The sequence below is a fragment of the Lissotriton helveticus genome, chromosome 1_1 (assembly GCF_964261635.1).
Source record: "Lissotriton helveticus chromosome 1_1, aLisHel1.1, whole genome shotgun sequence".
NCBI lineage: Eukaryota > Metazoa > Chordata > Amphibia > Caudata > Salamandridae > Lissotriton > Lissotriton helveticus.
Window position 1 is genome coordinate 1,089,418,551 of NC_136057.1, and position 72,089 is coordinate 1,089,490,639.

Here is a 72,089-nt window from a genome sequence, read left to right on the forward strand (position 1 = left end):
ACAAACTGCAAACAAGTTGAAGCCATAAAAATTAGGGAAAAAGGAGTACCTCATGTAAAAACCATGGTAACAAAATGTTTTTTAATAGACCTATGTTTGTTCCCTAAAGCTAGGAAGATGGTGATCCTAGCACAGCAAATCTTTCATTGATACCACTTTTAGAAAGCAAATCATAAGCTAAAACAAAATTCTACTATATTCGAGTTCCTTCCATTAGAATGCACAAACCATGGATCCCCAAGCTGTGGGAAAAAGGACACCTGTTTTGCTTGAATGCCTTATGTGGAAAACAGTTCTGAAGGCTTGAGCACAAAGTGCCCTGAATGTCAAAATAGGGCTTAGTATTCTAGGAGGGAAAGGCTTACCAACCAAGCTGTGACAGGAATTTCCAGATTGTATTTATTATTTGACTACATAGGGGTCTTCATGGAGTGAAAGGCTGAATGAAAGACAAGTTATATAGCGCACAGTTACTCCAAGGACTGCCCCAGCGCTCTGCATGCAGGCCACAAATAGAGTGCAACTAGGCCATTTATTCCAGTTTAATGAGCCAAGTTGTCAGTTTTTTCCTAAACAATGAAATTACTTCAATTAATTGTAACTCTAGTGGAAGTTTGGTGCATGCTGACGGCCCTAAAATAGAGAAGGACCTCCCTTCAACTCTGGTGCAACGAATCCTAGGGCTTATGGCCGGGAGGGTATTGGCTGATCGCAGGTTCCTTGAGGGGACATAAAAGCTAAATCTTGCCCTGAGATAGCCTGTGCCTTTGTTGTGAAGTGCCCTGTGAACCAACACATTTGCTGTAAATAAAATTATATTTTTTTATTGTGAGCCAGTGGAGAGCCCGCAAGTGCGGGGACATGTGCTTTTTCAGAGGAAGGCCCAAAAGAGTGTGGAGCATTGTGTTCTGGACCACTTGTAATCTATTAATAACGTAGTCAAGGAATCACAAATATCGTGAATTTCCATAGTCAAGCCTTGATGTTATACGAGTGGCTGTATGACCAGCTTCCTTGCATTGAATGAAAGGAAATGCAGTAGTAAAAAACATGAACCCATTACCGTTTTAACCTGAGGTTGGATAGAGTGTTGTCGCATTTCACACCCAAGTTCTTCACTGTGCTTCCTTGAGGGGCCGAGTGGGAGCTTCAACTCGCCAAAATGTCTGCCATGTGTCCGGTGCTTTGAGACTTGGAATATCATTAGTTCAAAAACATTGTTGGGAGCATTTTTTCATAAGGTAGTAACTGTGAGAAACCAAAAATCTAATGGCATGCCATAGACTACATAAGAACACTTGGTAAGATATGCAAGATTGTTGAGCTTTGTCATATTCCCAACCCCATACTTATTTGCTCCCCTCTTCAATAAAACATGGTCTATGTTTAAAGGTAATTCATGCCAAAAACCGACTATTTTAAATAGGTCTGCTAACATTTGTGGTCTTTTGCACCTATCCTTTAACAACCCAAAGGTAGATTAAAATCTATAAAAGAGAAATTATAAGTATTGCAAATCTTTATTCTATAGAATGGCAGACATTTCAATGTGCTTTGATCTGTTACTGTGTAGGGATGGGCACGCCTTAAAGTGCCTCAATTAAATCATGGGTTAATTACTTAAATTAAGGAAGTTGCTAATTTTCCGTCCGCCTGCCAAATAGTGTATAATCTCTGAAATTTAACACATCGCCCCTCAAAGTAGTAAGCAATCCCTGCTATTTAGCAAGTGGATGGCTAAAGTTATGAAACTGTACTGTTTATCTGTGTTGGAAAGTGGATTATTAGTTGTGGTAAATATGCATCTACCACTGGCAATAAGGCCACTAACACGGTCTAGAACTCAGTAGAGGTGTCAATAAATTAATCCCATGCTCAACCCTGGGTAGTTTGGCTGCAATCGTTCAGGCTTAATTTAGGAGACAGGTCTGTAAAGCATTTAAAAACACCAATTCAGTAAATAATTAAGACGCAACACACTATAAAAATCCCACACAAATTTATAAAATAGGAAATATTTGTAACTTTAAAATGACACCAGAATAACAAACATCCAATGTAGGGAAACAGATATATGAATTTCTAAAGATTAAACACTTTCTAGCACTTAGAAACCTATAGAGCCACACTGGGACATCTGGTCGTGCTTGACCGGGGCAAAGTCAAACTTACCAGCTAGCCGCGATGGAGCTATGCATGGATACACTGGGCAGGAGGCCCCGACCATGATGGAGCCGTGCATGGATACAGTCAGCGAGAGGCCCCGGTCCAAATTTTACCTTTTGACTTATAAACATTTCTGGAGCTTTTTCAACCGGGTTCCTTTAATGGTTTTCACAATGCCGAATTCTGTGAGGATTCGCCAGCTTGACTTTCAGGGAGCTCCTGGTAAAATTCTAGAAGTTGGATCTATGGAGCTTTTCAGTGGGACAAACCTACAATCTGAGCTGAGTCGCAGTTGAAGGTGGCCGACTTGGTCCCTACGGTTGAGTCGGTCACCTGATGGAGTTTTTTCCAAAGTTCCCCTAAACTTCTCAAAACTTCTGGAACTTCTTCCTGAACTTCCGCTTCGGGTTCCAAATGTGTCCAAAACACATACCATGGGTCTGGAATCTCACAGATGGTCCTTGAAAATCTGGGACCACAATTCCCACATAGTACCTGGACAAAACCCTTAAAAGTCCACTGGATGCACTCCGGCACTGGACTCTTGGTGGTGTTGGTGCAGGTAAGCTCTAATGACCAGTAGCCTGCAAGGAGTCCACTCCATAATCCTTTAGAAGCAAGGTACAATCACAGGGCTGTAGATTCAGATAGTGCAGCAGGCACAGACAGTCAGAATGCATGGCCTGGTGGTGCACATTAAGTTTCCTGCATAGCAATCCTTCTTCTTCTCTTAGTTTCAAGCAGCAGATCTGAGAGGCTCTGCACCTCTCACATATTTATTCAGTGTTCTCTGGGGTCAAGCATGAGAGCACTCCTGTCCAATGCGGTGCAGGGCAACACTCCAGAGCATGACCAATTCCTCCGAAGTGTGGCATGTCTTCTCCCAGAGAGCAATATTCCTCCAAAATTCAACATAGCTGAAATCTCAGCAGAGCATGTTAGAGCTAACTAAACCAACTATCAAAATAGCTAATTTCCAAAGCTCTCCACCCCCTAACATCTGCAATTTCCTTCCTTGACCCTCCCACCTGGCTGGGTCAGAGGGGGTCGGGTAGATGGATCTGGCATTCCCTGCTTGTCTTAATGCTCATTTGTAGCTTAATGCTTTATGACTCCTCCTCCCTACTCTTGCATTCATAAGTAGCAGAGCTCTCTCCAGCAGATAGCCTCTCCCTGGATGAGCCACTTATCACTTCATCAAAGCAGCCTGGCTAATCCTGTAAACTCTGACCTATCAGGGAAGGCTGTAGGAAGGCTGAATTTTGGCTTACAGACAAGAAAGACGTATAACGTATTTTCTGTGTTAGGATAAATTCAACAACATCATATTGTTGGATTTATCAATACCATTCTCCCAAGTCCTTGAATGATATTTCTTCAATTCCTAACAATATTTATGAATTCATAAACTGTTGCAATGTTATCCAATGGGGTTAGGCATCTACAATGGTGAAATGTGCAATTCCTACATCACTAGGGTGTATAAAACATCTTGTATAAGCATCCTGCTTATAGTTATAAGACTCCTCACCCCTGGGACACCTAGCGGACACCTTGTGGATCGTGAACATGCAAAAATAGTGTAGATCGTCACTCCACAGTACACATAGCACCAAAGACAATTTTGGGAGGCACTTTACTACAATGGAGGATGTGAAATATGCAATTTCTCTATCCACAGGGCCTATAAAAAGTCTTTATTAAGGACCCTGCTCATAATGACATGGCCCCCACCCCTGAGATACTTAAGGGTGTTTATTACCCTGTGGGCACCAAACATGCAGAAATATTGTAGATTATCACTTTTTAAGTGCCCCTACCTCCAAAGTCAAGTTTGCAGTTAATTTACTTTTAAAAACAGTGCTGCAAGGCAGGGCTGCTTTTGAAATGACGTCAGCCACTCAGCAGTACACACATGCAAGTGCAAAAAGGGCAGGTTGCCGCTAAACTGCCATGCCCTATTATATACCAGGGACTTATGGGTAGTTTTAATTCCCCTGCCCTATTATCTACTAGGGACCTATAGGGTAGGTCATGCATATCATAGGTGTACCCAAATATATAGTGTACCACAATGAAAGTGTGTGTTTTTAACATAGCAGTGAGTGTTTTCAACAGAACACTGGCCCTGGGCTTGCCCAGAACAGAGCGCAGGGGACTCTCAGAGTCAGAAAAACAATTTCCAAGGGTCTCAAATGGGGCGAAAAGTGGGGGGCTACTGCAAACAGGTCATGAATTCCAACAATCTGGCAGCAGATTAAATACTAGAGATCATGTAGTATTTAACCAGCAGGCAGATAACTAGTGTTCATGAGGTCTTTATTTTAGCGGGCAGGAAGAAAAAGGTACTCCACAAAATAATAGGGTTGTGGCCATCTTGTACTGGGTATATAGTGCATATACAAATGTACCAAATCTTGTACAAATACATTAATTAATTGTTTACATATATATAAAAAAAATTGAATAAAACATTTACATAAATATAATGTTAAAATAGGAAATTTAGAAACTAAACCTCTGTTTCAGGGGTTTCTTTTGAGGTCAAAGAGATATTTTGTGCTGCGGTCTGGGAGTATTTGGCTGTCTACAAAGAATAATTAATATAGTTTTCAAGCATATTACATAAATACTTTCTTCACATATGTAGTTTAATGTTCATGCTCTTCCTTTTGATGATTTTTGAAGGCTGGGCTAGTATTGGGCTTCTTGAGAAGGCCTTGTGCTAGTTTTTGGGATTCTCTTTAAGGGGGACTGTGTTGCTTAGCCTTCCACAACAGCAGCAGTTGACAAGCAGCAGCAAACCGGGAATGAAAAGAAACTGGTAGTATCTAGGCCACAGAAAGAAGAACACGTAGGCCCTGATTACAAGTGGGATGGTAATTTATGACCAGTGCGTAAACCCCTGTTACTGCACGATTCAGAGTTACGCATTTGGCTGTATTTAACACATCCCATAATTATCAGGTGCGTTAAATACCTCAGCTGTCATTCCATTTCGGCAAGTTGAACCTGTAGAAATGTAAAAGGGGTAATTGTGCGGTATTTACAGTACCATGCATATTTTGGTGCGTTATTCTTTTCTGTGGTATGGATGCAATGGTTCTGTCCTTGGCCATGGAGCTCAATTGCTGAGGAACGAACCATTCTGTCCCAACACCCAACCACAGAGGAAGGGCTGGCACTCCCCCCTAGGCTGCTTATCTCCAGGCCCCCACTGGGATTGGCAGCGGAAGCACTTCTGCTGCCACCCGACTCCCTCCCCTCTGTGATCTGATGACGTCGGCATGTGCACACCACACCAATGTCATCAGAGCAGGAGTGGGACACCCTGGAAGCCGTTGCTACCAGCGCTTCAGAGAAAAAGTATGTTATTTCTCCTGAGGGGAAACGGGGAGGTCAAAGAGAAAGAGGGGGTAAAGTTTTTACCCCGGTGTCTCTTTGCAGTGCATTCCTGTTATGCGATCACGAGTGGGGTTAAGATCGCCCACCAGAAATGCACACACTAGGCCACCAGGGATTTTCTTGCCATATTTTTAGTAGGGGAGCAGCCCCTTGGGCATAGGCTGTTCCCCCAAAATTTGGTCGCTGTTTTGGTTGTTTCCTGCACCCCGGGCACATTGATCTTATATTTAGGGGTTTTATTTAGATGTCATGGAACGTCCCCTTGGGCAAGGATCTCTCCCCATTATGGGGGAACATATTTTGGCCATTTTCTGTCTGCCTTATGTTTAAGCCAATCCGTACCCAAGGGAGGCAGAACGCCACTAGACACCAAGGATTTTAATTATTTATATCTTGGTGGAGTGGGCCCTTGGGCAAGGGTTGTTACAGATTACAGGGGTAATATTGTGGCCATTTTCTGCCATCTGACATATTTTTAGAGACATTTGCCCCCAAGGGGGCAGAAAACTATTAGACACCAGGGAAAGTTTATGCATGATGGTCTGTGTGTACTGGCATTTTGCTGGCAGTGTGTGTAGACTGCTGCTTGGCTGGCGGTGTGTGTATACAAACGATTTGCAGGCATTGTGTGTGGACTGGCGCTTGGCTTTAGGTACATGTGGACTGTCCCTTGGCTGGGGGTGCATATGGACTTGCACTTGTATGGCTGCACGTGTTGACTGGCCTCTGGCTGACGGTATGTGAAGGCTGGCACTTGGCTGGAAGTGTGTGTAGGCTGACACTTGCTTGGTGGGTGGTGTATGTAGACTGTGGCTTGGCTGGCGGTGTGTGTGGACTGGCAGTGTATTGGTGGCTGTTAGCCAGTATGTGTATTGACTTGAAATGTAGAAACAAATAGATTTTGTTTTCAACTCAAGACGTTTGAAAGCACAAAAAATAGAAAAAATGGGCTATGTCCCTTTTAAATGCTAAAGCTGTATTGAAAAATATATTTTTTTTTACAAAAGTCTGCCTGTTCCTGAAAGCAGGGAAGATGGTGATTTAGTACCATAAAGCCTTTGTGGATATCATTTGCTAGGAAAAAAACAGATGCTTTTTTCAGCAGCACATTTTCCCCCAAAAACGTCAAATACAGCTATATTTTGGCTAATTTCTCAGTTCCCTCCAGAGGAATCCTCAAACCCTGGGTTTTGGATAAAAAGGATGCAAATTTAGTGTGGATACCTTATGTGGTCATAATGTTATGGGGGTCTTAGCGTGAACTACCCCAAATAGCCAAAGAAAGGCTTAGCACAGGGGGGAAAGAGTCCTAGCAGCAAAGGCTTTATTCACTAAAATTGACATGTTATTCCCTGCAAACTCGTGATAGGTGTTATTTATTGCACACAATAAATAACGCATCCATGCTATCGTTATTTATCATGTGCGATAAAAAGCACCTAAACTTGTAGTCAGGGCATTAGAGCAGACAATTGGTGTGTGGGGACATGCAGGAGGTAAATTGGGTGAGACGTAGTAATGAGGCTGGCTTGTGAAGGAAGTGACCCAAATTAAGTTCACCCGGGACACACAAGACCACCTATCAGCCTTCCATACCAATGAAGAGTCGGTCAGACAGTAGAGAATACAAACCAATATCTGTTTATTTCAGGTACACTCAGAGTGGAGCACATTTTGCCCAGTCGCTAGGACTGCTGCAGAGGGACTGACATCAGCAAGCGTAAACATACATTATGTACATTCTCAACTCAATGAAAGCACGCCCAGCATGGAGTTTCCCAGACAGATGCAGCTGAACAAAGAAGTACAGAGGATAAGTTTTGTGTCTAATGCCGGGCACACACCATCTACTGCTCAAGGTCATTCTGTCTGTGCCCGCCACTAGACATGTGGGAGAAGGCCTCTATCTACCTGAAAAGGTATGAACTAATAAGAACAGTCTATTCATTAGTGAAGCAAAACACAGTCTCTGGCAACAGGAACTTAACAGAGGCCTTTTCTTGGAATCCATAGAGAATTAGTTTTGATTATGATTCAAAATGGTGCATCGAATGATAACTTACGTAAAACAATGCTTCAACATGAATTTCTCTATTTTAACACATGGAACAAGGGAAGTGAAAGCAGGAGAAATTAATGCAATGCATCTGGGTAGATAATGGATGAAATGCCTATTTTCTAAGGTACTAGCTAAATAAACATATTGTTCCATTCTATTCACCAAAGAGATTGGGTTTCAGGTATACATGCTTATTAGCCCAATGTCATAAGTGGCCCCTTCAGCTACACGGGCAATTTAGACACCCACCCAATGTATCCTGGGAATGGTTATTCAATTGTTAACATCCTAAACAGTGTTGTTTCAGCAAAAGAAGTCTGGAAGCTAAACATTATTTTTTAATTGAGTGACAGGTTTGGAGTCTGTACCTGACTAAAGTTACTGTGGAAGGCACCCGGAGAAGGAAGGTAGGACTAGTGTGAGCAGGATGAGGACCAGTAGGAGGATCAGAGCCAAGAGGTGGACCACCAGGATGGCCAGGACGACCAGAATTATGCATACCAGGACAAGAAGACCCAGGGAGATCTTATCACAAGTACCAGGGTTATCAAGGAATGAGGAGTCCAGAAACAAACAGATGAGTAGGAACCGGACAAGAAAAAACAGGACTAGGAGTATGAGGACCAGAGTGAGAAAGATCAGGAGTGCCTGGAGAATGTGGAACAGCAGGATCATTACCCATTGGATGAAGTACCACAGGAACATAAGGACGCAGGGTCGAAGTAACAGTAGGCCCTGGACCAGCATTCAAGGATGCGTAGGAGGGCCTGAGTACACAGACCAGGATCAGATAGGGCAATGATGACCAGTGCCACGAGTAGCAGATCCAATTGGACAGATCAATGGGAGACACTACTAGCAGAACAATACATGGGAAGATTAGAGACAGAAGAACCAAAGCCAGAGATCATATCAAGGAGGACCAAGGGGTCAGAATCAAATGGACCAGCAATGGGGAGACCATGACTGAACAAGACCAGGGCTAGCAGGTCCAGGAAATCAACAGGACCAGAAGTGCTATTGAGGGCCAGGATGTTCAAGCCCAGTGGGACCAAATCAGAAGGTCCAGGAGGGTCAGATTCAGGTGGGACCCCAAGCCAAGATTACAAGAACTGCATGAATGAGGATGTTCCACAACATGGCAACTAGGAGGACTAGTGCCACAGTGAAAGGAAGACTAGACCAAGGAGGACAATTACATGGCAGAGGGACCCAGGGCCAAATGAACAAGAACAAGGTAGTATAGGCAAACCAGGAAATCAGGAGGACCAGTAGTTCAAGGACAGGGCAGGAGGACCAGGCAAAAAGAAAGGCTAGGGAAACAAAGGATAGTAGGACCATCTCAAGAACATAGAGTACAGGAGGACCAGGCAAAGGAGTACCAGAATTAGTAGCAGGACTAAATGTAACAGGGGCATGGGGAGAAGGACTAGTTACAAGCAAACCAGGGACACTTGACAAACCAGGTGAGCAGGTCCTGGACGGCCGACGGATAAAACATAGGGTGAGAAGGTTGCAATGGTTAAGAACCAGGATCCTGAAAACCAGTGGCAGTAGTATGTGTTACTGGCCAGATAGACCAGGAAGTACAGGCTCAGGAAGTTCTAAGGCAAGCAGGAACCAGAGGTACTGGACCATCAGAACTAGGAACAGCTATGATGATCTGTGGGGGCCAGGGCAAGTTAATGCAGACCCATGGCAGTCTAAAATGAGAAGGAAAAGAGGACTAGGACAAGGGAAGTCAGAATGATCAAGCCAGGTAGCTAAAAACAGGATGACCCATATGAGGACGATTAGGACTAAGCATACACGTTAGTGCAGACCAAAGATCACACGCAGCAGAAGGACTAAGGCCAAGAGTATCATGACAAGATGGGGGAGAACCAGATGAACTAGTAAAACCAGGGGCAGATGGAAACGGTCCATTAGGATCACAGATCATATGGATGAGAATTAGGTGGACTACAAGAATCAGAATAAGCAGGACATGGAGTAGAGCAAGGAAGGCAAGTGGTACTATAACTAAGGGCAGCAGGGCCTGAAGTACCAACTGAAGAAGGAAGACTAGGAATTGGGTTAGCAAGACCATCCTGATGAAGATTAGGGGGACCAGGACACCACAATAACCAGAGCCTCGATGACCAATTGGACCAGACAGGACCAAAATAGCTAGGCCCAGCCCAAAGTACCTACTAAGGAGGAGGATCAAGAGCAGTGGATGCAATACCAGTTGGACAATAGGACAAGAACCAAGACAAGGAGAATCATGTTCAACTCAAACCAGGAGGACTAGAAGTGACAGACTTAGGGGAGCCAGGACAACAGAGGCAGGTGCAGAAGGATCCAGCAGAACAACAGAATCGGGGTGGGGAGGATCAGTAATGCCAGGGTCATGAGGTAGACTAAGGGTCAATACAAAAAAGGGCCAGAGAGACCAGGGTCAGGAAGGGCTGGAAAAAGGAGCGCCAGATGTGTTGCAGGGATTCTGCCCAAACACAGAATTATGCATAGGATTATGGGACCTTAATGCGTAGGGACCGAGTCATCTTACCATCTTAGTACACATGAGCCCAGGACTGACTAGCTATAGTGTCTCAGTTGCCCTCCTTCTCACTTACAGAGAAGCAAGTGATTAGACACCCCAGAACCCAACACTCCAGAATCTCTCAGGACTCGCGGTTGCAAGATCCCCCCTCCTTCGCTCACACTCACACACATATGTATTTTTAACTAACATTCTCTAATGTGCAGTATACGTGCCACAACAAGCAGGAAAAGGCATACTACAAATACAGTCAGCATAGCAGCTAGTCCATAAATCATGAACGGAGATGTCATCATGAAAAGACAATATAGCCTAACCTCCCTCCCCCTGCTTAGACACTGTATTATTATATATCAGAAGATTTCTGGGTTTTGGCTGTGAACCCCATACCTTAGACTCTAGATGGTAGTTCTACATCATAGCTGCTGGCTCGCTCTTCTCCCTGAAAAAGTCCTTATCCAAGTGTGTGCCCCTAATGCATGTATTCAAATAAAACCAAAGTACGATTTCCAAACAACAGCTGCATTAGTATGTTTTGACTAAGGGCTAGGGCCTGACCAGAACAAAATTACAAGGGGCATGGATTATCGGCCTTGCTCACAATGTTCAGACTAAATCCCAGGAACTGGCAGAGAGTGAGCACAGCAGTGGGTTCTCATGTGAAAAGTGCAAACAAAGTCTTTGCCAAAATTAAGCCATGTAGCAACATGCGCAGAGCCGCATACTGTCTGAAGCGAGCTCATGCTAACTTAGAGAAGATGTCAATATCCCCATGGGTGATGTGACAGATGCAGGAAACCAGTGCCAGGGTAACTGGAGCTAGTTGGACCAGTGTTTGGATAAGGACCAGGAGGACCAAAACAACGCAGAAAAGGTTTACTTGTAAAAAGGACAAGGAGGAGGACCAATACCAGAAGGCGAAGAAGGGCAGGAGCAGAAGGAAGTAAAACAGGAACAGGATGACACTTAGGTGATTCTAAGCCATATGAATTAAGATATCTCTTTTGTAAATGGTTCTCACCCATTCTTCTTTGGCTGTCACCCTTAGAAACCCCCACTTTTTTCAGCTCACTCATAAAATTGGTAAGTATTAACTGAAAAATTTGAGCATTCAAAGTGAACAAAAAGCCAAGACGTTTATGCTCTGACCTCTGAATGATAACGGATTCTGTCTGATGTGAGGGTGGATCAGAGAGCACAGGGACTGAAACTTGGCAGAAGGGTCTAAAGATGGATGGGTAAAAAGGAGTATGTTCTGTAAGGATAACAGAAAGGTGTCTATTAGGATGGCCGGCAGAGGCACCGGTGGTAGACTCACTGTGTCCAAGACTGTGCAGACCTCAATGGCCTTTGCCCTGTGAATAGATAACTGTGTCATGGATGTCACATTAAGGGACATGATCTCACAAATGCAAAATCCTTTTTACAAGGCTGGGTGTGTGCAATCTACATGGCTGAGATGACTCATAGCTGGAGTGCAATGAGAGAAGACAGATGTAATACTCTGTAAGTTAAGTGATGTGTCCTTGTCTTTTTGGGCGGTGACTGTGCAGGCCAGGTGGGCTCACACTGAGATGGACAACAGGGGCACACACAGCCATTCAGCCAAACAATCACTGTCCTGACTCCTGCATTAACACAACTTGCTGCGTCACTGTGTGGCTGACAAGACAATACAGGTCACTCAAATATTGATGTGCAGGCAGGGAAACGTGTGGAATAGGGTTCACCCACCTTTACCCTGGAGACAGCATGTTAGGCAGTGCGTGACACAACCCCACACTCTCAGCACATACTGCATCCTTCCAACTACATGTGTGCCCCCAATGTACTCCCCTACACTGTAGAAGACTTACCATGACATTTGAGCCACAGTATAGCGTTGGGTGCTATGTGAGCACCTCATCCACCAGAAACTCCAGCTCCTCGCTTGTGAAGGGACTGGCACGGATCTTCTCAGTCCTTGCCATCACTGTGGACATGAGACAGCAGCGGCAAAATTGGGTGGTGAGGGGTCTCAGGCAGCAGTCCCTGGAGGCAGCAGTAGATGAGGGGTCTCTGGCAGCAGTCCCTGGAGGCAGCAGCAGATGAGGGATCTCTGGCAGCAGTCCCTGGAGGCAGCAGCAGATATGGGGTCTCTGGCAGCATTCCCTGGAGGCAGCAGCAGATGAGGGTTCTCTGGCAGCAGGCTCTGGGAGCAGTGGAAATGTGAGGCTCCCTCCCACACATATATAGCCCCCTGGGGCCATTTCAGTGGTGCTCAGCTGCTGCAATTGGTGTTCCAGGTCTGCCTTTTTCAAATGAATCCAATGACCGGCTCCGCAGTGGCCGAGCATGCCTACTGCGATTTTCAAAATTGCATCATGCCACCATGATTGAGGTTCCAATTGGCTGTAAGGGGATGCTCCATGGCGGTGACACACCAAAGGGGCCAGGTGGGCGCTACAACGGTGGTGCATCTTTCAATTACATCCAACAACCGGCTCTGCGGTGGCGGGGCACGCCTACTGCGATTTTGAAAATTGTATCATGCCACCGCGATTAAGGTTCCCATTGGCTGTAAGGGCATGCTCCATGGCGGTGACACACCGCAGGGGCCAGGCGGGTGCTACCGCATTGGTGCATCTTTCAATTGCATCCAATAACCGGCTCTGCGGTGGCGGGGCACGCCTTCTGCGATTGTCAAAATTGCATCATGCCACCGCGATTAAGGTTCCCATTGGCTGTGAGGGCATGCTCCATGGCAGTGACACACCGCTGGGCCAGGTGGTAGCTACCGGGATTTGGGTGGTGGAGCATTCCAACCGCGTTTGGGCAGGTCTCTATGGCTATCACTACCGCACTTGTGTATTGGGTATTGTTGGTGACACAGCTGGGGCCAGGCGGTAGCTACAGTGATTTGGGTGCCATACATTCACATGACCAATAACACCACTGGGTTTGGGCTCCCAATGGTAAGGCCAAGCCTCTGAACTATATTTAACTAAACAACTGCCAGTACTGCTGTCTTATTCTATCTTGATTCGTACTATCATATTGAACATCCAACAACATGTGTACTAGACTACTAGTTCTGTCTAAATCAATCTTTTCTTTTTATTTATATTATTTTGTTCTGAAAATCAAAGCATTACTACAATTTTACACTTTTACATTTTTACATCATGATTTTAACAAAAATACACAATAAAAACATCCAATGCTACAAAATAGAAAATCCCCCATTCAGTGTCTCATTCAACCTGTCCAGCATTCATTCAACACATCTCATACACTCACTACGCACAAAAGCAATATTTACAATTCAATTATTGTTTGTACCTAAATTAATAAACAATGCCATAGACCCAAATTATCAACACTTTATATTGTTGTGTCTAATTAAAACTTATCATTCAGAATTCTTATGGCTTACCATTGGAAGCCCAAACCCAGTGGTGTTATTGGTCATGTGAATTGAATTATAAATATTCCTTTTGTGCGTTGTGAGTGTATGAGATGTGTTGAATGAATGCTGGACACGTTGAATGAGAGAGTGAATGGGGGATTTTCTATTTTGTAGCATTGAATGTTTTTATTGTGTATTTTTGTTGCAATCATGATGTAAAAATGTCAAAGTGTAAAATTGTACTAATGCTTTGATTTTGAGAACAAAATAATATAAATAAAAAGAACAGTGTGATTCAGACAGAACTAGTAGTCTAGTACACATGTTGTTGGATGTTCAATATAATAGTATGAATCAAGATAGAATAAGACAGCAGTACTGGCGGTTGTTTAGTTAAATATACATTCACATGAAGCACCGCGATTTAGGTGGCAGAGCATGCCAACCGCCATTTGGCAATACATAGATACATATCACTACCGCACTTGTGTATTGGGTATTGTTGGTGACACACCGCTGGGGCCAGATGGTAGCTACCGTGATTTGGTTGCTATAAATTCACATGAGGCACCGCAATTTGGGTGGCCGAGCATCCCAACTGCCATTTGGCACTACATAGATACCTATCACTACCGCACTTGTGTATTGGGGAATGTTGGTGACACACCGCTGGAGCCAGGCGGTGGCTACCTGCATTTGGGTGCCATACAGTGACATGGGTGTGCAGGATTGTGGTGGCGGAATACTTTTACAGCACAAATAGACACATCATGCTGTTTCAGTGGCCATCTGGCAATCATCAGCAGTGCACAGTGGCCACATGGTTAATGGCACATCATTGTGCACACACTGCCAATGTTCCATTACCCCACTAATGACTACACACGCCATGTGTGTATATGTGATTTCGTAGATTGGCATGTACCCCCTCACATGTCACTTGTGATATTGATGGCCCTGTACACTGGACAGTGTTGTTATAGACTTTACAATGTGTACACATGTCAATGTGTTGAGGTGCATTGACAATCACAGCAATGTTTGTCTCAATAAATGATGTTCTGTTTTGCCTGTCCTCTTATGTTTGATTATGCACACACTCTTCATTAATGCTCAGCCTGTGGTCATTGTGGTGTTGATGTGTGCCAGGTTCAAATGACGCCTGAAGGTGTATCAGGTACAGCAGCTAGGTATAAAACAGTGGGGTTGCTTTGTTACACATATGCTGGATGCTGTACTCCCAGATGTGCCCATGGGAAATGCGGCCCTTGCCCTATGTGCATTCACCTAAACCGAGGTGGTGTTTGAGGTACTTGCTGTGTGTAAGTCAAAAAGTGTGCGATTAGTGTAGCTGAAAGTGTCCCTACATGTAAGCTGGTCTGTAACTCTATTTTGATTACAGTCATTGTTGGCGTTGTGTCAGCCAGAATGTGAGATGATGTGCCCATCTCATGATGTATTGCATTGACATGTGTCCACTTTCATCTCAACTAGGAGGAGACCAAATCTGCATCTTCACTTGACAGTGCTGGCAGACATGGAGGATGAGGTGATCATCAGGAAATGCCGTCTTGATAGAGCCATCCTACGAACCCTTTGTGCTATGTTGGAGCCCCACCTGCAGCCTCACAGAACATATCCAACAGCTTTCACCCCAACGTATAAGGTGATGGCAGCCCCGCATTTTTTTGTTATTGGATCATTCCAGCACACAGTGTCCAGGGAAGGTGGGAGGTCACAACCATTGTTCTGCTTGGTGCTGCGTGATGTTCTGTCCGCTATGATGATCTACAACGACAGATATATCCATTTCCCCTGGGGGGCCTGAATTGGTAGCTGTGAGGGAGATTTCTATCCCCTCTGAGCCATCCCCCATGTTGTTGGTGCCATTGATTGCACCCATTTTGGGCTTGTAGCACCACAGGCACGTGAGCATATCTACAGGAATCGTAAACATGACCACTCCATAAATGTGCAAGTGGTGTTCCAGGCAGATATGATCATCTCACACATGTGTGCCAAATTCCAAGGCTCGGCCCATGACTCATACATCCTGTGTAACAGCATTGTACCCCAACTGGAGGCTAATCTGCTTCCCGTGTGTACATGGATTGTGGGTGAGTATGCCTAGTCATATTGCGTGCTGTGTGTGACCTGCTGTCCTCTGCCTCAGCGACATTGGAATACTTACTTGTGGTGACTCTGCATATCCCAACCGTCCTTGGTTGCTGAGCCCACTGCGGAATCCCAGGACACCAGCTGACGTCCGCTACAATGATGCCCATGGGAGGATACGTTGTGTGGTGGAGCGTACTTTTGGTCTGCTGAAGTCATGTTTCCGCTGCCTGGACAAGACGGGAGGTGCACTGATGACTCGTCCAGGAACGTGTTTCAGATTGTAGTGGCTTGCTGCATGCTCCACAACCTAGCCATTCGCAAGGAGATTCCCCTGATCCAGGATGATGATGAGCAGCCAAGGCCCCCTTCTGCAAACCAACAGGTGTCCAGTGATGAGGACAGTGGAGAGGAGGAAGGTGTTGACCTGCGTCAACAGCTCATCACCCGCTACTTCACTGAAGGTGGGTGACAATGTACAACATGCCCATTGTCTGATGATGTTGCTGTTGTTGTGAAGGTGTGTGTGAGATTTGTGACAGCAGCCGGTTGTAAACTTAGTGGTGGCTGACAATGTTTCTGGGACAGTTCATTTAGAAACATCTACAGGATGTGTATGTTGACACTTGTTGCCCATTGTGATGTGTGCATGTGGGATTCTCTTAATGTGAAGTGTTGTGTGATGTCTGTGATGCCACACCCAGACTAGTGAATGTTGTTCTGTTGTGGTTTTATAGGTGCATTCAACCTCACCGTGCCTACATACACTCCAGTCCCTGGTACATTGTAACCATCATGAAGACTATACCTCCTGGAATAAAAACAGAGCAGGTACAATAACATGTGTCTAAGGAGTTGTTTATTTACAATGGTGACGTGAGGGGGTGAACATTTACAGTAAGGTGATTAGTGAAGCAGTGAATTGACAGTTATGGCAAATGAGATAATCGAGTAGTCACCTCATAGATGTGGTGACCCAGTCCAACAGACAGATGCCATTCACACAGCAGTGTGGGGAAGGACAGTCCAAAAAGTCAATGCAGTTGTGAAGAGGGTTGCCATCATGGCTGTCTCTGTGACTGGCATTTGGCAGGTGCTTTGCCAATAGATATTCCCAGGGTTTTCTTAAGATGGCCCCTTTGTCCCTCGGCAGGGGGGTCTTTGCTGTAGGGCCAGGGGGGTCTGAGGACTCACCCCTCTCTGTGGCTGCAGGACAGATTTCTCACTTTCATCCTGCGGGCCACCAGAGAGAAGTGAAGGTGTTGGTTGTGGCGCAGGTCTGTCCCTCAGTCACACCACTAGGCCTGAGTGGAAAACTACACTACGCTCGCATAATTTGTGCAACAGCGCGCTATGCGAATTGCACATAGCAATCATTGCTAACAGTATTTCACTACGCAGTTTGCGTAGTGTTACGCGTAGCTCACGTAGTGCAAAGTGCGCTTCGTGTAGCTATGCGTAGCGCTACTACACGAACTACGCCCTGGGTTAACCGCCACTAGCTGGCCCAAGAGGTCCACAATTTGGCCCATGAGGGTGTCCTTGGACCTCATCAGCAGGAGGTGCTCATGGGAATCTTGTTCTGACCAGCCCGTTTGTCCCACAGCTTAGCAAGATGGAGCCCTCCCCCACCCCACCCAGAAGCATGTGGCAGCCATTACATTACCCTCATCAAACTAACAGGTTGATATGCCCCAAGGACTCTGTTGATGTGGTCCAGGGATTCGGTACCAGGCTCTGGTCATCTTTGGGTGACCCTGCCCCTTCCACCTGCCCTGCTGCCATGGACCTGTTGCCTCTCCACTGTAGGCACCAGCATCCTCTCCTTGCCCTCCTCAGTCGGTAGGGTGGGGTGGTCATTCTGTGGGACAGGGAGAGTGTTGCAGGCAGCTCTGGTGGTGGTGGGGGTGGAGGACGCACCGGCCGTAACAGCAGGGGCCTGCAGAGATGTTACTGTAGCAGCATATGTGGTGGGGGGGGACGATGGGGTCCTGGGACCTGATGCGCCTTGGAACACCAGATGGGCCGGCGTTGGGCTCCTCGTCCAAAGAATACAGGGAGTCAACATCCGAGAGTCGATGTTCCGTGGGGAGACTGGCTCTGCAGGTTGCTGGTGTTGTCCTCTGCAGTCAGTTCTTGGTCACCTGTGGGTCAGATGGTAAATGGTCATTGTAGTGCACCCAGCAAGCTTTGTGTTAGCTGTGTCATTCACTGTTTGTACACTACACTGTTGACTAATCATCACATTGTTTTCTATGTGCACTACTGTGCCTTCTGCCATGATGCTGTGGTACATGCATTACTTGTCCATGGTGTGAGGTGTCAAAACATGCCATGTGCATAATTTGCAAAAACAGGGACATGTTGACATCTAGGGCCTAGCAGAACAAATAATTTCTGTGAGGACTCTTTGTTGATTTGTATGACCTGGGAGACGTCACATCTGGGCATGGACAGGTCATTGTCATCTCCTGCATACCTTTGTCTTGTCATGTGCATATCAGGGTTTCCACCACTAACCATGCTTTATTTGTTTTCATATGGTCCTTTTTGCTAGGGCCTTATTGCACTACACATGTCATTCAGTGCTGTGCATGATTGTGCACAGACTTTCTTCTACATGTGCATTGGTGTGTCACACTTTGGTTGCTGTGACAGTTTCCTTGATTAGCTGTGTGCACACTGTGCATGGCAATAGGATCGGTGTGCATATTTGTGCAATGAGAGGGCTGGTATTATCATATGGGACCATTGTTTTTGTGACGAATGGCTAGGTGCACACACTGGCTACTTACCTGTTATGTTTTCCCATTGGGCTTTGTTTTGTGACACATCTGTGTGTGCATGGTGGAGGCTTACATCCTGCTCAGTGGTAGCACAAGGCAGCATAATATGTCTACCTACCTGTTAGTTTGTTTGTAGTGATCCATTAGCTGCCACATGCATCTGGGTGGGGGAGAGAGCTCCATCTTGCTGAACTGGGGGACAAGGTTGCATGGTGGTGGTAGTAGTAGTGCAGGCCTCCCACCCACAAACAGCCCTCCCAGGGAAGGTGGCTACCTACATGCTAGGTGAGGGTGAACCATACAATGACTTCCAACTGCTTGTTGTGGAGTGCTCCATCCTGCTGAGGTTTGAGACACAGGGCATGGTGAGAGTAGTAGTCCAGGCCTCCCACCAACAAACAGTACTACCTTGGTAACTGGCTACCTACCTGTAAGTTTGTTTGGCGTACTGCAATGGCTTCCAACTGCTCCTGTGTGGGGGAGTTCTCCATCATGCTCAGGTATGAGTCAGGGGGCATGGTGGGAGTAGTATTGCAGGCCTCCCGCCACAAACAGCCCTCCCAGGGAAGATGGCTACATTCCTGTAAGTTTGTTTGTGGTATACTGCAATGGCTCCCAACTGCTCCTGGGTGGGGGAGTTCTCTATCCTGCACAGGTGTGAGACAGGGGCATGGTGGGAGTAGTAGTGCAGGCCTCCCACCCACACAAAGCCCTCCCAGGAAGGTGGCTACCTACATGTTAGGTGAGGGTGAACCGTACAATGGCTTCGAACTGCTTCTGGGTTGTTGTGGAGTGCTCCATCCTGCTGATATGTGGGACAGGGGGCATGGTGGGAGGAGTAGTGCAGGCCTCCCACCCACAAACAGTACAACCTTGGTAACTGGCTACCTACGTTTGTTTGGTGTACTGCAATGCCTTCCAACTGCTCCTGGGTGGGGGAGTGCTCCATCTGCTTAGGTGTGAGATAGGGGGCATGGTGGGAATAGTAGTGCAGGCCTCCCACCCACAAACAGTACAACCTTGGTAACTGGCTACCTACCTGTAAGTTTGTTTGCTGTACTGCACTGGCATCCAACTGTTCCTGGGTGTTGGGGGGGTCTCCATCATGCTCAGGTGTGCGACAGGAGGCATGGTGGGAATAGTAGTGCAGGCCTCCCACCCACAAACACCCCTCCCAGGGAAGACGGCCACATACCTATAAGTTTGTTTGTGGTGTACTGCAATGGTTTCCAACTGCTCCTGGGTGGGGGAGTTCTCCATCCTGCTCAGGTGTGAGACAGGGGGCATGGTGGGAGTAGTAGTGCAGGCATCCCACCCCAAACAGCCCTCCATGGCAGGATGGCTACCTACCTGTTACTTTGATGTGGGTAATGTAATGGCTGACACATGCTTCTGGGCGGGGTGGGGGGAGGGCTCCATCTTGCTGAGTTGGGGGACAAGGGTGCATGGTGGGAGTAGTAGTGCAGGCGTCCCACCGCCAAACAGCCCTCTCAGGGAAGATGGCTACCTACCAGTTAGGTGGGGTGATTCATACAATGGTTGCATACAACTCCTGGGTTGCTTTGGAGTGCTACATCCTGCTCAGGTGTGAGACAAGGGGCATGGTGGGAGCAGTAGTGTAGGCCTCCCACCCACATACAGCCCTCCCAGGGGAGGTGACTACCTACCAGTGAGTTTGTTTGTGGTGATACAATGGCTGACACATGCTTCTGGGTGGGGGGAGGGCTCCATCTTACTGAGCTGGGGGACAAGGGTGCATAGGAGGAGTAGTAGTGCAGGCCTCCCACCCTCATACAGCCCTCCCAGGGAAGATGGCTACCTACCTGTTAGTTTGATGAGGGTAATGTAATGTCTGATACATGCTTCTGGGTGGGGTGGGGGAGGGCTCCATCTTGCTGAGCTGGAGGACAAGGGTGCATGGTGGGAGTAGGAGTGCAGGCCTCCCACCCCCATACAGCCCTCCCAGGGAAGATGGCTACCTACCTGTTAGTTTGATGAGGGTAATGTAATGGCTGCCACATGCTTCTGGGTGGGGTGGGGGAGGGCTCCATCTTGCTGAGGTGAGGGACAAGGGGGCCTGCGGGGAGTTGTAGTGCTAGCTGCCTGTACACATTCCTCCATGGTAATGTTGCTAGCTATGTTTTGGGTGAATGGGAGGGAGTAAATGTTGGATCTGTGAGACTTTTTTGGGGAGTGTGTGGTACAGAAGAATTTTTCCAAGGAGGTGTAGCTTTGTATTTGTGCAAGACAGTACATAGCAGTGGTAGTCATGTGTTTGTACTTACCAGCTTCCACTCCCCCAGCTAGTCCTGTGAGACTCTCTAGATAAAGTATGGCAAGCATCTTTTCCTCCCATGCATTGAATGTTTTGGGTGGAATGGGAGGGCCACCTCTAGTCCTGTCAGCCAGCTCACGGGTCTTGCTCCTCTTCTCTTTGACAACCCTCTGGAGGTCATGCCACCGCTTAATGATTTCATTTTTGAGCAGGGGGTGGTCCCTACTGCATTGACCTTCTCGACTATCCTTGCCCATATTTGTGCTCTTGTGGCTAATGGTGTCTATTGGACCAGGCTACCAAACAGTTGTGGTACCACTCGGACTATCTCATCTACCATAACCTTCAACTCACTCTCCGTGAATCTGGGCATTTTATGTGTTGGCATGGTTTGTGGTGTGCAAAGTGGTTATGGGTGCAGGGGTGTGAGTGGTGGGTGTGGTAGTGATGTGTATGGTGTGTGATGTGCAGGGGGTTAGTAGTGCAGGTGTGGGAGTGTTGGTGGTACTGTGTGTGGTGTGAGTAATGATGGTGTGTTGTTTGCCTCTCCTTTGTAGGTTTAAGTTCCTTCAGGGCTGGAGTGTTGCAAGGGATTGTGGTCAGGGAAGGGGCTGCTTTTATACTCAGCTATGTGGCTATGCCCAAATGGGGATTGCTGTCAGGTGTGTCGTGCAGGTTCTCCTGGGATTGGTATTTTTATATTTGCTATGTGGTTGTGTCATTGGGGCGTGTTTTCTGTTTTTGGGTGGCTTGGCTAGATTGCTGTGTGCACTTTGTGGCCCTATTGTCGGGTTTTCCTTTCGGCCGCCATATTTGTTACGGAGTATCCGCAGCAGTGGCTTTGCTACAGGTCTTCCGCCGGCACTCCCATTCATCATTGTTAGCGACCGCGGCAGTCGGAAACAACGGAAACTACCGTGGGACCATCTGGAGGATCCTAATTTCCAGTGAGGTGTCTCCGCTATCCTGGCGGTGGGTTGGTGTTTTTCCGCCGCACATCCGACTGCCGTGGACGGGTTTGGCCCATCTCCGCCCGCTACGGCTGTTTTTTCTTTGCCCCATACTGCCGCGGTCAGTGTTTTTTAGCAGTTGATCCTAATTTAGCTGCCAGTTTTTCCCAGTACAGGCAGGCAGTTGTTTTCTGGTTCCATGGAGGTCGGGGTGATTTTCCGCCCACCATCCTAATAGTGCACAAAGTGGTTTAAGAACTCAGAGGGCAGTAGTGAGAAAAAATAGTTAATGGCTAACAAAGGGGTCAAAGAACTGTGGCAATCAGCAAAGGGAAGATCAGGATCATAAGAAAGCTATGATGAGCAGAGGCGGGAGCAAGGGAGGCCCCAGATAAATCATCTCAGATGTCCCAAAGAAGGAGTCTGAATAACAAAGAGCCCTGATTGCTAGCTGTGATAACACTGATAACTACAGCCAACAGTGATAGCTTCAACACCGGACAAACATCTGTGAAACTCTGAGGGCTCTTTGACATGTAGTGGAGATACATATGCAGCATAACAATTTGGGAGGCCAGCAAAGAGGCACTAAGCCCAAAGTGGTGTTCCAAGAGGATCATAAAAGGCCAAAGCTTTCTGTCCATACTTGTGTAGCTCCAGCAAAAGAGACTGGCCTTAACATCCCCGAGATTCTGGGTGAGCAGCTGCTCCTAACCCCACACCTTAAAAGCCTGCGGACCTTCCTTCACTGTTGAAGAACACAGGGAAAGGACGTTTTCATGTGGAGTACTGTGGTCCACTATGTCATCCCTTATGTAGCATGGATTGGAATTGGGGTTGATTTTCTCTCCAACCTGAAGACACTGCTGTTCTAACTGTGGGTGTTAGCTGTAACAAGCCTTTTGTTTGTGGGTTGTTAAACCAAAACCCTTAGTGGTGTCAGATCTTGGGTTCGACTGTAACACTTCTGTTTATGTGCTGTAACTCACCCTGGTGTTACCTTTACCAGGTAAGACTCTTGTCAGACAGGTGAGTCACCCAGATGGGAATCAATCCAGGAGTTGACCGGTGTCATAAAGGGTCTTCCAGTTTCCCTGAACAGTTCTCATAGAGCATTGAATCAAGACGTACAACAAAAAACCAACATTGTTTCTTCTCGTATCAATGCCAAATCAATGCCGTGTGCACAAAAAACTGGGGTTGCCACAGAAGAGGAGCAATTGTGGTCACCAATAAAAAACCCCGAATCCATCTTAGGAGAATGGAACTGCTAAAGATGAACACCAGCTGGTGATCCGGCCCAGAAGCTGCAACAACTAAAAGCAAGTACATGCCTGAATCTAGTCTGGGAGACTGCACCTGGCAGAAGCGAGAACCCTTTATACAGGCCTGCAGTAATAATCTGCACACAGCAGCCCTTATGCTTAATGAATCTGTCTTCATGGTACCAAATCCTTGAGGAGGAACAGGGTGGGATCTTGCACCTGCCAATGGAATAAGAGCCACATCTTCATCAAGCTGGTAAAACATGGTCTAACAAGAAGAAAGAGAGATTCAACACCCAGAGGTGCATGTGCCATTAAGAACCATAGACTTTACCTATGTGAAATCATACTAGTACGAACTGATCTATGCAATAGCCAGTTAGGTAATCAATGACTATGCCCAAACTTCATATGAAGGCCTGCACCTCTTAGGGGAACTCTTAGAGCTAGGAGAATGCACCACTGGGGGGATGTAGTGCTTCACTGAGATTTGTAAATGATATTACAATCTAGTGACTCTATTCCTATTTGAACTGGGTAGGATTTCTTTTTACTGTGAGATTATAGTACTTTCCATTTACTAAGATAAGCACAGGAATAGACTCTAGGTTATTGTGGCTTGTGGTTTGTTGTTCCTCTTGTACTCTCCAAGAGAGGACTTGCATTTAAATATACATATGATTTCTTTATATTCCTATAAGCTGCATACTTACAATGGGTTTGTGATTAAAGCGCTCATAATCACAATAAATGATAGATATTTTAAAAGGTGTTGACTTCTACTTTTGAAGATTATCTGATTGACTGCTGGTGATGATATAGCTGAAATATAATGAATGTCCTATTAACTATTTTGATATTTCCAAAGTCCTCCCTCAAGATGTCAAATTGAGTATGCAACAAACATTAATACTTGAAGACCAGTTATTACAGTATCAGCATTATATCAGAAAGTAGTTTAATTATTTTATTACCCAATGTTGACTGCCATAATAAGGGAAAGTTACTGGGGAGAAGCTAAGTCATTCACATGTATAATATGTATGCAATGTAATTGGTTTAGGACCATGCTATTTTACCACTCACCACTTTCTTTGTGTGAGTCCGAGTTGTGGCAAGGGTATTGCTGGCCAGATAGCACTTTATTGGATACCTAATATTTTTTATATGTGCCAGAACACCAACCCACAACCTGCCTACCAAGCACAAACGCCAACAAGATAATATGTGTCTAAAAAGTTCACATTTTTCTCTCCTAACACTATCTGATTCAATTCATGCTTCAGTACAACCACAGGTTTGCTATGATATGATTGGAGACCGTTTCTTACACTAATGCATGATACCAATGTTTTCTACATTGGCCACACAACATCAACAATGCACAACAAACAGGTTTGCTTTTTAACTGATGATCCAGATGTGCTTTGGTATTGTGGTGTCTTAACACGGGCAAAAAGCACTATATAAATCTTAAAATACAAAAGAATAAAATCTCTGAGTAGTTTTTCCTTTTTTATTGCCCAACAATTCTTAAATTCTGAAGAATCACAGGTTAAACCAGTATGGCCTGGTCACATTGTGTTTCACAATTCCAGACCTGACTGCCCTCTCCATCTAGTTAAGTAACAATGGGGTAGCCCAGTATCCCTAAGAACCTGGGCAGGAAGGCAAATCATAAACAATTGGTTCTTTTGGGTGCGCGATATTTCTTAACATTTTTAAAGAAACATACTCGTTCATTTGGAGATTAATTAATCAAAGATAAATCAATTAATGAAAGGAAAAAGGAAAAAAGGAAATCCAAACCATATCCAGTATCACAAAGAACTTTATAAATTGTATTAATTTATAAGTACTCATATTGGAAATTCCCAAGGCTGTCATCAATATACAGTGGCGCATGAAAGTGCAAATGAGTGACATTTGGTGCTCAGTGAAGTTTGTGCAAGTGTAATATATACAGTATAAATAACGGTACGTGAAGCAGCCTCAAAACAGGCCCGATTTACGGAGCGAACTCGGTCGGAGCACTCATCGCCGCCGAGTTTTAGTTGCTACGACCTGACACTGAATAATTGTAAGGTCACTGACCTTTTTTTCAAGTAACCGCTGGAAACAGTATCAGCGAATGCACACGGACCATTGGGTTAAGAGATTCCGAAGAAATAATTAGAATATACCCACGTTTTCACCAAATAATTTGAGAACCCGACTTCAGTGATTCTGTTACCCCTTGGTGAACAACAAAGGAGAGCCCGGATGGGCCTGCTTTGAGGCTGCTTCACATACCCCTCACCTCCCCTGCCTTCCCAGTCCTGATGAAGACCCGCGCTGATGCTTCAGGACCGCTTTCAAAGGGTTAAACATCGACAAAAAAAACTTGTGGACCTTGTTTTAAGGATTCTGTGTTGAGACTGATTAGTGTGGTCTACAGAACACTCTTAGAGAAATTGTAATACTGGCCACCTTTCCCCCTTTCTTTCCCTCCCATTCCCCTCCCTGCTACTTGAAATCGCCGTTATTTATACTGTATATATTACACTTGCACAAACTTCACTGAGCACCAAATGTCACTCATTTGCACTTTCATGCGCCATTGTATATTGATGACAGCCTTGTGAATTTCCAATATGAGTACTTATAAATGAATACAATTTATAAAGTAATTTGTGATACTGCATATGGTTTGGATTCCCTTTTTTCCTTTCATGAATTGATTTATCTTTGATTAATTCATCTCCAAATGAACGAGTTTGTTTTTAAAAAAATTTTAAGAAAGAATTAAGAAATATCGCACACCCAAAAGAACCAATTGTTTATGATTTGCCTTCTCCATCTATTCTCATTACATTGGAGACCCTTAGCAACATAGAAACATATCAACATAGAAAGCAGGAGATAAGTGGAAGGTTACTAAAGTTGGTACACTGCTGCCCTGCTGCCCTGCCCAACTTTAATACCTGAGGCATGCTTAGGTGGGCCATGTATGATCCCATGTGTCTCCTACCTGCCCTAGGGGGTTTGCTGCCAGGTGGCGCCTCCACTGCCAATAATAAACACAAAAGGAGACCAAGGAGTGTTTAGAAACCAGCAAGTGCAGACTTCCAGAAAGAAATAATAAACACAAAGATGTTACGAGCGCTTCCACTGCCTTCATTTTCCCTGACATTCTTCTTCCCGGAATCATCTACTGAGAAATTTTAGGATATATGTTTCTGCCAACTCTGGGTTTTTTGACCATTGGGCTTTTACCTCCATCAGTGTCTTCTTCTGGAAGACACAATCTGCTTTGGCATTACATAGTATTGGCGACATTGTGGCTCCTTGAAGGAGTCACTCATAACAGAAGACCGTAAAGACTTGGACTTCCAAATCCACTAATAATCAAAAGACTTCAACTAAGCACCAGTTCCTGGACAGAGACCGTTTGCGATGCCCACAATTTTTCTTGGATCTGAAGAGATGGATCAAGCCCACGGCATGAGCAAGAAGTGCAAGTTGATCTAGGGGTGCATAATTACCCGGTCATAAGGTAGAAGCTAGGGGTGAGCAAATCTTGAGGAATCTGACTCCGTGTAATTCTGCAGAGTTGCAGAGAAACTACGAGAGATTCTGTGTAGTTCCACCTATGGGAGGAAATAGGCATGCCGCGCTGCCTGAGCGGTGATTTAGCATCGATTGCTTGTTTTAGCACAAATGACACCGTGCGGTGTGACAGAGGACATAGCTTCTCTGTTCGATTCTGACCGCCCGTGTTAAAAAAAATTTGCTGGGTGTCCTAGTGTCCGGAAATCGCAATAGGAGAAATCAAATCTTCCTCTCGTTTGTGCTCGCCAACTTAGCATCCGGGACCACGTGGAAGAAAAAACATTACAAGAGAAATGTGGAGTTACTAAAATTCCACCAATTCCATGGGTGGAACGGAATATTCCACACACCCCTAACAGAAGCCTCATCTGAGGAGCGGGTCACTCATTCTGGGGAAGATCCAATACAGATAGATTTGGCATGTAGGGTGATTTCTGATATTGAAAGAGAACCTAGATGGACTTTGTATGTATTGAGCCAGTCATGTTTGCCCATAATGGTAAACACCATCCCTTATGAAAGGGGAAGGATGGGAGTGTATTCAGTACATTTCATTGGAGCTATGGGAGAGTTGCAAGCTGCTCTCTTCCTGTAACAAATTATATTAGAACTTGCCTAAATTGCACTTAGCACAAATTCAGAATGGTTTTCTTGACTGGTTGCAGTGATGGCAGGTGGGTTGTGTGTGGTCTCCAGAGACCTCAAAGGGCACAAGGGACTTCAACAACCAGCAGCCCAACTGCCAGGAGCCCCTTTGTTTGGTACACACTTAATTGCATGTAATGTTAGGTTGAAATATTTTTATTGGTTTGCCAACAAACAAGATGCAGTAAGAAATGAAGCCCAGGTCATGAGCCAGCAACCATCCTATTGCTTTGCAGAGAATCAAAATAAAACTAAATGAACCCTTCTGCCTTCCTCCCTCCCCCCTGCCCCCTTCTCCCCCCTCATCTCCTCCCCATTCAAGCTGCTTTGACAGAAAAGTGGAAATCAGGCTCGGTACATTATTACTCAGTGCGGTGGTATTTGGGTCGTGTCTTGGTTCAGAGCTGGGAGGCGCAGTAACCGCAGGTATTTAGGGCAGGATAGTTAGCGAAATTCAGAGCATAACAAGGTGACGAGCGGTCACCACATTTCAGCAAAGGAAGCCCCATCACCTTGAAGCGAAAAAAAGATGAACTCCATGCCGACCACGTACCATAGTCGGTGGAGCCATCCCTGTATTGTAGGTGTTCTGTCTGTGCCCCAATGTGATAATATATTCTGCAATGCCGCCCCTAGAGCTATACCTATTCATTTGCCTTTACGGAACTTGAGGGGAAATGTAAGCATGTTGAACACTCCCAAGACCACATATTCAGGGAAGCATAACAGTGTGGTATCAAAGTGACGGTCAATCTCAGCCAGGACTTGCGTCCAATAAGTTGTGAGGGTGGGTCATTCCCATAACAAGTGTAGTAGTGTACCGTCTGCATCGCAACCCCTACTGCAAGTGGGGGAACGCTCGGGTCGCTTTTGTGTAGTCAGGAAGGTGTGAGGTACCAGTACATCATTATCTTAGTGGCTGTCTCCACGCTAGAAATGTTATGCATTGAGTGTCGAGCTCTGTAGTGAATATCTGCCTATTCTTTGTCGAGTCAGTGTCCATCCAAGCTCAGCCTCTCACCGTCTTAGGCCCGCTGACTTAACCACCTGTTCTGGGGGGCGTAAGATGTGAAATAATTCTGTAATGAGTCACTTTGTGGATTATTTTGAGAGTAGCCATTGCCCATACTGGGTGAGCTGCCTTTCTGCTCCCGGGCGGACCTGGAGCTGCATGACCTAATGTCGTATTTGCAAGTAAAGGTAGCGCTCGGTTTCAGGTATGTCGAAGTCAGATTTGAAATCCTCGAAGGACCGAAGGCCCTCTGTGTCAAATAAATGCCCTATAGACCTGCGCCCCACTTTGTTCCAGTGTCTAAATGCCTCCAAATCCAGGCCCAGTGAGAATTTGGGGTTTTCGGTAATAGGAGTGGGGACGATGGAAAAGTTGTCAAACGTTTGCGTGTGGCTCTGCCATCCCAAACTTTAAAGGTAGCTCTCACCACAGGTGAGCCGTATAACCCAGGAGATCTTGAGGCTTTGCAAAGTAAAGGGGCATTCCTAAGAGACTGTCCTGCTAGCACGCGCTCCATAAAGAGCCAGTTCTTCTAGGATTCCAGCTGAGCCCATTCTAGTAGGGATCGTAGCTGTGTGGCTTTATAATATTGGTCAAGGTCAGGGTTCCCAGGCCTCCCTCCTCATGGGTCCTGAAGCTCAGGTCCTTACTTATTCACAGTCTCTAATCTGCCCAGACGAAAGTGGTAAATTTAGACAGAAGCTGTTTCGAAACACCCGGGGGCGGCTCCACCAGTAGGGTTTGAAAAAGGTATAAGACTTTGGGGAGTATGCTCATCTTAAGAGCAGCCACCCGGCCCAGCCACAAAAGACCAAACAGCCACCATCTTTTTCGCTCCTGCCGGGTCTGTCGCAGTAACAGAGTATAATTCAGGGATACCGTCTCCGCAGTGGACAATGACAGCATGATGCCCAAAATTGGGATGGTCTTCTGATCCCAGCAAATGGGGCACACCTGAGTCAAGGCAGCGGCAGCTGTCTGTTGCAAGGAGAAGCCCAGTGCTTGTGACTTGTCCACATTGACCTTAAATCCAAAGGCTGCCAAGAATTCCTCTAACTCTGTCTAAAAGGCTGGGACTGAGTTCTGGGTGGACTCCAGCATGGCAATGACATTGTCTGCATAGAGGCTGATGGTGTGCTGCTCTCCCCCAAAGAGAATCCCCTTGATCTGCTTATTCTCCCGAACTCTCTGTGCTAACGGCTCCATATAGAGAGCAAACAGAAGGGGGGGAGCGAACAGCCCTGGTGCGTGCCCCAGGTTATATGGAAGGGGTCGGCGGTGAAGCCATTTACCCAAACCGTAGCTGAGGGGCACCATAGCCGCTGAGCAACCATTGGCAGAATTGGCGCCCAACCCCAAACCTCTCCAAGACAGTCTCCATAAAGGGCCAATGAACCCTATCAAATGCCTTTTCAGCATCGATAAATAGTAAGACGCGCTCCTCAGTCTGACGGTGTGATATATCCAGAAAATGCAGTAACCTGCTGGTATTATTGCTGCACTGCCTGGTCGCGACAAATCCAGCTTGGTCAGGTTCTAATAATCCCGGCATCATAGGTCCCAACCTAGATGCCAGTATCCCTGTGAAGATCTAAAAAAAACGTATGCTCAGCAAGCTTATCGGCCAGTAGGAGGCACAATATCTGATGTTCTTCCCAGGTTTGGGCAAGACTGCTACCGATGCCATGAGCATCATGGGTGGCAGCTCAATGGTGCCATCGACAGTGTTAAAAAGCCGAGTCATTATTAGGGCTAGGATCGAACAAAATGTTTTTTAAAAATGGCGATAAATCCATCTGGGCCAGGGGATTTGAGAAGTTTAAGTCGAGCTATGGCTGAAACGACCTCTTCGACCCTAATGGGGCTATCTAAAGCAGTAGCCTGGTCGGATGTCAACGGTGAGTGCGTTATGCCTTGAAAGTACTTGGAGGGGTTCTAATAAGGCAATGGCTGAGTGGCATATAGATTTGCGTAGAAATCCCAGAATGCATTAGCTATATCCTCCTCCTGTGTGAGCTCCGCACTTCCTTCAGTCAGGAGAAGCGGGACTATTGCTGCCTGCCACTGCGCACGCAATTTATGAGCCAACAAGCGGCCGCATTTGTCCCCCTAGTATAGAATGTATGCTTCAAGAAAAGGGCAGCGTGCTCCGCTCTATCGAGGTCTAGACTGGCTAGTTAAGCCTGTGCTGATTTTAGTTTCTTTCAAATTCAGGTGGCCCCTGTCCTCTTATGAATCCCTTCCAATTCCAATACTTGCTTAGAGAGTTCCTCCTTCTTCTCCCTGCGCACCCTGTTGTCTGCGGCTGATGTGGCTATAAAGTCGCCCTGGACTACATTTTGAGAGTTTCCCAAAGGAAGTTGATTGAGGTGTCCCGAGTGTCGTTGGTAGCTAAGAAGTCTTCTAGCGTTTTGGTAAGGCGCACCCCAACTTCAGGGCAGTGGAGGAGCGTGTCCTTAAGTCTTTAGGAGTACGATGGTGGAGAGGTGGGGGAAACAGCAATTTTGTGACACTCATCTACGCAAGTGCGGTGGGCGCAACGCGCTGCATGTGAGTAAGGGCCGCACAAACCCGTAATAGCTGGTCCGCAGTATCCCAGACAGAGTGCCCGTAGTTTACAAGGGTCGCACACCTCGGGAGACGCAGCAGAAGGAGGAGACCCCATTGACAAAAATAACAAACCCCCCAGCTAAACAAAAACGTTAACATAATACAAGAAAACTAGAGTCACTGTCCAGAGCGTTGTGCTCTTTGGAAAGAGATAGAAGGGTACCTATGGCCTGTGGCTCCCCGCTTCCCCCTGGTAAGGCCCATGAATATATTGTTGATACCATCGGCATAGGGGAAGGGTGCAACTTCAAAGCATCAGAATGCAGTTGGTGCGAGTTCTGTCTCACTCCGAGGATGCCCCTGCGAGGGATGACAACACTGCTTGCCGCTCCCTGGCTTTGGTGTCAGGGTCAGGGCGTGCTGCCGGGCTCGGGGGCTTAATGGTGGTCCATCTATAGCCGCTTTGGTGTCTGCGGGGGTGGGAGTACTTGCAAGGCTGGTCTGTAGTGGGTTATTCAATGCCCAAGAGTTTGTCGGCAGCTGGGAGTGTGCGGATTTGCCTCAGTTCCCCATTGTATGGAAAGATCAACCTAAACGGATGCCCCCAGTAGTATTTTATGCCAGATTCTCATAGGTGGAGTGTAGTCGGGCAAAAGGACTTGCGTTTAAGTAAAGTAAAGGCAGCAAGGCCCTGATATAGCGTGGGCTTCTGCCCCTGGTACGTAAACTCTGGGCATCGCCGAGACTTGTAAAGAATCCTCTCTTTTAACTGATAGTCATGGACGCATGTCAGTATGTCCGCCGGGGCCACAGGGACTGCCCTCAGTGGGCCCACCCTATGAGTGCGGTTCAACTTGACCGGGAACTCTGGGGGTTCACCTAGGATGGAGCAGAAGAGGCCTACCACCAGCGCTTTGATATAGCCATCACCCTCAACATGTGCCATGCCACGCATAAGGATGTTGTTCCTCATGGACCTGTTTTCTACATCCTCCGTGTGGGCCTGTAAGTCCAGGTCCTGTTCTTGCAGCCTGAGGACCTCTTGTTGGAGGCTCTCAATTTCCTCATTGCTGCCAGTTTCACGCTCCTCCAGTGTATTAACTCGCTCCCCCAGGGAATCCATATCGCGGTGCACTTCTCGCAAGTATGCAGACGCTTTGCGTTTCATTGCAGACAGATCTTCACAGAGAGAGGAGAAAAGCGACTCCAGGAAAGATCGGCTGACCGGAGCCTCCGGGCTTTCACTCCCCTCCATCTCATTCACGCGCCCAGCTCCCGGCTGACTCTCTGACAGTTGTGCTAACTTGAAGAAGAAGTCCTTTACAGACCTGTACTTCCTGAACTTAAGGGCAGCCGTGGCTCCTTCACGTGTGGGGCTTGCTGTTGGAATGTAGGCCAGGTGCACAGGGATCTGCAAGTGGAATGAGCTATGTGTGAGAACGAAAGGACAGTGTTGCAGCTGAAGGGCACCCGCCAAGAGTCCCTCACATGGGCCCTATATTCATACCCCAGGCCCAGCACTATGAAGTGGAAGGAAGAGAGATATCAGAGGCCTGCAGCTAGGGCCCTACTGTCTCGGCGCAGTTGAGATACTGCTTGCCTCTTGGCTTGGTTGCCTGACGATGCACTGTTCCATCCTGGGCACCCAACCGCGGGTGAGGGATGCTGACATGAGTTACAATGTCCCTTGGGTCCTCCAAAGCAAGGCGGTGGGTGGAGAGGCACAGCCAAGGTCCCCCACAGGAATTGCTCGGGTCTGTAGGTGTCTCTGAACCCGAACCGGGCCTCCAAGCAGCTCCATCTACTTCAGCCCATTCACAGGCCTCTCATCACTGTTGTGATACTGCTTGCCTCCTGGCTAGGCGGTCTGGTGATGCGCTGTTCCGTCCTGGGTGCTCCACCACGGGTGAGGTATACTGGCGTGAGTTACAGTGTCACCGGGGGCCTCCAAAGCAGGGCCGGTGGGTGGAGAGGCACAGCCAAAACCCCCCAACGGGATCGTTCTCATAAGTAGATGTCTCTGTGCCTTAACCGGGCCTCCAAGCAGCTCCGTCCGCTCGAGCCCCTTCACAAGCCCTGCCTCAGAACCAGCTCTATAGGCTGCACTGACCTGAGCTCCCAAGGACCACTAGGCCCGTATCCACGGGCTCCCAGTTGGGCTCTCCAGGTGGTGGGTGGGGCAGGCAGCACAGCGGTATTGAGGCCTCTTGTGGGAGGAGGCACAGCGGCCCCTCCCCCACACAGCCACCAGAATTGAGGCCTTCTTCCGCTTGCAGAGCGGGGGCCTCCCATAATGCTCGTGACCCAAACCTCCTTCACTCGGCGTTATCCTGGCCCGCTCTTTGTCCCGCCGAGAGGGCTCTTTGCAGACTTCGTATTGCGGCAGTTCCCCAAGCCATGCGGGGACCACAGTCAATTGCCAATTCTTGCCCTCTGCACCGGGCTCTTCATGATCGCCTCCGGGCACCCAGCAGCTCCACGGGGTCGCTCCGCTGTGGCTTCAAAACTGGTGCCGGGTAGGGCCCGGTGGGAGCGGAGAGTCCCGGAGTTGAGTCCTACCAAGACACCATCTTGGTAACGCCCCTTCAATTACATTTAATTTTATGGGGATCCACTCCTTTAGTGAGTTTCTTTTTGGACCCATTGCCTTCAATACTTGTGGCAAGATGGGCAAAATGAAAGTGATCTCTTCGGACACTGGTAGCTCATAACCAGGTGAATCCTCAAAGGATACTGTTAGTAATGGTTTCTCCAGATCGGCTATACTCTCCTTTTTAACTTCACCCCATTGATAACCCCTGAAGCCACACCTGTTGACACTCTAAGGATGGTCCCTGACAGTCAGGCTGCAGAAGGTGATCCTAGTGCACCAGACTTCGTTGTTGCCCTGACTGTTGCTGTAGATATTCATCTGTCGTCAGCATTGGCAGAAGTCAGAAACACCCCATTCAGCTTGTGATCCCCAGTATCCAAATGCAAGAAAGGAAAAAAAGCAGACACGGAATTTAATCATTCAAGACCAACATAAGGACAGATCGGAACAGCAGGCCCCAACGAAGGGTAGCAGACAGAAGCCATTAAAGGATGGCACTACTAGCATTAATGTTAATGAGCTTGCTTCTATGCTGCAGACCTTTATTAAGGTTGCGGTTGATAATGTATAGATAAATGTAGGGGCAAACTCTTATCAATTGAGGCGAGCTTAAACAATTTATTATATTTTTGTAAGGTTAATCTGTCCCTGGGGGGCACAATGTGAAAACTGTGAGTTTAGTTCTAGCAGTGCCCGGCTTTAGGGCTCAATGATTGTCAGGGAGCTGGTACCATGCCCACAGGTACTCATCAATCAGCTAAAGGTGGCCCTCCATCATGTTCCAACAATTTGGGTGGCTATCAGGCTTATCAGGGAAACCAACGTATGGACTGTGGTACTCTCAGGCACCCGGGACACTTGTGCTCCCTAAGGGTCCAAATGGTGGGACTGTTAAGAGTTCACCTTTGGGAGGGGAGGTCAAAATATGAAAAATTGTAATATTGGCTCCACCTCCCCATTTGTGTCCCCAAATCACCCTCCCACCTCGGTCCCCTGTGTTGTAGTACTCATTAGAGTCCCTGCCCCAAACTATTGGCTCTAGGGAAGATTATCACAAACTAAGGAACAGAGTGACCCACTGGCTGTCCCTCCTGGGCAATGAAGGTCAATATTTGGCAAACCGACTCATAATTATGTTATTAGTTTTTATTTTCGGGGTAGTGTCCCAGCAGTCTTGAACCTTGTCAACTTGATGACCAGTGTTTCCTCTATTCAGCCACTCCCCTGGGCTATTTTAACTGGCTGGTTACTGTCCCAACCTTGTCAAAGCCCAGTTTGACTGCTAAATGCCACCAGAATACTAATATAAGGCAATCTGAGGCACATGTGCTTGCAATAAACATGACAAATAGGTTTGAGGCCCTGGGCAGAGATACGCTAGATTGACTCTCCCCCTCCCAAATGTAGCCATCTCGAGTTTTGGCACCGTCAAATGTACCTGTATTGTCACGCTATGTGGTTCTCTTTCTGAGGTTCATGGTATCCCTGATTTGGGGTTAAATGTGTCTCCTAATGTCAGTTCAAAGAGGGAGGAGGTTTTGGATAGTAATGAGGTAATTCTTCCTATTGTTATGACAAAGAGTCACAGACTACTGAATATCAGCTTGATTTCTGGAGTACCCAGTTTGGGTTCCTGGAATGTGGATGGGTTAAGAAGTAAAGAATTCTACCTAGATAGGCATGCATATCTTCAAACATTTGCTATAATTTGTCTTCAGGAGACAAGGTAGACAGAGGATAAATTTTTCTTGGATGGTAACAAGTCTTTTTTCACTCTGATGTGCCCCCTCCAAGGGGGTGACCCAAAGGTGGCCTTAACCCTGGTCTCTCTGTTCTTAGATTGCAAGGTTGAACCATTGATTACATCTTTTTCTAACGTGCAAGCCATTTGTTTGGGGATCTGCCTGATGACAATGCCTTACAGAGTGCATTTCAGGTGATCCAAGTGGATGTAAAATCTAGATTGTCCCTTCCTCCAAAAAAAGATTAATAATAAACCTAGACGGTTTCATAATAATTGTACTGCTAGTCATACACTACTACTATCTGCGCTTAAAGCCCAGCCCAAAGATCATTGCCTTATTTCTCGCAGACGTAGTGCATATAAGCAGGTGATAGAGGAGAGAGAAACTCAGGGAGGGAATATTTTATCTGACCTCTAGTATGGTCTTCGACCAGGTTTAAGCACCAGTGATCAGTGTCTTAATTTCTATATGCTGATTAACAAATATACTGTTGCCAAACCCGATTCACTATTGATTGCATATATGGATTAACCTCTGCCTTAGACAAGGTAAACAAAACTAAATTGTTGCAGATTCCGTTGGATATGTATATGGATGCAGACATTGTTGGTTTTCTCAGTGATTTGCACAGAGAAATGAGGGCAGTAGTTCATTATAATATGGAGGGGTCTTGTTCTAGCTCTTTTAGACTGACGAGTGGAGTCAAAAAGGAGGTATAATGGCTCCCTTTTTTCCACATTGTACGTGCATGACTTTAGAGCCAGGCTGCTTGATTAGCCAGTAGCTTGCCCGTGAAAATGGTCATGCCAGATTCCTGCACTACTATATGCAAATCTACTATCCTGTTGGCAAGAAAAGCCCTGGGGATCAAGTCATTACTTACTGGTTTTGTACAATACATACATAATTAAGACGTCTCTACTAATTACAGTAAATTATAGGTGATAGTGCTGGGCACGAAAGATTACCAGGTCGAGATCCTTCTATGTCCAGGGCAATAGATTGTCAGGGGTCCCAACTTACAATTATTTGTGTGTTGTTTTCAGTGACAGAACTACGTGGGGTTCCTTGGTGCAGGGACAGAAAATCAACGCCGAAATATCGAATTGAATGAATATAGAGTCAAGAATATCAATGGTGGAAAATATCAAGGTACTTTTTGTTGTTGTTTAAAATATCGATTTTTGCGTAATGTAGTAATATCGAATTTGTAATAATCGATTGGAAATATATTGTTGTAAATTATATTGACTGTATTCTTTTTGTTTAATGTTTTTTTTTTAAAATAATTTGGTAGTAGTTATTTTATATTTTTTTAATTCTTTATTTTGTGTGAAAATGTTTGATTTTCTTGCATTTTAACTTATTTAAGAAGCAGGATGTAGGGTTTATGGTGGATAAAGGGGAGTAGAAATTGAAAAATATTTGTTTAAAATTGTAAATTATTTTTTAAAAAAATGTAAAATTAAAGGAGCGGGATGTTGGGTTTATAGGGGATAAGGATGGGGAGTAATTTTAGAATGTTGGTTGGAAAATCATTGAAATAAAAAAATCTTAAAATATATTAATAATTAAAAAAACAATATATACATTTTATTTATTGACATTTTTTGATTTTTTTGTGTTATTCTTTTGGTGTAAATTGTGCAAAAAAAGTATGAATATTTTTTAACTAAAAATGAATTAAATAAATATATGATTTGTTTATTTTTTTTTAAAGTTACATATTATTTTATTGTTTTTGTTTTTTACGTTTTAATAACATTTGGATAATTTTAAATTTAAACATTTTAAAATTTTAATTTTGATTTAGAAAATATTTATATTTTTTGATTTTGTGAGAAGGTGTGCCTCAATGTTTTTTAATAATATATTATTTAATAATAGTATTTTAAAAAATCTTTTATTTACCTTTTTTAACGTTTTTCAAAAAAATTGCTTGAAGTGTTTAATTTTTATAAAAAATATAAATGGAATATTCGTATGTTTTGGAGTTGGAATGGTAATAAATTGTGATTTATTATCCAGCACTTTCTTTGAATTTTGGGGTCCATTAGGATGGCGGGCAGACTTTGCCCGGCCGCTAGCCCCGTGCAAAACCGGACCACCTGCCATAGGAGCGGCGGTCCCGTCTTGGCCATTAGGTTGCGCCCGCCACACTGGCGGGCGCATCCTGTATTTTTACCATTGCGGCAGGTGGTAGTGAAAGCTCCGCCGCCGCAATGGTAAAAATGCACGTTGTGCATTTCAAAGCACAACATGACAGGCACCACGCGGTGCCTGCCATGTTGCACTTTGAAATGCGGGGGGTACCATAGGTACCCCCCATGTGCACCCCCACCCGCGGAGTCCCAGGGGGCCCGCAACAGGTCCCCGCAGGGAGTCTCTGCATGCCTTTCCCTGGCCACGAAAAGGCATGTCTGCAAGCCCATCATAATATGGCTGCGGGGTCTAATAGACTGACAGTGAGAAAACAGGGAAATCCCTTGGCGGACAGAACTAAACCATTAGCCCATGTATTATCACAGGTCTCTATCATATAGTATACGGACAACATTTTTTTTTGTTAAAAACAAGGGGAATTTTTCACTTTTTATTTTTGTTAAAAAGACATTTCGTACGAAATACAGTTTTTATAAATCAACAAATTATAATTTCATTAAAAACATATACAGTGCTCTCACCACCATATTCTACTAAAATTCATAAGTATACAGTTAATACACAATATTATGAACATAAAAGATGGTCGTCATATACAACAAATAAGTAAGTTGGAAAAGAGAAAAAGGGAGAGACAAACACAGACAGTACTTTTTGTCATAAAGTTGCACATCTAACCAGACCAATTTGGAGCTATATCCTGGACCTATTTTATTAATCTTGTCTACAGGATAAGCTTAGTCCCGTGATTGTGCAGATGTGTGCGTCGACACGTTTCGATGACTTTAAGCAGTAATGTACCATCTTTTTCAAGACTGTTTGATGGGTCTCTTAGTAAAAGGTACTGGTTGGTTACCAATTTGTTCAAATCCTGTAGCCAAACATATTTCCATCAGTATCATATAAGGAAGCCATGTTCTAATCATCTTAAACTTAAGACACCTGGGCATTAGTAGGACATCCTGCCAACAATTTACATCTCATTTGCACATATTTTAAGTTCGATAACTGTCCATAATTCCCTGTCAAAGAGATCTATACAGAGTTTTACTTCTCACATATTTCATTAAATGCAAAACAAACATTATTCATTTGTTGCCATATCTGCATATTGATAACATTTTGTTCCTCCAGTTCTAATATATGGGCTTATTCAACCTAGTTGCTGGATCCTCACATGTTCCTGTCCCAGTTGTCCCATATTTACATATGCTAGGGGTATTATCTCCTCGGTTATATCATGGTCTGTGGCCATTTCCTTCAGTATATGATTGCCATTTATCCCCCAGGGTCTGTACAGGCGAAATGTATAAATTATTTACCTTATTTCATGTCACTTTTCTGCATTTCTCTGGATTCTATGTAGTTTGTATAATGACATCCTACTGTACGCTAAAAGGCTGCAACACAAAAGATTTGATTGTTGCTGTAATCTATTTTATATAATCTGGTTTCTATCATCGTGTTCCTTAAGCTATTTAATTAAGCATTTACCTTAAAATCTGCTCCTGCTTCAATATGCGAATCGATTCTGCATGTGTGGTCTATGATATATTATCTTTTCTTGTCTACAAAGAAAGAGGATAATCTCTATTAACCTTCCTATTCACTATACATCAGCCTATCTCTTTCATATATTTACATTATGGTGCTGTAACAATACCTACTTTAAAACCAAACTACCATTATGTCCGTTGTTCTTATGACTCTGGCAGTGCAATTCCCCTGTCCCACCGGTATCATGCGAAGCTCACGTCTGGTGGACCTGGTTTTTTCTTCTGTAGGGAGAAGGGCAAGAAGGAGAACTCTATTTATCCTGAGCATGACACCCTCTATCTAAATTGGAATTATGGCTAGTATGAGTACATACCAGATTCCAGGTCCGCTGGACTATCCTTGGGGTGAATATGAAAGCTGTCCTTGGTCCCTTCAGATTCTATATAAAAAAAGTAAGCAAAGAAAGGACACACAATCCCAATTACTATTGTGACCCTTTTTGAACCTTAGATACTGCTTCTAGTCTGTTGCTATGGAACCAGATTTCAAAACTCCTTACCGTATGATTGCTGGGACCACTTCTCTCCACGCCCAAACCGACTTGGCTCCAAGCTGCCTTGACCGGAAATGGTAAACAATTCGTCATCTCTCCGGATGCGTTTTTATACAGATTTCCTTCATCTATCATTGGAGAGCCAATCGCGCTATCAGCTGAAGGTATATTTTTCGCGCGTTTTAGTGCCCATTGTCATGGTGACGCTGGGTCACAGCCTGCCTACTAACTATTTCCGCGTTGCAAGCCTCTATTTCGGGGCGTGTCCAGTAGCGGGATTCAAGCCTCGTTTTGGCTCTTATTGGGCCGAGTGTCAAGCCTCGCTTTCATGTAGGCCATTTGGATAATCGCTCGCTATTATGTAGGCTGATTCTAGGCTCGAGTAACACTTCTGCCTATTGATTCCGGCGAATAATACTGGTGATTAAAACATTCATTCGCTTATCACTTCGTAACCCCTGTCATAATATGAAATGGCATGCTTCTAGATTATGATTTTAATTCTTAATCTTAGTGCCATCTTCTTGGTCAAAGCAGCCCTGAGATTTACGGACATAAAATGTTTACAATAATTATTGCTTTGTTCGCACTTATTTTTGAACTACCCATGTTACACTCTTGTATGGGGCATTCTTTTTCCGTTAATGTTAGCAGGTTCTACATGCAATGGGAGGTTGGCAGTTATTGTGAGAACTGATGGTGTGTTATTGGCTGGCTGTCAACTTCATCCACTCTCTCTGGAGTTAAGGCCTTTGTCCACGGTGTCAAGGTAACACATGAACCACTGTTCACGTGTTTTCGTTATCATTTCTAAGTTGCCTCCTCTCCTGCTTATATTGACCTTTTCCAAAATGAACCATGTAAAATCATTACAGTCAAGATTTATCTTTTGAAAATGGTCAGTCAAGGGCGCATTTTCTTTCTTATTTTTTACTGATGATCTGTGCTCCAATAGTCTGATGCGGAGCTCCCTGCCCGTCTCGCCCACGTAGCCTAAGCCACAGGGGCAGACGAGCAGGTATACTACGCTCTTGCTTCTACAATTGTTCAGGCTTTTTGCAACTAATGCTTTTCCTTTGAATGTTAATGACTTGGTCTCAATACAATTCGGGCAAATGGAGCATGAGCCACACTTGTAGCTTTTTTATTTCCTGTCATCGTTGTTTGGAAGCTACTTGTGGGATTTTTGTATGTACTCACTAAGGCGTTTCTGATTGTCTTGTTCCGCCTAAATGAGAAGAGCGGTTTGGCTAATGGTGTTGCTAGGCCATTATTGATGATTTTCCAATTCCGGTTCACTATGTTTTTAATTCTGTTGCTCAACCCGGAATACTGGCTGACAAAGACAATCCTATCCTGAACTTTGTTGGTTTTCTTTTTGTCCATGTCCAACAGGTGGCCCTGTCGTAAAATCTAGCCCGTTTCAGGGACTGTTTTACCAATTATTTGGGGTACCCTCTCTCGCGTAATTTTTTGTCCATGATTTCTGCGTGGTAATAGAAATCTTTTAGGGTTGTGCAGTTACGTCGTAACCTGAGGAATTCCCCAAATGGAATGTTGTCCTTTTGAGATCGGGGATGGTTACTCCGATATTGCAATAGGGTGTTCTTATCTGTTGGTTTTGTGAAAAGCTCCACCTCTAATGCCCTACTTGATTCTTTGATCTTTATGTCCAGGAAGTCAACACTGCTTGAGCTATAGTGTCCCGTGAACTTAAGGTTCTTGTCGCCTAGGTTCAGCAACTCCAATAAAGATTCCAATTCCTCACTGGCACCGTTCCAGACGAAGATAATATCGTCAATGAAACGATGCCAGTGGGATATGTTCTCATAATATGGTGCCATTTCATTGTAAATATGTCTCTGTTCAAAGTGACCAACGTAGAGGCTTGCCAGGCTGGGGGCACATGTGGCCCCCATGATGGTCCCCTTGACCTGTTTGAATAGCTCCTCCTTGAACAGAAAAATGTTATTTTTCACTACTAACTTTATGCAACCAATAATGAAATCCCTGTGTCCACCGTTGAGGTTGACATTGTCCAGGATGGAAGACAGAACTTCAATTGTGTCGTCCTGGGGGATGTTCGTATACAGAGCTTCGATATCCAAGGTGACCAAAAACTGGGTCACCTTGTCGAAGCTCTGTCCCTCAAATATAGAGATGGTATGGGCGGTGTCCCTCAGGTAAGACCTCTGTTGTTGCACAATAGGTCTCAAAAAGAAATCAGCATATTTGCTTAAAGGCTCTAGCAGTGAGCCCAAGCTACTCACAATGGGCCGCATAGGGGGATTATCTACATTATTATGGATTTTGGGCAATCCATAGATGGCCGGAATTATTGGATTGATGTTAAATAGAAACCTGTACTCATCTTCACATATCAAATGATTGTCCCTTCCCGGATTTAGAAAGTACGAAACTTCTCTCTTAAGTCTCCCTATCATGCTGAACGAGGCGGGGATATAGTTATCCACTACATTTAAAAGGGCCCTCATTCTATTCTCATAGTCTACAGTTTTAAGAATCACCACCCCACCCCCCCTTGTCCGCGGGTTTAATAGTTATTTGATTACACTCTTGTAATCCTTTAAGGGATAATCTGTGGCACTTAGATAAATTATTTGTCTGTCCCTGCATGCAGCCTAGGCTATTTTTAATTTCAATTTTCACTATCCTTTCAAATAGTTCAACGTTTTTCTCTACCTGACTCAGATTAGGGGTAAAAATTGACTTGCGTTTAAAGCCTGTTGTGTTCGGTGCTGCTTCAAATTCTCTGTCTGCAAAGAACCTATTTAATCTAATTTTCCTGAAGAAACTTTTCATGTCTTTTTCCAATTCGAATTTGTTAGGTGGGGCAGTTGGGGCAAAACTGAATCCAAGTCTCAGCACTTCCTGTTCCTCTCCTGTGAGAACCCTATCTGAGAGGTTGATGATAGGAAATTGATTCACCTCCAATATCGTGCATTCCTGGTTTTCAGGTAGTTTGCTGTTGCTTGATTTGGAGGTGGATGGTTCCTCATGGGTTCCTCTCGGGAGTAGTTACGATAGTTTTTTTGGCCCCTGTAGGGGCGACTCCCTAAAAAAGATTGGGGTTCTTGCTGATAATTCGAGGCAGATCTCCCTGTGTGCTCAGTTGTGTGTTCTTCATCATCGCTGGACCCAGAGGTTTATGAGAAAATAATCCTCTTATTGCCACCCCTAGAGTAAACCTGTCTCGTATTTTGGGGTTTCTCCGATCTCTGCTCTCTTACTGGTGTAATAATCTTTATGAAGAAACGGATATACTGTTTCTGCACTAAATTTGTCGATGTCTTTTTTAAGTTTTATTGATTTTTTGTTAGATACTCCTGGTATCCCTCCGTTTCTTGTGCTAATTCCTCTAGTTTCTTTTTTACATCCTCAACCGCTGTATTTTGTTTTAGTGCACTCTCTAGTTCTTCTATCTGTTGACGTTCAAAGATTATTACCGCTTGTGCTGTTTAAATTGTAAGCATAAGCCAATCCCTACTGCAGCGATTTGCAATATGTGACCATATCTCAAGAAACATTTTGTTGTCAATAAAGAGCCCTGGTTAATTTCTAATCTGTAACCCTAATGGTATAACCCCAGCTCTTAAATAACCCGTTAAAAATTCTGCATGGAGTTCTGTTCTTATTAGTTTCTTTCTTAAGTTAAGAATTTTCATTAGTTCTTCATGACCGCTTTTACTTGTCACTGAAGTGCCACCTGTCCGTGGGTTTTGGTTTAATAGCCTATTTAGACTGCCACCATATTAAACATTTTTCCGCCCCGGACGCAAGGCGAGGTAAACACCGTCCGCCGCGGAAAATGGGTGGCAGCCGGGCATGAATGTTGGCTGGATCGCAACCGCCGCGGTGGCGATCCACCCGACATCGTAATGGGTCCCCAGGTTTGTTTTAGACTTGCAATAGTAATTTATTATGGTCCTCTCTAAATTTGGCTTCGGCCCGAACTTTATTGATTGGGTGAAACTGCTTTATGCCGATCCCTTAGCACAAGTGGTCGTCAACGGCCGTGTCTCCGCCCCATTTGCCCTCGGCAGGGGGACGCGCCAGGGCTGCCCTTTGTCTCCTCTTTTGTTTGCCCTCGCTCTGGAACCACTGGCGGACTGGTTGAGATGGGAGCCATCCTTGAGGGGCATTAGATGGAATTCGGACTTTGAGGACCGGGTGTGCGGACGATATCCTCCTGTATCTCACGTCGCCTCGGAAGTCGTTGATCGTTCTTTTCGACGTCTTGACCTCCTTCCGTAAAAACTCTGGCCTCGTCATCAACTGGTCTAAGTCGTGCGTCTACGTTCTTTCGGGCGAGGCTCCTCTTGCCCCGCGGTTGCCCTATTTCGGTGGTGCGAAACGGCTTCCGATATCTGGGGATCTTGATCACCTTGGACCGGGTACTTCGTTACCAGCGCAATTTGCTGCCCCCGCTCCAGCGCCTTCGCGCTGAAATTCTTGCGTGGGGCAAGCTCCCCCTCGGGACGGGCTGCACTGTTCAAGATGATGTCGCTGCCCCGGTTCCTTTATGCGCTTCAAAACACGCTTGACGCGGTGCCTGCTAGCTATTTTCGGGAGGTCGAGAGTCTACAGAGGCGATTGATATGGGGGGGGTCGATCCCGTATTGCCCTGGCGAAGTTGACGCTGCCGTGGTACGACGAAAAAAAAAAAGTAGTAGAGAAAAGTGAGATTTAAAACATGTTAGCAGATGTATTAATGTGTATCCCAGTCCATATAATTCTTTCGAAAGGTACACTTGAAGTAGGTCGTAGATAGTGAGGTTAGCAATTTAAATTGATAGTGTACTCTCTCTAGTTTGAACATCTGACTGTTACCATGTCTCATGTATTTCTGCACTTCTGCCTGTACTCTGATATGTGTAGTGCATCTGATCAGCCTAATTAAAAAACTATACAGACTATTATAGCGCTGCAACAATCTTGTAACAGTTACTTCAGCATTTAGTCCCAGAAACACAGATCTCTTAACTAGACTGGAATCATGAAATCACTTTGACACACACTTTTATACTGGTCTGTCCTGTGTAATGAGCAGAAAGTGATTGATTAAGCTTCTTCTAACATATTTAGAAATGATGCTATATCTTGCCTCTAAAAAGGCAAATACATACTTATTATGGTCAATAGATAAAAACTGACACTCAGAAGAGAGGCATGATTGTCATTGGCCTTACAGTTTGGATTAGGCCTGGCATTGTAAGGGCTGCCTGTCTAATGAAAGTGTTAGAGAATAGTGTGTTTTAAAACATGTTGCTAGATGTATTTACCTGTATTCTACTCCATATAAGTTTCTGCAATAGAACACTGCAAGTATGTTGTACATAGTGAGGTGAGTGCTTTAGACTGAAAGAATACTGTGTGAAATGTGAATGTCTGACTGCTACCATGTGTTACATATGTGTCTATTTCTACGTTTAGTTTGATATATGGTGCAGCAGATGAGGTTAAGTTAAAAAGTATACAGTCTATCATACCCCTGGGAAAATAGTAACACAATTATTTCACAGATTAGTACCACAAACACAGATCTGTTTGCTGGAGTGGACTAATGTAAGCATCTGATTCCATAGGTTCATACCTATCTATCCTGTATGATTAGAAGACAGTCATTGATATAGAAAATGAAAGGGTATACCAAGTTCCAAAAATGTTCTGTCAGATGTTCAACCATATACAGATTTCCTAATGTGCATAGTTTTTTTTTGTTGAAATTTTCTTTATTGACATTTTTAAACAAACAATGTCGGTACATTCCAACTAGCCAGTCCGATACAGATAATCAAAATGAGCAATTAGCCATAGTTACATTTCAGTACACAGATGCTTTAACAGACGTCTCCACACCTCCCCCCTCCCAAATATCTAACAGGATTTAAAATGTGCATTCTCATGTACACATACTGTATCAATGCTGCTACAGAGGGTTATAATACTACACATACGTGACTCCCGAGAGGACCAATAGTACAAATGCGCATCCAATCAACATTGCAAATGCAGCTTACCAGGCTCGCTATGGCAGAGCATGATGTGGTACATGCATCAAGCCTAAACGGAGCTCTGTGAACTCCCCACCTCCAGCTCTTCAGCTATCGTCTGAATCCTGGCATTCCAAGCGATGAACGGCTCCCATATATTTCGTGGTCTAGAGATAGGTGGCAACAATTCCCAGAAAGTATTGAGTTGTGCTTGCCCATATGCAATGTTCCTAACCCAGTCATTTAAGGAGGGCACTCGCCGTCTACCCCAGTGTACTGCGACCTGGTGTTTCGCAAACAGGAGAAGGAGTGCATGTAGCTTACGCAGTTTGGGCGGGGTGTCTTTTACATATCCCAAAATACCGAGAATTGGGGACGGCTCTAGCGACACCCCCAACATGCTGTTTACTGACTCAAAAAACCTTCACCCAAAAGTCTGCAATTTATGGGCAGTGCCACGCCACGTGTAGGAAAGTGGCCAGGGCATAGCCACATCTCCAGCAGTTGCTTTCAGCTCAGACACCCATTCGACGCAGACTCACCGGTGTTCTATAGTATCTATGCAGATACTTAAAGTGAATCAGCCATAGCTTATAATTCAGCAAAAGCTCCGAGAGCTGCCCACAACAGTAATCCCACTGGGCATCCATCAGCGGTGGATCAAGCTTATCATTCCAGTGCGTGAGAGAGGGTGGTATTATTATCGGGGCAGTGTCTTGCATGTGAGTGTATAGGCACGTAACAAGCTTACAAGAGGACGGGAACTTTAGCACGTTTTCTAGCGAATGCAATGTCGTCTGCGCTTTTGGGAAGTGCTCCCTGAGTGAACCGCATGCCATGCGTATTCTATGGTATAAAAAAAGTTCAGTGAATGGCACCATCTGTCCCTCAGACGCCTCGGGGGGGGGGTAAATTAGTCTCCAGGATATAAGTCCTCAAACGTTTGGTGATTCATTTTCTGGGCAAGCGACTTACTCATACTATCCCGTATGCAGGGCATCATTAGATTCTTTAGGAGGGGAATAGAGAGGCGAATAGCAGTGGGGCTCCCACCCTCCTATGCAACTCATCCCACGACCAGCACAGGGTCCCACCAGAGTCTGTCGCCCCTGAGTCAGCGTGGCTTCTGATATAGAACTTAAATGGAAATGGTGCCATAAAGTCAGTCTCGACCGCTATGTGTGGTTGAAAGGGGGTCGGATTCACCCAGTAATGCAAAAACTGTGCCTGTCCACACAACGCATATAATCGCATATCTGGGGCTCCCAACCCCCCCTGCCACAGAGGGAGAGTCAATAAATCCCATGAGGCCCTGACCTGTTTTCTGGCCCATGCCAGAGTGATTAAATGAGATTTAAGGATGTCAAAAAAGTGTTTGGTGAGGGGGACCAGGATGTTAACAAATAGATATAGGAACTTTGACAGGATAACCACTTTGGCTAGTGATATCCTACCAGCCAATGATAGCAGCAGTTTAGCCCACGCCAGTACCTTATCCTCCAGCCACGTCATTGTATGACCATAATTTAACCGCCATACCTCCTGCGTGTCTCGGCTAATCCAGATCCCCTAGTATTTTACTTCATCAGCTTCCCAGAGTAAAGGGAATTCTGACACCACCGGGGGGTACTTTCAGTCAGCAGGAATACCACAGACTTGGCCCATTTTATAAAGACACCTGAAAGCCCACCAAAATGTATAAACTCTCCTCTGGGTTCATTATGTAAATCGTGACATCATCCGCGTTCAATGTGATAAGCAAACTAAGAGAACTGAAGCCTATACCATGTGCGGTGTGGTGCTGCCAGACACGGGCAGCCAGAGGTTCCATAGCAATAGCAAAAAGTAGAGGGCACAACGGGCATCCCTGCCTGGTACCACGCGATATCAAAAAGGGGTCGGACATCAGGCCATTTACCTGCACGCGCGCCGTAGGTGCCGACTACAACAATTTGATGCGGTTCAGAAAAAGCGGACTAAACCCCATTCGCTCTAGGATGAAAAAGAGGTAGGACCATTCAAACGTATCACACGCTTATGTAGCATCAAGAAAGACCACTGCGGTCTTTTTGCTAGGATGGAGGTAATGTAGCACCGAAAATATGGTTTGCAAATTGCGGGATGTCGACCTCCCCAGAATGAATCCGGATTGGTCCGGCAGTGCAATCATTGACAGGAGTGGCTGCAATCTATTTGCAATCAGTTTCGCCAATATCTTGACATCTACATTTATCATGGAAAGGGGACGGTAGGAGTCAAGTTCATCCTCGGGTTTCCCGGGTTTAAGGAGCGTAATAATTGTTGCCTTTCTCATAGTCTGTGGTAACACCCCCTCCTCCAGTGCTTCTTCATAGACTGCCAGCAGCCTAGGTGACAATTCCTCAGCATAAGCCTTGTAAAAGGCCGTAGTGAGGCAGTCAGGGCCACGAGCCTTCCCCAGGGGCAGGCTTTTATTGACCTGGGCCACATCCTCCACTGTAAATGGGAGGTCCATGTACACCCTATGGGTATTGTTGATCCAAACCAACACCAGTGTGTCAAGAAATGCCTTCAATTCTTCGATGCAGGCCCCCTGTGTAGTCATGTATAAGCGGGACTAAAATGTAAAAAAACTCACTGAAAACCCCCACCTGACCTCTAACTATGTCTCCCTGGGCATTGCGTATTTCATGGACAAAGGAAGCGGATCGAGATGGTCTAATCATACCCGCCAGTGTGCGACCCGGCCTGTCCCCTTCGCCGTACCTGCGAGCTTCTGCATATTTGCCAAATAATTGTGCCTCCTCTGCGTATTCTAGTAGCAGCAATTTCAGTTTTTGCACAGAATGGGGATCATTTGTGGAGTAAAAAGCGCCCTCCAGTGCCTTAATTTTGACTTCTAAGGAGGCCAGAGTGCCTCGAATTGCCTTTAACACTCCTGCCTGTCTCGCAATGCATTGGCCTCTGACCACCACTTTAAAGGCCTTCCAGAGCGAAGCTTCAGTGTCAACACAGCCTTCATTATTAGCAAAGTAATCCACTATACCTTCCCTTATCTCCTCCTTAAAGGCCTCGTTTAACAATGCGTGTGGTGGGAGTCTCCAAGTAAACGCGCGGGGCAGGGATCCCGGGAGCAATAGCAGCAATAAACATGGTGCATGGTCAGATAGTGTGCGAGGTAAGTGTGAAATATCCATGCCCAGGCCGCGACATCTCTGGTGATTAACCAAAAGTTCAAACAAGACCATGCATTATTATGGTCCGATATACATGTGCCTTCCTGTTCCAATGGGTGTCTATTGCGCCAAATGTCTACTAGGTTTCCGGGTGTAAGGACCTAGCCGTTCCCCTCCTATCAACGGCATCGTCAAGTATGGCATTATAATCCCCACCCCACAGCACAGTGTCACATCCTGTCATCTTAATTCTGGACCATACATCACAAAAAAAGTCAGGGGAATCTTTATTGGGACCATAAACTGCAGCGATCACCAGGGACATCCCTTCCAGCACCCCACAAAGAATACCATACCTTCCCTCAGGGTCCCTGTGCACCACCTTCTCCCGCCAGTCAAACCCGTGTCTAATCAGAACCGCCACCGCTCTTGCATAATTAGAATATATGGACGAGTATACGCACCCCATCTGCGATTTCGCAGCCTCGGAGATGGCATAGCGTTTAGATGTGTCTCCTCTAGCAGGCAGACGTCAATATTATGCCTTGTTAAATAAGCATGTACAAGCCTGGCCTTTAGGCAATCATTCAGCTCTCTAATGTTCCATGTCAGCAAATTCAATGGTCTAGCGTGTGTACATCTAGGAGAGTCTGAACAGTGGGGAGTAGGTAGCCCATCAGCATAAAATACAAATCATAGAATGTGCACATTGACCAGCAGCTATTACTCATACTGGCATCACACAAACTAACAAACCCCATCCCAAACCCGCCACCCACTCCAACCCACCCAATCAGGTTGAAGAATAACCCTCCCCAGCAACGTAAAACATAACAGTCTCTGGAAAATGTAAGGGAAATCTCCTATGGGGGCGTAGTGGCACCGGCGTTCACCCCTGAGTAAACAGGATGGCTAGGAGTTCTGCAGTGCATGGTACCAGCCCTCCCCGACACCCCCAGGCTAATCCACTAGTATAGAAAAATAAAAAACAAGGACAGTAAAGCCCACAATAACATCTAAGAGAGTTATCATCCATTTCAGCGTAGCAGTGGAAAGGCACTTCAGATAACCAATACAGTACCGTACCAGTTAATCATTATCACTAAGTTGTCCAGTCGTTGATGCCGCTGCTCCACGAGAGTCTTTACCTTTCTTATCTCCGACATGTTTAGAAAATTTTAGGGCAGATTTTGCATCAGTGAAATAGTGCGCAGTTCCGTCGTAGGAAACTTTTAATTTGGCAGGGTAAAGTAGAGAATAGGTAATTTTCGCCTGAAGAAGAATCCGCTTAGCTGGCAAAAACTCTTGCCTCACCGCCTGGACAGCTGGGGTAAAGTCCGGGTAGAACGATAGGTTGTTACCTTGGTGAGACAGTTGGCCCCTCTCTCTCGCCAATCGCCGGATGTTGTCCCTGTCTTGATAATTCAGCAATTTGGCCAAGATCAGTCTTGGCGGAGCCCCCACCGGAGGCTTCTGACCCAAGGCCCTGTGTGCCCTCTCCACCACAAACACAGGGGATAGGTGAGAATCAAACAGCGCATGAAGGAGATCTGCCACCTAGATTTCCATCTTGGCAATTACAGTCGTCTCTGGAATTCCTAGAATGCGTAGGTTATTCCTCCTGGACCTCGCCTCTAAATTGTCGTTCTTTGCGTGAATTACTCCCAAGAGCTTGTCCATATGTAGCAATTGCTCCTTGGTCTCTACTTGAAACTCGTGAAATTCAGTTTGTCGGTTCTCCAAGGTGTCTAGTCGAGTTTCATGGACAGTGACTTGGGCCATCACAGAGTCTAGCTGTGTGGTCAGGGAGTCCAGCTTAGAGTCGATATTTCGCAGCCTGGAGTGCATTTCTAACATGGGGGTGTGCAGATCTTCTCCCTGATCCTCCGAGTGTTCCTCCCACTGCTCCTCAGATTGCGGCACCGACGATGGTTCATTCTGGCCCATGTAACATTTGTAAAAATTAAGCTTGGGCTGCTTGGTGTCTGCCCCCCCAGGGTACAACATAATCAGACAAGACAGGCCGATCAAAACGGGGGGGGGGAGGGGGACTAGCCATCATCCACAAAGCTGGAATACAGATTACGAATCTCAAACCTGCAGAATACCTCATCCATCGAATTCCACACGATCTCCCATCCGCCTGGAGAACGTTCTCTTTTTCCAGAAGAACTAACAGACCTAATAACACGGTTCTTCTTGACAGATACCAAAGACGTGTTCCTGGGTGACCTCAATATCCACTGGAAGGACCCAAAAAACTCCACTGTCCTGAACCTATCCAACCTTATGGAAATACATACCGTCAAACAACTCTGTAATAAGCCAACTCACATCAAAGGTGCAACACTAGATGCGATCATTACCAACAACGAACTGGTCTCTCTGAGAGCGATTTCTCCCATTGACTGGTCCGACCACCACCTCATTCTGTTCAAGATTGACACACCTGTCAGCCACCAACCTATTTGTGACGTCAAACCTGAACTCTTGACCAGAAACATCAAAAAAGTCCCTTTATCTGAACTTGAATCCATGATTCATCCCCATCTGCAACTCCATCCCTCATCATGGACGACTGATGACCTCACTAAACACTTTAACTAAAAAATGACAGAGGTTTTAGACCAAGTAGCTCCACTCCAACTCAAACAACAGAGGCGAAACAAATCGAAACCCTGGTTTAACGTGGAGCTAAACGATGAACTGCGTCAACTCAGACAAACGGAAAGGGCTTGGAGGCTTAACCCCTGCTCGGCAGGCATACAAAAAACACATTTTCAGTGAAAAGGTGTCCTTTTTCCTCAGCCAACTAGATCTGCCGAAAAACAGACCGAGAGAACTCTTCAGCATTGTCAAAAGCCAAACTAATGGCACTCCCTCTCAAGATATCGAAGCCACAAATGAGCGATGTGAAGAAATTGCCACCTTCTTCACTAATAAAGTCTCTAAAATTGATCAATCCTTCATACAAACCGCAAACAATCCTTCCCTCATAACCTGCCCCCCTTCTACTTCCCTTGACCATGCAGAAATAGTTCTGTATAAGGACAATCAGACCGGCCTCCAGCTAAAAAACAATGCACACTGGTCCGACTTTCAGCTAATGGCGGAAAACGAGGTCTTCAAGATAATTTCTAATCTAAAACCTTCCTCCCACACCATGGACCCCCTCCCTTCCACAATCATAAAAGAACTCAACCACACCATTACCCCTTTCTGGACAAAAATCATCAACGCCTCTCTCACCTCAGACTGTGTCCCAGACTCCCTTCAACTAGGACAAATCACACCCATTCTCAAGAAACCAGGGGCCGACCCTAATGATATTAACAATCTCCGACCTTTCTCAAACCTCCCATTCCTTGCAAAAACATTGGAGTCATGTGTTCTCCACCAACTCAATAAACACATTGATGAGTTCAACTTCCTCGACACCTTTCAATCGGGATTCAGGAAAGGCAGTAGCACGGCCATACTCAACGTCTCGGACGACATTCGCAAAGTCTTAGATGATGGTGATGCCTACCTACTCATCCTTATTGACCCATCTGCGGCATTCGACACAGTAAATCATCCAGTACTGTACTAAAATGGTTCACCTCTTTCCTCCAACATCGCTCACAACAAATTAAAATCAACTGTCTCTCGAAGCCAACAAAAGTCACACTTGGGATACCACAAGGCTCGATCCTCTCCCCATTGCTCTTCAATCTCTTCATGGAACCCCTCACAATCATCTTGAAAAAAAGCTCGAGCGAGTTACCACCTTTACGTGGATGACACCGAAATCTATTTCAAAATCAAGTCCCCCGATGACATCCAACACCTCAATACCACTCTAACGGAGATCCAAACTTGGTTCAACATCAACCACTTAAAGCTCAACCCAAATAAAACGGAACTGATCCTATTCTCTTCAAAAAGCAACTATTGTGCTATCCAAGAGTGGCTCAAGAATCTGGTTGCCCTAAACTGCCCCCTCGTTCTATCCGACTCAGTTAAGTCTCTAGGCATCACCCTTGACAAGAACCTATCAATGGTGGCTCACATCAAAATCTCTGTAAAAAGTGCTCTTTTCTCTCTAAAACACCTCAAGAAAATGAAACCTTTTCTTCCGCATGATGACCTCACAGTAGTTCAATCCCTGGTTCACTCTAAAATCGACTACAGGAACGCCATCCTTACAGGGACTCCAAAAGCTCACTTATCCCCTCGAAGGGCAGTGCTGAACATGGCCGATCGACTTGTATCAGGAGTAAAAAGATTTGAATACGTCACTCCAGCTCTCAACTCCCTCAAATGGCTTCCCATGGAAGGGAGATGTATTTACAAGCTGGCCTGCATCACACACAAAACCCTCCACTCTCCGGATCCCAACTACCTGAACAACAAACTGGTAAGAGCAGGTCAAGCCAGAACACTGAAAAGCTCCAACTCACTCCTTCTCATTCCACCAAAAATGAAAAAGAAAACCACCCAATACTGATCGTTTTCTGGCAACGCTCCCAGGATATGGAACGCTCTCCCTGGAGTCCTCAGATGCAACCCCTCCTTCTCCTGTTTCAAAAGGGACCTCAAACTCCATCTCCTTAACAAATACTTTCCTGAAAAACGTCAACTAACCTAGACCTCAATATTCCGAGTTGACTCCCATTCAGGGATTGTTGGTGAATGGACTATGCTAATCACCTTGTTTTCTTATTTTTTTTTTATTTTTTTTCTCTCCCTCTCCGTTGCACAGTTATTTATTGTACATGCTGTATTCTTTATCAGTTGTTTGCTTACTTACTGTCAGCCTTCTAGGTAATGTAAGGCCCTTCTGTTTTTCATAATGTGTATGTGAAGCGCTCTGATACCTACGGGTCTAGCTAGCGCTATACAAAACTTTTAAAATACAAATAAATAAAATGATGAAGCAACCAAGCGCCGGCCCGCTGAGGCCAGATCCAAGTCAGAGGCCCCCGCTCCAAATAAGGTGCAGTGTCTCTCAGGCGCCGGTCCTCTCAGCTCAGGCGGCGCGGGGCCTCCAGCACAGCCCCACACAGCCCAATCACACCACGGATCTGCAATGGCCCGCTATAACAGTTTGTACACTAGTACCTCCAATGAACCGTAGCTCCGGCGATCGCCTTAGGAACAAGCTCCCAGGCCGTGCACAGTGGAAGGTATAGAGGGGAGAGCCACCTCCGATTTGTTCCAATGAACAGTAGGGGCTCCACAGATGTACCGGCCGAGCGCAGGTGACCAACCACAAGCACAGCACAAGATTGCAGGTAGGTGGCTAGGAGAATAGAAACAGTTCACAGCAACACAAGAAGAAACCCCCGGGGCTCCCTGCCGCTCCTGCAATCAGCAGCTCTCACCAGCAGCGCGAACGGGCATCAGGGTGCATGTACAGCCATCGTTTCAGGGATCTTTTCGTCACCACATCTCCAAGTACACTGCAGGTCACTCGTAGCAGGAGAAACTCCCAGGGGAATGTAGGACCGCCACAGCGCTGAACCCCCGTCCGCGGCAGGTGCCACAACATGGCTCCCCCTGCTCATAGCTGTCTCCCAGCATCTGGTGTAAAGGGCAGGTTTCACACACCACTTTCTAAAAGTGGTATTTCTGAACACAGAATGGTAAAACCAACTTCACTAAAAGATGTATTTATCACTCTGAGTTCAGGCATACTAAACTCGAATGTCTACCTAGTTTCCTGAGTCAGTTAGGATTATAAAATGTAATATTCAAACTGCCCATTCTGGCCAATGGTCAACAGGTAACGTGAAAAACGAAAATGGCTGTAATTCACTATTGGGACATGCCACACACACCAGGGCATGTCCTACCTTATCCTTACAATGCACCCTCCCTTGGGCCTACCATAGGGGTGTCTGATATGAAGAAAAGGGAAGGTTTAGCGACTGGCAAGTGGATGCACTTGCCAAGTTGACATGGCAGTCACAGACTGCACACAGGCCCTGCAATAGCAGACCTGAGACACTTTACAAGCTGCTTTTGTGGGTGGCACAACCAGTGCAGCAAGCCCACCCTCAGCATTTGATTTACAAGCCCTGGGCACACATGATGCACTGTACTAGGGTCTGACAAGTAAATCAAATAACCCAATTATGTAGTCACTAATCAATACATCAAATTAACATAGGGAGCACTTGCACTGTGGCACCGAATAGCAGTGGCACAGTGCCCAAAGCATCTAACCGAAAAACAGGAGGAGGTAATCAGTACAAAATGGAAGGCAGACTCATGCCAATGATACCAGGTCAAACACGTGTCCCCTCCAGCTGAAATGTGGGGAGAACTACACTTCCCCTTGGGAGTTCTCTTCACTAAGGTGGAAAATCTGGACAGACCATCAGCATTGGTGTGTTCTTTACCAGGGCATTGTTCCACCGTAAAGTCCATCTCTGTAGGATAATGGACCAACTCAACAACTTTGGTTTCTCACCCCTTATCTGAATTAATCATCTGAGGGGCCTGGGTCTGTCTGAACCCGGAAGTGAGTACCACACAAGTATGGTCTCAACTTCTTCAGTGTCCAGACCACAGCAAATGCCTCACGCTCAATTGCACTCCACCGCTGTTCCTGTGGAAGTAATCTCCTACTGATGAAAGCTACAGGTTGGTCTAGGCCCTCTTCATTAATCTGTGATAGAACAGCCCCCACACCATGCTCTGAAGCATCTGTTTGAACAATAAATTCCTTTGAGAAATTGGGTGCCTGAAGCACGGGTGCTGCGCACGTGGCAGTCTTCAGAGTATCAACAGTCTTCTGACAGATGTCAGTCCAGTTCACCTTCTTGGGCTGCTCCCTGGAAGTCAGCTCAGTCATGGGTGCAACAGTGTTGCCATACCCCTTGACAAACCTCTTGTAATTCCCCATGAGTCCTGAAAAGGCTCTCACCCGTGTCTGAGTCTTTGGGGGGTCCCATGCCAGGATGGTATCAATCTTGGGTTGTAGGGGCGCCACCAGGCCGCTACCTACCTGGTGCCCCAAGTACACCACGGAACCCTGCCCGATCTGACACTTACTCTCCTTGATTGTGATGCCTGCCTTTCGCAGTGCCATCAACACTTCCAAGAGGTAGTGCAGATGTTCTTCCCAACTGGCGCTGAACACTGCAATGTCATCCAGGTAGGCGGGACTGAAATCCTGCAGCCCAGCCAACACCTGGTTGACCAACCTCTGAAAGGTGGCAGGGCCATTCTTCATCCCAAAGGGCATAACCCGGAATTGGTAGTGCCCATCTAGTGGGGAAAATGCTGACCTCTCTTTGGCCCATCAGTGAAGGCGATCTGCCAGTACCCGGACGTCAAATCAAATGTGCTGAGGTACCGTGCAGCCTCTAGTCGATCAATGAGCTCATCAGCTCTGGGGATGGTTGCGCGTCAGTCCTGGTGACTGAATTGAGTCCTCGGTAGTCCACACAGAACTGGAGTTCGGGTGTGGCACCAGGCACGACAGTCTTTGGGCCCAAAACCACTGGGCTGGCCCAAGGACTGTTAGAGGACTCAATCACCCCTAAGGCAAACATCTTGGAGACTTCCTCCTTGATGTAAGCTCCAACCTTGTCAGTCACTCTGTAAGCCTTTTGCTTCACAGGCGGACTGTCCCCTGTGTCCATATCATGGACGCACCATGAAGTGATACCAGGAATCAAGGAAAACAAATCAGAGAACTGTCCCAACCGTTGGCGACAATCTTGCTGCTGATCAAGAGTCAGTGTGGCAGAGAGGCTGACACCATCCACTGACCCATCTTGCTGTGTTGCATACAGGAGGTCAGGAAGAGGCTCAGTCTCCTCCATTCCATCATCTGTCGCTAGGAGCATGCCCACTTTGGATCTTTCTAAGTGGGTCTTCAGGCTGTTAACATGCAGGACCCGCAAAGGGTTCTTTGGAAACCGCAAGTTCACCACATAGGTAACATCACTCTTGCGCTCCACCACCTCAAATGGTCCGGTCTACATTTCCTGGAGCCCACAAGGCTCTACAGGGACCATTACCCAAACGTTCTGTCCAGGTTGGAGCTCAATCAGAGTGACATTCTGATTGTACCACCGCTTCATGTCCTCCTGGCTGACTTGAAGATTCGCCTGAGCGAATTGTCTGAATCGCCGAGTCTGGTTCCTGTAGGCCAGCATGTAACTGTATACATCCTTGGGAGGTTTCCTAAGAAATTGCTCCCAGCCTTCCTTGACCAGACTCAAAGGACCTCTTACCGGGTGTCCATACAACAGTTCTTAGGGGCTGAACCCTAGGGACTTTTGTGGCACCTCCTGTTAAGCAAAAAGAAGGCATGGCAAGAAGAAGTCCCACTTATGCCTCATAGGTTCCTCAAGACCCATAATCATGCCTTTAAGGGTCTGGTTGAATCTCTCATCCAGCCCATTACCTTGTGGGTGTTAAGGAGTGGTGAACTTATATGTAACATAATGACAAATAGCAAACCCAGGCAAAACCAAAGTTCAACAATCCAATGAAGACCAGCAAACTGAAAATAACACTAAACTAAAAGGAATTTTTGCATAAAAACAATCAAGATTTTTAATAATTTTCCAATGCACATTGATATAAAAATAAAAAATATATATATTTTGATAACAGATTACATTATAATCTGCTTTCATGATGTTAGCTTATCCTCTATATACCAGTAAGATACCGCCATGTTTAATCATGTTCCATTTATCCATTTCTTGGCTCTCTTGCTGTGTTTCTCATCTTTTGTTTTTATTTCTTGTTTCCAGGCCCACTCTAGGGTCTTCCCCAATGTAAAAACAAAAACGGCTATGTTGTATGAATTAGAACAATGACAATGTTTGTACCAGCGACTAACAATGTTTTAATATTATAAAGTTTGGAATTTAGTTTTTTTAAAGATTGTTTAGTTTATTGTAGATTAAAAATATGATGGTACTTTCCTGACAAAGACACTCTGTCGAAACGCATTGAAGAAACCGTCACTACTTCATCTTTACCATCTTTTTAAATTGTATTTTATGTATTTTGATTGTCTCTAATGTTGAGCTATAATATTATATGGGCAACAGACAGCTAAAGCATAAATTGCATCTCTTTATTATCTGATAACTGTGAGCAAAAGTGTCTCCTTATATAGATAAAGATGGTAACGAGGCACTCTCACGATTTATAATGATCATACAGATTCTTTATAATGCGCTGTCTTACCAATGCCTAATAATTGGTGGGTAGAGGGCAGTAAAAGATAAAAGATAAACTTACTGCGCTTATTGAAGTTTTTATACGGTCTCACCTGAAATAATAAGAATACAGCACAGCAACAATCAAGTTTTAGTATGTCTTGAACATCTTTATGTTGACGAGCGTGTGAATCACAACAAGAACGGTAAGATAAAGGAAACAGAACAGGTATGTTTTTATACGTGGAGGAAAGAATTGTGTGTACCAAACTAAAGGGGAGGGTGCACTGAGTTTAATATAGTTAAAGCGTTTACCTAGCTTGTAACATGTGATGTTAACATTGGCCAGTTAGAGCGCCTCTTGTCAGTTAAAAAAAATACTGGCGCGCTGACTGGATGCTTCGTTTGAAATCAGGTCACGACCGTTTACAAGTTGTGCTCTAACCCTTAGCGTATTTTCTGTTGATACAGAGCACAGAGGAAAAATAAATAAAATATTAGCGGGACAGCATACCAGTATAGCCCACTGGTCTGACGTAGCAGATAATAAATTGCACATACCTAGATAATGTTAGTATTGAGGCATCCGTTTTTGATGATGCAGATCAAACCTTGAATTAAACAGCGCCCAGGCTGTCGTTTGAAGAGGCACGGTTCTGCTGGGGAAGGCGAAAACCGGCATGTCGGTTACTTGAATTTAAGAAACATATAATAAGAATGTAAAGGCGCCTACGCGGGTGTATAGAACATACCTAAAAGGGCCGGATTGATCTTCAGCTCTGATGTGTATTATCAAAATGACGGACGAACTGTTGGAAAGTAGATTGCGTCAAGCCACAGAATTGGCAGATTCAGCGCATATCTAAAACGAAAGCGCAAGGCATGTTAGCGATAAAGGTCTTCCCAGTAGTGAAGCTGACTGCTAATTAAGCTTATAAAAAATTAGAGCTAACATACCTTGAAGGGGCAGCAATGGCTTCCTTATGACTTCCAATTTCAGGTCGATGCCGGTCTGTAACAATGTCTCATCTAGGTATTTATAGGCCTGCTCATAATTGGTTAGGCTGATTGTACACGCCTGTTTTTAAAGAGACCAGGCAGAGAAGAGTGCGCGGTCAGCGGGTTTCAAATGCCGACGAGATGGCAAAATCTCGGCAACCATGAGGACAAAGGGCTGTATAGAATCGTCAATGTGGAAATCAGGTTGGTGGCGCAGGGAATAAAGAAGCCGGCAAATGCAGCTCTGCACCAGAAGGGCTCGAGTTCGATTCATATCGAGGGTAGACAATTACTAAGCTAGTTAGAGCTTAGATATTTGTGCCTGCTCATAGATGGTAGAGGTGATTAATTGCGTTTGTTTTTAATAAGACCAAGCAGAGAAGTTTGCGCTATCAAATAAGGGGCTGTGTAGGGTCTTCAATGTAATAATCGGGTTAGTGGTACAAGGGGCAAAGAAACCGGCAGTGCAGTTCTGCGCCACAAGAACTCGAGTTCGATTCCTGTCGGGGGCAGACACTACTGAACTGAGCTAAATGCATCTCAATGATAGCATTTTCCCATGGAAGATCGTTATTCAATCCATGATGGAAAGTGTCCAGAGAAAAAATCCAAAACACTTCTCTCTTTTTCTGGATTTTTTCTCCGCCTCTATCATTGGGAATAGTTAATTTCTCTAACACTCGCCATCTGATATCTATTGGTGAGTTTTGAAAATCAATGAAATGCTTTACCAATGGGGCTGTCATTTTGGAGGTATTTATTGCCGATCTATGCTCAGTGAGGCGAATTTTGATGGCTCTGGAAGATTCCCCAATGTAACCAAGGTTACAAGGCATAGGATCAGATAAATAACATTCCTGGTGTTGCAATTCCATAGTTCCTTGGCCTGAATTTTAAAGTTGTTAAAGGTCATTTCTTCTCCTGTCAGAATATTGGTGCATGACTGACAGGATGACACCTAACTGTGCCTTTGATTGGGTTATTGCCATCAATTGACTTCTGAATAAACTGGTGGTTGGTATTAATGGCAGTATGTCTCGAATGCACAATTAAATCTTTAATATTTTTATTGCGGCGGTGGGCAAAAAGGGGTTTAGCAATATGTTCCTGATTTGGGTCGATGTTAAGGAGATGCCAGTTGGAATTGACAATTTGTTTAATTTTTTAGTCAAGAGTAGAATGCTTAGTAATGCATACTAGTTCAGATTCTTTATTGTTTTTGATGGTATTTAATAGATGATCCCTATCAAAGTAGCGTGCCCTTTTATAGGACTCCCTCACCAGCCGGTGAGGGTAGCCTCTATCTAGGAATTTCTTCTTCAATTCGTTGGCTTGGGCATCAAAATCTTTGAGGTTGGTACAATTCCTTCTGACTCTGAGAAATTGTGAGAAGGGAATACTGCTTTCTGGCTGTAGGGTTGTTGTACAAATCTACCTCCAGGTTGCCGTGCTTATGTTTGATAAGAATGTCTAAAAATTCAACTTGGTTGATGTTTGTATGTGCTGAAAATTTTAAATTAATATCTGTCAAATTATGCCATAATAAAAATTCTTTTAGAGTCTGTTCCCCACCTGTCCAGATGAAAAATATATCATCTATATAACGGTACCAATGGGAAACAGACTCATAAAAGGGGGCCACTTCAATGAAAATACATTTAGCCTCAAATTGGGACATGCAGATGTTGGCTATAGAAGGAGCTACCGATGCCCCCATGCTCACTCCTTTAGGGGGTCGATTACGATGGCGGACGGAAGGACGACCGCCGGCCTGGAGTAGGCGGAAAATGCCTTTTTCCAGTTCGCCTGCCGAGGGCACTCCGTCCGCCATATTAGGATGGGAAACACTGTTTAATGTCCATACGCGGCGGAAAAGCAAGCAACGCCACGGAAGTACACCCGACCCCGCGGCGGACGGAACCAATCCAGAGACACCGCCGTACGGAATGACGTCTTCGACCGTCCTCCAAATCACGATGGCGGAAAACACACATCAAATCGCTGCGGAAAAACAACCTGCCTGAACACGGCGGAATCACCATAGCGGAGATACAACACATTGCAAAGATACCCACCACAAGCAGATCGACGTCATGGACCCAGCGCTACACGCATTTCCGATACTCTTCATGCTCCACCACCAGCAAGTCATGGCCCATCGCCGATGACGACGCAGGTACGCCAATACAGCAATTGCTGTCAGAAGGGGAATACCTGCCAGGGCTGTGACGTATGGAGGGGGAGTGTCATGCTTGAGAAACTGCATTTACGATCGCATCAATATATCAACAATTCAAGTACACAACCAGGAATGACAACGACAAACCACGACACATGATTGACTTGCTTTATTAAACATAATAGGGGTATAATCGTACACTACCCAAGAGCATGGGCACTGGGTAGAACAGGGCAGGTACATCTGAAGCAGCACATGAGGGCACAAAGCAGTATCATAACAGCAACAGGGCAGTGTTTACAACAGAGCAGGTACATCAGAGGCAGCACGTGAGAGGGCACAATGCAGTATCATACCAGCAACAGGGCAGTGTGTACAACAGAGCAGGTACGTCAGAGGCAGCACATGAGAGGGCACAATGCAGTATCAGAACAGCAACAGGGCAGTGTTTACAACATAGCAGGTACATCAGAGGCAGAACGTGAGAGGGGCTAAGTGCATCAACAGTCCATGGCAAGGCACTGGTACATCAGAGGCAGCACGTGAGAGGGGCTAAGTGCATCAACAGTCCATGGCAGAGAACATAGGAGGTACATCAGAGGCAGCACATGAGAGGGGCTAAGTGCATCAACAGTCCATGGCAAGGCACTGGTATATCAGAGGCAGCATGTGAGAGGGGCTAAGTGCATCAACAGTCCATGGCAAAGAACATAGCAGGTACATCAGAGGCAGCACATGAGAGGGGCTAAGTGCATCAACAGTCCATGGCAAGGCACTGGTACATCAGAGGCAGCACATGAGAGGGGCTAAGTGCATCAACAGTCCATGGCAAGGCACTGGTACATCAGAGGCAGCACATGAGAGGGGCTAAGTGCATCAACAGTCCATGGCAGAGAACATAGCAGGTACATCAGAGGCAGCACATGAGAGGGGCTAAGTGCATCAACAGTCCATGGCAAGGCACAGGTACATCTGAAGCAGCACATGACGGCACAAAGCAGTATCATAACAGCAACAGGGCAGTGTTTACAACAGAGCAGGTACATCAGAGGCAGCACATGAGAGGGCGCAATGCAGTATCAGAACAGCAACAGGGCAGTGTGTACAACAGAGCAGGTACATCGGAGGCAGCAAATGCGAGGGCATAATGCAGTATCAGAACAGCAACAGGGCAGTGTGTACAACAGAGCAGGTACATCAGAGGCAGCACGTGAGCGGGGCTAAGTGCATCAACAGTCCATGGCAAGGCACTGGTACATCAGAGGCAGCACGTGAGAGGGGCTAAGTGCATCAACAGTCCATGGCAAAGAACATAGCAGGTACATCAGAGGCAGCACATGAGAGGGGCTACGTGCATCAACAGTCCATGGCAAGGCACTGGTACATCAGAGGCAGCACATGAGAGGGGCTAAGTGCATCAACAGTCCATGCCAGAGAACATAGCAGTTACATCAGAGGCAGCACATGAGAAGGGCTAAGTGCATCAACTGTCCATGGCAAGGCACTGGTACATCAGAGGCAGCACATGAGAGAGGCTAAGTGCATCAACAGTCCATGGCAGAGAACATAGCAGGTACATCAGAGGCAGCGCGTGAGAGGGGCTAAGTGCATCAACAGTCCATGGCAAAGAACATAGCAGGTGCATCAGAGGCAGCACATGAGAGGGGCTAAGTGCATCAACAGTCCATGGCAAAGAACATAGCAGGTACATCAGAGGCAGCACATGAGAGGGGCTAAGTGCATCAACAGTCCATGGCACAATGCAGTATCATACCAGCAACAGGGCAGTGTGTACAACAGAGCAGGTACGTCAGAGGCAGCACATGAGAGGGCACAATGCAGTATCAGAACAGCAACAGGGCAGTGTTTACAACATAGCAGGTACATCAGAGGCAGAACGTGAGAGGGGCTAAGTGCATCAACAGTCCATGGCAAGGCACTGGTACATCAGAGGCAGCACGTGAGAGGGGCTAAGTGCATCAACAGTCCATGGCAGAGAACATAGCAGGTACATCAGAGGCAGCACATGAGAGGGGCTAAGTGCATCAACAGTCCATGGCAAGGCACTGGTACATCAGAGGCAGCACATGAGAGAGGCTAAGTGCATCAACAGTCCATGGCAGAGAACATAACAGGTACATCAGAGGCAGCACATGAGAGGGGCTAAGTGCATCAACAGTCCATGGCAGAGAACATAACAGGTACATCAGAGGCAGCACATGAGAGGGGCTAAGTGCATCAACAGTCCATGGCGAGGCACAGGTACATCAGAGGCAGCACATGAGAGGGGCTAAGTGCATCAACAGTCCATGGCAAGGCACTGGTACATGAGAGGCAGCACGTGAGAGGGGCTAAGTGCATCAACAGTCCATGGCAGAGAACATAGTAGGTACATCAGAGGCAGCACATGAGAGGGGCTCAGTGCATCAACAGTCCATGGCAAGGCACTGGTACATCAGAGGCAGCACGTGAGAGGGGCTAAGTGCATCAACAGTCCATGGCAGAGAACATAGTAGGTACATCAGAGGCAGCACATGAGAGGGGCTCAGTGCATCAACAGTCCATGGCAAGGCACTGGTACATCAGAGGCAGCACATGAGAGGGGCTCAGTGCATCAACAGTCCATGGCAAGGCACTGGTACATCAGAGGCAGCACGTGAGCGGGGCTAAGTGCATCAACAGTCCATGGCAAGGCACTGGTACATCAGAGGCAGCACGTGAGAGGGGCTAAGTGCATCAACAGTCCATGGCAGAGAACATAGCAGGTGCATCAGAGGCAGCACATGAGAGGGGCTCAGTGCATCAACAGTCCATGGCAAGGCACTGGTACATCAGAGGCAGCACGTGAGAGGGGCTAAGTGCATCAACAGTCCATGGCAGAGAACATAGCAGGTACATCAGAGGCAGCACAGGAGAGGGGCTAAGTGCATCAACAGTCCATTGCAAGGCACTGGTACATCAGAGGCAGCACGTGAGAGGGGCTAAGTGCATCAACAGTCCATGGCAAGGCACTGGTACATCAGAGGCAGCACGTGAGAGGTGCCAAGTGCATCAACAGTCCATGGCAAGGCACAGGTACATCAGAGGCAGCACATGAGAGGGCACAATGCAGTATCAGAACAGCAACATGGCAGTGTTTACAACAGAGCAGGTACATCAGAGGCAGCACGTGAGAGGGCACAATGCAGTATCAGAACAGCAACAGGGCAGTGTTTACAACAGAGCAGGTACATCAGAGGCAGCACATGAGAGGGCACAATGCAGTATCAGAACAGCAACAGGGCAGTGTTTACAACATAGCAGGTACATCAGAGGCAGCACGTGAGAGGGCACAATGCAGTATCATAACAGCAACAGGGCAGTGTTTACAACAGAGCAGGTACATCAGAGGCAGCACATGAGAGGGCACAATGCAGTATCAGAACAGCAACAGGGCAGTGTTTACAACAGAGCAGGTACATCAGAGGCAGCACGTGAGAGGGGCTAAGTGCATCAACAGTCCATGGCAAGGCACTGGTACATCAGAGGCAGCACGTGAGAAGGGCTCAGTGCATCAACAGTCCATGGCAAAGAACATAGCAGGTACATCAGAGGCAGCACATGAGAGGGGCTAAGTGCATCAACAGTCCATGGCAAGGCACTGGTACATCAGAGGCAGCACATGTGAGGGGCTACGTGCATCAACAGTCCATGGCAGAGAACATAGCAGGTACATCAGAGGCAGCACATGAGAGGGGCTAAGTGCATCAACAGTCCATGGCAAGGCACAGGTACATCAGAGGCAGCACGTGAGAGAGGCTAAGTGCATCAACAGTCCATGGCAAGGCACTGGTACATCAGAGGCAGCACGTGAGAGGGGCTAAGTGCATCAACAGTCCATGGCAAGGCACTGGTACATCAGAGGCAACACAAGTACGTGGGTCAAGCGCCCCGGCCCAAGGACAGTAACAATACAAGGGTGGTTACAATGTACAATCGAGACACAAAGTCAAATTACATGTGAGTGATGGGAGCTACACCTCACAGCACAGAATCAGGTGGACTGCTTGAACTAGTCGCCTCGGACACACTGCCAGCACCAGATACAGGAGTGTGAGACACAGCCACACCTCTAGTGACTGACACATGAGCCATAGACCCAGACACACTGCCAGCACCAGACACAGGAGTGTGAGACACAGCCACAGCTCTAGTGACTGACACATGAGCCATAGACCCAGACACACTGCCAGCACCAGAAACAGGAGTGTGAGACACAGCCACAGATGTAGTGACTGACACATGAGCCATAGACCCAGACATACTGCCAGCCCCAGAAACAGGAGTGTGAGACACAGCCACAGCTCTAGTGACTGACACATGAGCCATAGACCCAGACACATTGCCAGCACCAGCAACAGGAGTGTGAGACACAGCCACAGCTCTAGTGACTGACATATGAGCCATATACCCAGACACATTGCCAGCACCAGAAACAGGAGTGTGAGACACAGCCACAGCTCTAGTGACTGACACATGAGCCATAGACCCAGACACACTGCCAGGACATGTCCCTGTACACTGACCAACAAATACCATGCCAGCATCTGACATATGAGAGTGGCTGACACACACAGTGCCAGTACCTGAAACAGGAGAGGGCACAACTGACACAGTGCTACTATATGATGCATGACATCGAACAACAGACACAGTGCCACTATCTGACACATGAGAGTGAACGGCAGCTGACCCACTAGGACCACTGAAATGATGAGCCACAGGGCTGTATGGTCCAGGAGGCAGGGTGGCTCTGGGAGCTGGGAACAGCTGTACTGGAGCGACATTGGGGTAGTCAGGTCTCACTGGTGTGTGTCTCCGTTTCTTTGTGAAATGTAGGGGCACCTTGGACATGACTGGACTGGTAAGTGTTGTGGCCTCATCAGACATTAAAGAAGGATCATGTGCTTGTGGTGGTCTGCTCTCTGGGGACGTGCTGGACCCTGCTTGACGTTTGCTGTGGCCCTGCCTTCTGTCCTCTGCCCTCTGCCCTCTGCATCATGTGTCATGGGGGATGCAACAACAGTTTACTCCTTATTCTGCTTCTGCGGGGTGTGGATGGGAGTTGAGGTATGTGGGGACTCCACCGCTGACACATGTGTTTTACGTTCCTTCAACAACATCAGCCTCAGGGCAGCCAGGGGTGATGTATGCCTGTCCTTGATGGAGCTTGTGTCCATGGGAGAACCCTTGGCCCTGGGATGTGCCTTGGACGTAGGAGGTGTCCTGTCTCTGGAATGTCCCTGATCCCTGGGCGGTGCCCTGTCCCGGGGAGCAGACTTGTCCATTGTAGTGTACTTGTCCTTTGAAGTGTCCTTGTCCTTGGGAGTGTCCTTGCTCTTGGGAGGTGCCCTTTCCTTTGAAGCGGCCTTGTCCTTGGGAGTGTCCCTTCTCTTGGGAGGTGCCCTTTCCTTTGTAGTGTCCTTGTCCTTGGGAGTGTCCCTGCTCTTTTGAGTTGCCCTTTCCATTGAAGCGTCCTTGTCCTTGGGAGTGTCCCTGCTCCTGGGAGGTGCCCTTTCCTTTGAAGCGTCCTTGTCCTTGGGAGTGTCCCTGCTCTTGGGAGGTGCCCTTTCCTTTGTAGTGTCCTTGTCCTTGGGAGTGTCCCTGCTCTTGGGAGTTGCCCTTTCCTTTGAAGCGTATTGTCCTTGGGAGTGTCCCTGCTCCTGGGATGTGCCCTTTCCTGTGTAGTGTCCTTGTCCTTGGGAGTGTCCCTGCTCTTGGGACGTGCCCTTTCCTGTGTAGCCCTTTCCTTTGAAGCGTATTGTCCTTGAGAGTGTCCCTGCTCCTGGAATGTGCCCTTTCCTGTGTAGTGTCCTTGTCCTTGGGAGTGTCCCTGCTCTTGGGACGTGCCCTTTCCTGTGTAGAGTCCTTGTCCTTGGGAGTGTCCCTGGCCTTGGGAGGTGCCCTTTCCTTTGTAGTGTCATTGTCCTTGGGAGTGTCCCTGGACTTGGGAGGTGCCCTTGCCTTGGGAGTACCTTTTGAGGGGATGCGTCTGTTACATGTGAATCACTTTCCCCCAACACCCCTTGAGGATCCTGTGTGTCAACTCCAGTGTAGCTCATTTCGTGATGGGTGAAAGATTTCCCTGTCCTAGGGGATGGTGTTTGTGCTCTCCGTGCCCTGCCTTGCTGCCTGTGGATGCTTCTAGTGCAATACCCCGAAAATGACGCCTGGTCTGAAATTTCACTCTCTCCTGAGACATCTAGTGGTGTGGATGGGGGAACCGAAGCAGCACCCTGTCCATGCGACTGAAGAATGGCTGAAGACACAGTGTTTGCTAATGACTGAACTGTTCTGTGGAGACCAGCAACATCGCCATGCATCCCCTTCATGAATGCTACCACCTGCCCCAACTTCCTATTGTGGTCTTGGAATGCATTGATCATGTTGGTCTGCCCTACACACAGCTGTCGCAGCAGATCAACAGCCTCAGCACAAAGTGCACTTTGTGGCACAGGGGCAGGGGCAGTGGTGCCTGCGCCGAAGGCAACTCTGCTCCCCCTACTCTGGCGAGCATGAGCAGTACTTGTTGCAGTTGGTGGCAGTGTGGGCCCTGTGTGCTGTGTACCGACTGAAGGTGTTAATTGCCCACTCCCTGTCTGTGACAACAGTGCTGACTCACCACCACTCTCTGAGGATGAGGACAATGGTGTCTCCACATGTGAGTCCTCAGGGATGGTTCTGTCCCCCTCTCCGGGGCTTCCCCCTTCAGTGTCAGTCTGCGTGTGTGTCATCTCGGATCCGGATGCATTGCCACCACTCATCTCCGTCGTCTGTGTGTCAGTGCCCTCGGCAAAAGCTGGAAGAGAGCTAAGAGATGTTAACATAAGTGCCATACTCGCGTACTGAAGGTTACAAATTCACACCTTTCCTTACAGGCGATTGACATGTAGCACCCATCCTGCACACGAACCACACCTACCAGACATCCTCATATCAAAGAACAGGGGGTGCCTGTGAAACATGTACATCATACAAACAGTGCAAGTGCATGCAGACCACCACACATGTCATGCCATGGGACCACAGACCTCAACGGCATGTCCTGGAACCCTCAACTACAAATCAACTGGTATGCCCACCTGGCGGACATGGGTGCTAACGCTCACTCCGGTAATGGCACCAACATGCAATTGCTGCAAAAACATACGCACCACGGATGTCACTACTGTGTCTGAGCACCAATACATGCATGCACTCACAAGTTACAGACACATACAGTCTGCTTACCACTAGTTTTCTGTTGATCCCCTCTCAGCCGGGCGGACAGGTTAGGATGGGTCACAGCAATTATATGGTGCATTAGAGGGGTCATGGTGCGTCGGGCAAGGCGGCTTGATCTTGGAATAATCCCAAGTGTCATCTCCGCAATATTCTTGCTGAGCCTGGATATGTCGTCCATGCGCTTATGGCAGTGTGTGTGTCGTCTATTGCACACCCCCACTGCCCGTACATCACGTGCTATGGTCCTCCACACAGCCTTGCGAAGGTGCAGCTTGACCTACCATGATGGGAGACAAGAGGGGAACGTCAGTGGACAGTTTGACATTCACAAACATCGTAGAAACACATATCTTCATGCAGCCATGCTCAGTACAACACATGTGAAGGTCCCACAGCACACCGCCAAGCTTGCAGAATCCAGGAGTCAGTGACCACCTCATGCCCACCAACATGTTACCCACTGCACTTACCACCTGTCCGGGTGCACCGTAGAGCCGTTCATAGTGGCTGAGCACACCGTCCACAAGGACATCCAGCTCCACAGCGGTGAAGGGACGAGACCGGATCTCTCGCACTCTCTGCATGGCAAGGTCCAGGACTGTGGCCCAACAGCAGCAGTTGTTGGATAGCTCAGGAGCAGCAGGTCGAGGTGACGGTCACAGGCAGCAGTTGTTGGATAGCTCAGGAGCAGCAGGTCGAGGTGACGGTCCCAGGCAGCAGTTGTTGGATAGCTCAGGAGCAGCAGGTCGAGGTGACGGTCGCAGACAGCAGTGGCTGGAAGCAGTGAATGTGTGCAGAAGAATTTCACACATATATAGGGCCCTGAGCTCATATCTGTGGCACTCGTCTGCAGCAATTGGTTTTCCCTGGATGCATCATTCAAAATGAGCCAATGACTCGCCCTGGTGTGGCGGTGCACGGCTTCCGCTATTTTTGAATGCACTTACGCGCCCCGCGTAACCTGTTTCCATTGGTTACATGTACACGGACCGTCACGGTCACACACCGGCAACCGCATGTGCGCGCTACCGCGACGGTGCATCATTTGAAAATAATCAGTCACTGGTGTCGCTATGGCGGTGCACGCATTCCACGGGGGCGATGCAGGCTAACACATACATTTGAATATGCAATTTGAAATGGCAGTTGAAACCCCCCCTTACAGTTACATTGCGTCACCCACCGCCTGTCCTGGCCGGTCACCCACCACCAGTCCTGGCCGGTCACCCACCACTGGGTGCTGGCGGTGGGTGAGCGGCCTGTGCATTGAGGTCACCATGGCATGGGTGACCCTGGCCAGTCACCCACCGCCAGTCCTGGCCGGTCACCCACCGCTAGTCCTGGCCGGTGACCCACCGCCGGTCATGGCCGGTCACCCATGTGTTCGCCTGCACCGCCCCGGGGAATGCGTGCACCGCCATAGCGACGCCAGTGAGTGATTAGTTTCAAATGATGCACCGTCGCGGTAGTGCGCACATGCGTTTTGCGGGGTGTGACCGGGATGGTCCTTGACCATACAGCATATGTCATGCTTAATTGCTGTGTCAATGATCATCTTCTGTGTTGGTGGAAGGCGTCCCCAGATGGCGTATGTACACACACTGCATGTCTCCGCACACATGTAATGTTCATAGTTGTACATGTTTGCCAGGACATGTCCGGAATGCTGCAAGAATAATGATGTCAAGTCAATGGCCCGTTTCCACGTGTGACATTCATGTCCATTTGTTGCATGTTTGCTCATTCTGTTGACCTTGCCAGTGGTTAACAAAGGCTAGTGATGTGCACCCAAGTTGCGTCAGATGTGCATGGCGACGTGTTGATGTCTTGGTTTTGCGGACACACGTTTCCATTTGGACACATCTACACAGTACATCAAGGGTGTGTTCCCACATTTAGAAGCTGTTGTGAGTGTGTGGTTTGTGTGTGCAAGTAACAATGATGGGGGTGTACATGCATTCTGTGTATGCGTGTCTGTTGTTGTGTGCACATGCATATCATGTGAGGATGCCCAGTATTGTAGGTGGGGTCATGGGTGCATGAAGACAAGGAGGGTGTGTTCCATGTTTGTGTTGTGTGTGCACGTACATGTGTGTTTGTGGGCCCTCAGTCATGTATTGTTGCCAGATATTTCAACATGTGTGCACGTTACATTGGACATGTTTGCACACAGGATGTTGTTTGTGGTTGAACATTGTGTGTGTAGTTAGCTGTATTGCCTTATATATTGGTCACGTCACACATATAATCACTGTCTGCAACATGTATTATTTGCATTGTGTTGGTCAAGATGTGATAGTGTGGCACAGCTATGCGTTGTTGGTCAATTGACATCTGCTACCATCTACTCCAACACAGGAGGGCTCCAAATGTGCATCGACCATACACTGTTCTGGAGGACATGGTTAACGAGGAGGTGATCCGCAAATTCCGGCTTGATCGTCGTAGATTGCAGGAGCTTGTATCACAATTGTAACCTCATCTGCAGCCACGCAGGACATATCCAGGAGCAATTACACCCACAGCAAAGTAATGGCGGCACTTCACTTCTTTGCTACTGGCACTTTCCAGTACACAATTGGTCATGCCGGGGGGATGTCCCAATCCATGTTCAGCATGGTACTGCAGGATGTTCTGAATGCCATGATGCATTACAAGGATGATTACATCCATTTCCCACGTCCGGCAGAGTTGGCAGCAGTCAAAGGGGACTTCTATGCCCTGGCCCAGATACCACACGTAGTGGGTTCCATTGATGGCACACATATTGGTCTCATTCCACCCCAGGCACGTGAACCTGTATGTAAGAATCGAAAGCACTACCATTCGATCAACGTGCAAGTGGTGTGCCTGGCTGACAACATCATCTCACATGTGTGTGCCAGATTTCCCAGCTCCGCCCATGACTCACACATCCTGCGGAGCAGCATTGTCCCCCAACTGATGGCTAATCTGCGTCCAGAACGTGCGTGGCTTGTAGGTGAGTGTGCTGTGAGGACAATTGTGTTGTATGTGTGGCATGGTGTTCCCACCAATCCTGGTAATGATATTTGTGTCTGTCATCCCCCCACCTAGGCGACTCTGCGTACCCAAACCGCCCGTGGCTGCTGAGCCCCATACGGAATCCTATAACCCCTGGTGAAATGCGTTATAATGATGCCCATGGAAGGACACGTCGAGTGATAGAACGTACTTTTGGACTGCTGAAGTCTAGGTTTCGCTGCCTTGATAAAACCGGAGGGGCCCTGCCATACTCACCAGGCAAAGTATGCCAAATCTTGATTGCCTGCTCCACAACCTGGCCTTGCGCAATAACATTGAACTGATCATGGACCCTGAAGACCAACAGGTTGCTCCGCCTCCCATCCCACCCATGTCCACTGATGAGGATAGTGGGGAGGAAGAAGGTGTGGACCAGAGCCGTCAGCTCATTGATCAATATTTTCCTTGAATGTGAGTAGCTACCTCTTGTGCAGCTAGACAATACGTGATGGATGTTTGCTGGTGATGTGTGGGTGTGGTGTGTCTATGCTGCCTGTCTGGTATGTTCTGTTTGCAGATGTGTGTGTGAGATGTTGTACATGCAATGCTCCCTGATGTGTGTCCTGTGATCCACTTAATTGGTAATGAGTGTGGTTTGTGGGATGTTGCAGTACAGTGTGTTGTGATGGGTGTGAATCACCTTCCTGACCTGTGCTTGTTGTTCTCTCATTATCCCTAGGTCACTCCCACAGAGGCATGATTCTCAAGAACATTGATTCCTGCACCTGGTAATGACAATTTATTAGACAAACATGGGATTAAAACATGGAGGTCACACAGCATAGAGTGTTAACGTGGTGTTTATTTACAGGTTGTGGATTGATGTTGGTGCATATTTACAAGTAGGTGTTGGGGGAAGTGAGAGTTGAAGGTCATGGCAGATGAAAACACCGTGGGGACACCACATTGTGTGATGTCCACCTAGTCCAACAGACGTGTGCCAATGCTTGGCATTGTGGGG

The 72,089-nt window shown here is 46.5% G+C and overlaps 2 long non-coding RNA genes across 2 annotated transcripts; both read right to left on the bottom strand.

The window, feature by feature from the left end:
• Positions 1–16,522: 16,522 nt before the first annotated feature.
• On the bottom strand, positions 16,523–58,650 carry LOC144772210 (uncharacterized). The gene is made up of 4 exons (XR_013599691.1): positions 58,603–58,650; positions 58,398–58,507; positions 58,207–58,301; positions 16,523–17,822 (listed from the first exon to the last, which is right to left on the bottom strand). It is a non-coding gene; the product is annotated as an uncharacterized LOC144772210 (long non-coding RNA).
• On the bottom strand, positions 38,804–39,530 carry LOC144772206 (uncharacterized). Its single transcript, XR_013599690.1, has 3 exons — positions 39,310–39,530; positions 39,124–39,189; positions 38,804–39,031 (listed from the first exon to the last, which is right to left on the bottom strand). It is a non-coding gene; the product is annotated as an uncharacterized LOC144772206 (long non-coding RNA).
• Positions 58,651–72,089: the final 13,439 nt, after the last annotated feature.